The following is a 67,342-nucleotide window of genomic DNA, read 5'->3' on the forward strand; positions in this document are numbered from 1 at the left end:
TTTTGTTCCTGTAATAAAATTAGAGAGCCTCAAAGAGGTGCCTTTGGATTTTTCTTTAATTCATCTAGACTTAGCATACTCTCTCCAACAATTAATTGCATTGGATTCCTCCCAGATTCAATTTGCTCCATGACAGATATCAAAATTGCTTGACCCTCATTACTATTACCACTAGTGAGAAGATTTTGGCTAAGCATGCAAAAGAGGAAAGCCCTTCTCCCATAAACGTGAAAAGATTTAGAGCGCGGTCTATCAAAATAATGACGTGCAAATTCTCTTAAATTAACAATATTTCCATGCCCAATATTCTTTAAATCCCTAATCCTAAGGTTAAAGAAACGCTCAAAATCTTTTTAATAATACTCACTCACTCTAGGAATTACCGCAAGATCTAAAGAAGGGAAGCCTAGAATGGCACCAAATTCTTCCGGTAAAGGGCTAATTTCATCATAGCCTAGTCTTAAGCAATGAGTGTCCGGGTCTCAATATTTTAAGGCGGTATGAATAAAATCTATGTCAATATCTACCCCTTAATACTATAAATACCTCACAAGGTGGAAAAAGTCAAGTTCTTTTCTCTCCTTAGCGGTCAAAGACCGACACCACTCACGAGTAAAATCAATATAACTCTTAGACATGATTTCTTGTTGAGAAATTAAGGTTATGATTATTTTTAATTTGTTTGAATTATACAGAAATCGGCAGATTAGGAGGATATTTATGCACAAAACTGGTACATACACTTCAAATCCCAAAAGGATTCGGAGAAAAAAGGCTTAGCGCCAGGCGACTGGTGCAGCGCCTGGCGACACAGTGCAGCGCCTGGCGACACAGTGCAGCGCCCTGTGACAGAACGGTGGTGCGACACCAGCTCAATGCGCTATGCAAACTACGTTTTTTCTTACTATGACTCAATTTTTTACAATGACTTTACGATATCACACTTTGTTAAAAAGCCTTACCCACACAAAATTCAATACATTTTTCCTTTTCTTTTGATTAAATTAAGCTTATTTTTGTCCAACTTATTTTTCATTCTTTTTCTTTTGGGGGAGAAAGTCAGATATTCTCCATTGATAATAAAAATGACAAAAACCTTTGCCCAAAATTAGTCACAATTTTTCTCACACACTCACATGCACATAAAATGAAAAATAAAATGCAAAGATAAAATAGGCATAATAGTTTTGTATATACAATGTGTCCAAAATACAAGTCATATAATACAACTAGCAAAGTCCTACAAAGTCCAAATAAATAAAAAGTACATATACAACTACAGTGATGGAGGACGCAAATGAGGAGGAATGTTCATCGCGTCGAAAAACAGTGCAGACCGGAGAGTATGCCCCTCACCAGCTCCAAGATCGTCATTAGTCAGGATCGACAAATCAGGGTCAGCCTATCCAGGCTCACCCTGATACTGAACATCCAAAGGCTGAGGCTGCTACGGCTGCTGCGACGTCAAGCCGACCTCGTACATCCCACAACCCACTAAAGGAGCCGATGTCACGCCTCCTTGGCCTGTCGGCCCAACATGTGCACCCTCAGACGAAGATCTCGAACTCTCAATCTCTTGGTAGGAGCTACATCAGCTCGGCCACCCTAACTACCAGAAGTAGTACGACGACGCCTCGAGCTAGACATGGACGATTATCTCCTAACCTCGGGTCTCATCCGAGTATGTGGTGGAGGAATAGGTTGTCCCTGCAAAAGTAAATCAAGTCAGACACAAAGAAAATAAGAAAATAAACAATGCAAAATAAACGAAGAGAGATACCTGTTCAGCAACGACATCACGACGATAAGTGGCTCGATCTCTCAACCTCACCAGCTGATGACGAAATACGTATATACCCCTCGCCATAATCGTCACCACCTCGCGAGAAAACCGTTAAAAGACAAAGTTAGTAACAGTCAAAGATAAATACAAGTAAGTGGTAAACAGATAACTCACCCAAGTCTAATGACGAGGAATGGACCGCTCAACAAAGTGCTCATCCTCAAGAGCCAGAGGAATCATCTCCTCAACTGGACCATAAATCCAAGTGATTAAGATCTACTTGAGGGCTATCTAAAAAGCAAAAAACAAGAGATAAGGGATGTACCTCCGCCTCTTCCAATAAAAAAAAGGTACTGGAGCCAAACGTGGCAGCAGATGCTCTCCGTAACTCTACTCTGGACGGGCATGAGACCACCAAGGAGTACCCGCAGGCGGCGAACCCCCCAAATCTCTCAGCCTTGCCTAATCAAACATATGCCGAGGCGGGCGAGTAGGAATAATGAAAACATCTGAGGAGTGCTGGATAGCCACTCTCTCACCTAAGTACACCACAGCATCGTACGTCCCCTTGAAGTAACATCGCTCAGTAGTGTACTACGCAGCGAGCGCGGAAACATCCATATCGACCCATGGCCTAAACACCACAGATGGCTCCTATAAAAAATATGACCATGAGATAAAGCCCTACTAAGGGGAAACATAAAAGACAAGCATCAAACAAACATACCGAGAGGATCAAATCTCAAATGCGAGTAGTGGTAGTCTGGTAGTTGACATGACCTCCCAACAGGCACCAATGGAAAGCTCACGAGGCGAAGGTCTCGCCGGCGCGATAGATGGGAAGTGCTTGTAGAACCAAATCTACGAAGACAAAGGAAAATCAGCAAGTGCTAAGGCAAATCTAGAGCTAACTTTAAGGGAGATAAAGTATACCTCTATGATTCTCCAAAAGATGGAGAGCGCGATGTCCCCCTCGAATGCCCTGTGACGACAGGTGAATCGCAATCTGTGGGGAATAATTTCAAGCGTTAATCCCCTTTAGCTTGAATCCCACTGTGATCATACACTAAAGTACGGTGGCGTCCAAAAGGGAAGAAGATAGAGCAAAAAAGTCTCCAACAAGTTTTAGGAACTTGTAAACCATTCACAGGGTGAAGGTTACACCCCTTAACGATCCAAGAGATCGTCAACTCCATAAGGTCTTGAACCAAATAAGGGTTCGGGGATGAAGGTACAAATCCAACCTAAAAGAGATTGAACCTGCCCTAAAAATAGGCCTCTACTTTATTCTGATCATATTCATGTGCGCTTTCTGACTAACATGCAATCAATAGGATTAACCCTAAACCTGTTTATCTATGTTGGTTGAATTTAATTCAAAAATAAAACTATTATTGGCGATCACTTGAAATTATAATCAAATTAACCCTAACAATATTATTAATATCCTTATTAAGCGTGATTACAAGTACCAATTCCCTTCAAACATGCATAAAAGGTGAAATAACAATAAAAATCATCAGGTAACATGATAATAATCAAAATAATAATTATAATCATCATCATAAAATTATAACAATAATCATATTAATCATAATAATAATCATGTTAAATCATAGCAAGATCCTAGGCATGATACTAAAAAGACTAATAACAAACCCTAGCATGTCACTAAGCAATAAAAATCAAATCTTTAACCCTAACATGATACTAACAATCATAAATATTAGGAAGAACATAAAAGGCGTCGTATTTTAATCATACTTAATATTAAAATTACCCTAGACATGATACTAGGAATCAAAATAACAATCTAAGCATGAACTCTACATCATAACATCAATAAAAACCATTAAAGTACTTACTTTGATGCCTCGTACCTCTTTCTAATAACAAAATACACACGTTAGTAACTTCAAGGAAAATAATAATCAAATATTTAAATTAAATAATGGAAATAGAGATTTGGGACCAATCTCTCAAAAATTAAACCTTTCACGTCTAGGGCGAAGGCAACTTCGAATTTGGCTAGGTGTGTCTAGATCTAATGAATGCGGAATTTTGTATGTGAATAAGCTAGTTTAGAAAAGAGAGAGAAAGAGAAAGTAATCAAGAAAACTTGATGAGAGTTGGTGATCGAAAGAATAAGAATTCGTGATTATTGATGAAAACTGGTTGTAGGTGATTATAATTGAAAACTGGTTGTAGGTGAATGAAAACAGAGTTTTTACAACGTTATTTATAGAGAAAATCAGCCAAAAAGATAAAATTATTAAAACAGAGTCTGGCGCACGTAAAACGAGATTGGCGCCAACGCCGGCCATTGGCGCCAGGCGCCAAGCGTAGCGCCAGGCGCTATAGCTGGCGTTTGGCGCTGATTTGGAAAATTACGCGTTTTCTTAAAATCAAATAAGTCGTACAGGAGGATAAAATTGTATTTTTCCTCAAAAATGCTCTTTGATTTTAATTAAAACTCTAAAAAGTCAACAAAAGTCAATTTATCAATGCTAATTGAATTAGGAATGAAAATAACCTTCTCGAAGAATCTAGAAGACTAAAACCATTCCTAATTGCATTAGGAATGATAAATCATATTAGGCTCTCCCCTAGGTCATCGGGCCGCATATAAGCCTCAAACCGGACCCAGTTTGGTAAATTGGCCATAATTTCCTAAATATTCATCGGAATTGGGCTTATAATATATTGTTGGAAAGCTCCTATCAAGCCCCATCTAACTACACTATTATTGGACCCAATCATGGACCAACCAAACTGGATTTGGCTGTTTTCTTAAAATAAGTTTTCAAAAACAGAGAGAAGAGAAAAGAAATTAAAACTATCCGCAACACTAGACTTTCCCACACTTTTACTTCATTCGATTATGATTCGACGCGAAAGGTACTCATCACCGGGTTTGGTTTGGGGAAGACACAAATGGGTGTCTACACAATCCAAGCACGAAATTTGCGTAGGCCAAGCTGGCCCAATCATACGATCCGATCATATGAAGATCGCGGAGAGCAGGAAAGTAGTGGAGAATTACTCGACTACCCTTGTCAGGAGAAAAGGTCCCTGACAGCAAAATAAGAGCAAAGATGCGAACCCGCTGCTCAAGGGTGGTCGCACCATCCTTAAAAGCCGCCGTAAGAGTGGACCGCCGGATTCACCGGGAGCTGGTCTGCGTCGGCTCAGCCTCGCTACGGGCCCGAATAGTAATAGGACCTAGCAACTCCAATACCACCGGAGAGTAAACGGTGATCTCGCTGTCAAACGGGAGCGCAGCTGAACGAAACTCCAATCCCGAGATGAGACTGAAGTCAACAGGGGCAACGGTCATCTCACCCCAAGGAAAGTGAAAAGTGTTGGTGGTGTCCCAAAAAACTCCACCAAAGCTCAAATCACGTGGCGACTCGACTCAAAAGAATAGAGAGCCTGAATGGCTTGGAACAAGGAAGTCAAGCCACAAGACTCCCACAGTCTACGCAAACTGTCATCGTCTCGAAAGTAGGTCCTATACAGAGAGCTAATGGTGTTGTTCCCAGAACCATGGCTACCGGTCCTCCAGCCACGGATCCTGCGCCGAACACGATCTGCGATGTGGAACTCGGGAGCTGTAAACACCTAAATATGTCTCCCTAAAACCAAACCCGATGATGAACAACCTTTCACCACCATTATTGTTCGGTTTGAGTATTTAATATTTGGAGTGATTAAATCCATTTTTCCATTCAATATATTTCATAAACCAATCCATTTCTTAGCTCATTTCCCTAAACCATAACTTGGTTTCCTCTTTTCGTGACCACGTCATAACCTTACTCCAATTGAGTTGGAAAGTAGACTTAATAATCTTTCCAATGATATATTATATGCCTTATTCCTTGTTACGGATCAAAAGTTATCATGTCGCGCACAGTGTAAAAACACCATGTCACGGCAAAATCTGACGTGGCACGGTGCCTGGTGCCGTGACACAGTATTTCCCAACGTGTTACAGTGCTTTTTTCCATTTTTTTTTCGCGTGAAAATCCACCGTGTCACAGGAACAATTGCTCGCGCCACGAGATTTCGCACCGCGTCACGGTACAATTTCCCGTGTCACAGTGCCCATTCCGTGACACGGGGTTGTTCCGCGTTTTTAGGCTTTTTATCCTTCTTAGGGTTTCGCGTGTTCCCGCTGCTCATTTTCCCTATAAATACCCCCTTCATTTCTAATGTACGAGGCACCAAATAATTCTCCCTTCCTCTCTTTTACACCAAAAATCATTTTCTTCTCTCTCGTTCTCATATTCTAAGCCTTAAACCTATATTCTTAATTACACCATTCTTCCCTTAAGCACTCCAAGGAGTCCATACTTAAACCCGAGGTTCCGTCCTTAAACTAAGGCGTGAAAGATATAAATAACTGTGGGTTTGGACCAAATCAAATCTACATTTATTTAATTTAATTATCATTTGATTTATATTTTTTATTGAAGTTACTAAAAATTTATTCATAATGTACCAATTTTAAGGAACGCACGGAATGTGAGTAATTAATTAATTTAAGTACTCTTATTTTATTTTAATATTGCTAGTATCATGATTAGGTTAATCTATATTTGATTTGACTAACGCTATTATTGCTAAATTTCTTCCAATATTAATGCTTATTTAATTATATTTATTGATCACCATAATGCATGTTTAAAGGGAATATGTAATTGAAAATCATGCCTAATAAGATAATTTGGACAACCGGTTCAAGTTCCGTTTTAATCTTATTGTTTAAATAAGTGATCACAATATTTTAGAATTATGTGTTGCATTAATATTTAACAAATTTAGTATAATAATAGCTTGGAGCAAATTGAATCTTTATTTGCATGCCTTTGAGATCGCAGAAATCCCTTGTCACTATAAGAATCGAATAGAGGCCAATATGGGCGAATATGACTCCATGACTCACTTCGTACCATCATCCCCAATCCTCCTTTCGTGGTTCGAACCATATGAAGTTAGTAATCTCATGGATTATAAATGGGGTGTAACCTTCACGGGTCAATCGTTGTTGCCTATCATTGTCCCTTTATCGTGGTTAACTTAAATGATCCGTGAACTGTTTAAAAGTTCCTTAAAAACTTGTTGGTGGCTCCCTACTTTCCTTGTCCCTAGTCGTTGTCCCTAATCGTATATGTCAATTCCCACTTCTTATGAGTGCCAAGCATATTCACACATGTTTTAACGTAGGCGCACTTTGAACAATGCCTTAAATTTGGCGACTCCACTGGGGAGGATTCTTGGTTATTTATTGATTTGAGTGATCAGTATTTAATTAAGATGAGTGGATGAGACTTGAAAGATTCTTGAAAAATTCTTGTGATTAAATTGACATTTTTACATATGCATAGACGTTTTAACGTCGTATTTCAAGTCTGTCCCAGAGGACAAATTGGATATCTGGTCGTGAATGAAGAAAATAAGGGCACCAGTCAGATTTCCTGACTGCCGCGCCACGGTAGAGCTTGCCGTGTCACGGCGTAGTGCACCGTGACACGGTGTCCAGCACCGTGACACAGTAGATTTTGCCGTGTTGCGTTAGTCTTGAATGAAAGGAATGGTGTCCTACGAACAAGTACATTATTCTGATAGCGGGTTCAGAATTATTAGAAAGCTAATATATTCAGAAAGGTCAAGTGACCGGAATGCCTAGGTGGAGGCCGCTTCCGATCAGTATTATTAATGTATAATTAATATTACAGCTTAATCTCGACTGAACCCTACGGGTCACACCCTAGCAAATATACGGACCGACTCGACGAATTATTCGGAAGAAATTAATTCGTCGCCCGAGTGTTAAATATTTAGACGTCGGAAATTCGAGCTTAGAGCGTCGAAACCGAGCGTCGGAAGTGGAGTCAAAAATAGTAAAAGACGAGACATGAAAATAATAATGAATTAACAAGACCAAAATACCCCTAGCATCGGAATGCCCCGAGCAAACCAAGTGCTAGGGGCATTTGATATAGCATGGTGGCTAGCATGAGCACCAAGCCGAGCCTAGGCTGGCTGGTGCGTGCTAGCGCACCAATGCTAGCATCGCAACACTAGGCATAGCCTAGTGCGTGCTAGTGCTGCTACTGCTGCCTTGTGCACGCATTGGCTAGCAGTCATGCCGCAACAAGCCGCAGCAGCTAGCACGCAATGTGCGCAAGCCGCAACAGCTAGTAGCAGCATGGCTGGGCCATTGCGCGCATGCTAGCGTGCTGGGCCTGCTAGCAGCCGCGCATCGCAGCCCACCTTGGGTGCCTTGGTGCCCAAGTGTGGTGCCATGTGGCGTGATTTTAGAGGAGGTTTGAGGGGTGTGTTGGCCGGATTTTGGAGAGGGAGTGGGGAGAAAGTTTGGTCCCCCCCTCCTTCAAATGGTCCTCACCTAACCTCTCTCATGAGCTTTCCACTTGTTGATTTATTACTAGTTTGATTATTAATTTTATTTTAGCTTTAAAATAAAATAGAAAAATCAAATTCTCCCACATTGATGGGAGAGCTTTTTCATTCTCTTGTTTTCCCTATAAATACCCAAGTTGGGGTATTGGGAAAATCACTTGAGTGAGAGTTGAAAAAGGCATCACTATTGTGAAAACCTTTGAACTCATTTAATCACTCGGGTTTTGATCGGACCTTGCTAACTCCAAGGTAGCGGACCTAAAAACTCAGTGTTCTTCCTTTGTTGGTGGATACCATTGGAGGCTCGGTATTTTCGGAGCTAAAGCTTTCAAGTAAGAGCCCATAAGGTCAGGAAAAGAACGCGTTAAAGGTAAATTCCGATTTTATCCTTTTATGTTTATATGTTATGCTTTATGGTTTTATTAATTGCGAGTGGTTCTTTGGGTCGGGGTCGTTTCTGCGGTAAGTTGGACTTACCAAACCCCAACATTGAAATCCTTCCTGTGGCTTTATATCTCTTCTCATTGTTAGCTTCCTTCGATTTTTCTGAAAAAACGTGTGTGTTCTACACACGTCTTAGCCCTGGGGGATTTAAGCTTTATCAACCAAAAACGCTCATGGAAATAAGGGTTCATCCGAGTTTTTAAATCCACCCAAACCATGGAGCCGAGTTCGATTTCATCACGAAGTCGCGGAGCCGCCCGTTCGCATACACCCTCAAGGGAGGCTTCCTTACTAATGCGTCCAAACTCTTAACCATGGTACCCTTTTGACACCAAATAAAACCTGACCATAGTGGATTATAGAACTGGACCTTAGGTTGCGAACTATTCTTTGCATCATTGTGCCTACGTGTCCTATGTGTGTATATTTGGTCGTTTTGATCCTAACCTTAACTATCTTTCTTTGTCTATGTTGGATTATTTTATGACTAACAATTGCCAATGGACCGTACTCACTTAGTAATTAGCACACACTCTAAAAAAAACAAACTGGTAAAATCACATAAACACCTGGAACTGATTACCGTGACACGGAAAAAAAATGCCACGTCACAGCAATGAGTACCGTGTCATAACAGTTATGCCACGACACGGTGCCCAAGTTTAGGTCCAGTTAGCCCCTCTTTTGGTCTTGCGTGCTAATTTGGTCCGCGTTTCAGTCATTTTTGTTACTATTCACATGTCTATCCATACGATCATACCACGAGTCTTATAACATCACTTAATCACTCACGAGTCAAGTATAGTCCACACACTTTCTTTATGTTCCGACGCGAGTCGTGCACCATGTCGTTTATGATCGTATACTAGGTTCATGCACCTTTTTTTCGTCATAATAAAAAAAATGAGTGGAGTTTATCCTCACCTGTTTTCAAATGTCTATTTTTTCCCTTCCTTTCCTATCTTGAGCAATGAGTCAAACAATTAAGTGAATTATTTTATTTCACAGTAGTTGGTCAAGGAGCAGGGGTAGATTAATAGGTTTGAGTCATTGCCGCAACAATCTCTTAAATCCAAGAGGCGTTCAAAGAGAACTTTGCCATCTCCACATTACTTATCACCTTTCAATGGCCACTAAGGAAGATATAGAGAACATCAAAAAATCTATCGAGGCACTGTCTTCCATGATGGAAACCCTTACCACTAGGGTCACTGCCATGGAACAAAACAAAGTCACTGTTTTTACCCTTGAAAAATTAAAGGAACAAATGAGTAAGATTTCTGAGGATTTCACTTATGTGGAATAGCCTCCCACTCCTTTGGATGTGAAAGACAGACTTCCTGAAAAGTTCTCCACTACTGATATTCCAAAGTTCAAGCCTACTAACAATCTAATATTCCGTTTGAAGGCGTTCTCTGCAATCATGGCTCTTAAGGGATTGGACGTAACACTCTTCCCTATGCAAGTGCACGGTGTTTGTTGTTAGCAGAGATTTAGCAAATACGGGTCGAATCCCACAGGGAGACAAGTTCTATTAGTATTTGCCCAATTATATGAACTAATTCTATAAACGAATAATGATTAATGATTAATTAACTAAAGAATGACAATAATGAAAGTAAGGTTGTTCTCAGACAAATTAAAGTCTAGGGCATACGTTCGGTCCACCATGCTTATACCAATCCAAGAAATGCAAACAATCCATTAATAAACAAACTAGGTCGAATAATTAAAGGACTTGTTAATCTTACGGTCGGGAATTAACGCTTACGAATTAACATATGTGGTTCGGCCGCTAACATAATCAAATTCGCCAATTGTAATTAAGCCTCTAAAAATATGATCTTTCAATTCTAATTTTTATTAGCTAAATAATTAACTCATGATATTGGCCAATTACATGAATCAAACAATAAAGCACAAATCAATTGGAATTATTCAAACCCTAATTCATAAATTTATAAATAAATAAGCACAAATAATCATGGTATAAACATGGCTTCCCTCACTTAACCCTAGAAAACGACTACTCACTCATAATTGAAATAAACAAAACAAAAGAAATAAATAGACTTGAATTCATAATTGAAAAAATAAATAAAGAACAAAAAGAATAAATGAAATACCTCAATGATTGAATTAATGGAGAAATAAAGCTAGGGTTCAACAATGGAGAGAAAAACTAAGAAACGTTTAATCTGGAAAAATAATGCATAAAAAGGCAAAATAAAATCTTCTAAGTATTTATATTTTTTGCCTCATCCTAATAAAATTAATAAATAAATACATAAGTATAATGCTATTAAATGACAATTGATGACGTGGCACGAGGGAAGCAAGGATGCGAGTGGCTCATCATCACCACCCGACCAGACTCGCGGCCGCAGGTTGTTCCCGCGCCCTGGCAGTGGCGGCAGCAGCCTCGAGGGGGCGCGGGACAGGGGCGCAGCCACCCCCGCGGTTGGCTGGTTGCATTGACTAGATTGAAATGCTCATAACTTCTGTTCTAAGAATCTTCTCGGGGCGTGTGACCTATTATTGGAAATCACTTCAAGTCTTGTTTCCAACGCAACTTGAATCGCATCAATCCAATATGTAGAACTCAAGATATGATCAAAAGAGTGAGAAAAGGTCATTTTTGATACCTTGCAAACCTTCGTTTTTCCCCGTTTCTCACTCAAATTCACTTCCGTAAGGTCCATAGTGACTCTCGTGGATGCTATTTTCATTTTCCATGCATAAAATCCTTAGAGACAACATCCACGGGCATATATCCCTCGATCAATGAACCCGATCCATCGATTTCCATTCAAATATCATCCGAATCATCTCTAAACACTTCGAAAGCTTCCAAATGACTATGAAATCACCTGAAACATTAAGAAAAACACAAAAGGAGCGTAATAGAGCGACATATAATAACTTATGCAGACATAACTCTAAAAACGATTAAGAAGACTATGAAAAAGCTCTAAAACTAGAAAAAACGTGCCTAAATAAAACTATATAAATATGATTTATCAAATTCCCCCAAGCTAAACCGTTGCTTGTCCCTAAGCAACACTAGACTCAAGACGGGGAAACAAGACTTCCAGGGAACCAGAATAAGACTGACTCGACTCTCGAGCAAACTATCAAACCAAAGTTAGCGAAACTGAAATCTGGCTCGGATACAAATAGAACCACGTAGCACTCATAGTCTTGTAATTAACTCTCCAATCTAGAGGCCACAAACAGTCTCTTTCCAAGCTAGTCTCCGCCGATTTCTTGTAGATATGCTGAAGTTGAGCACGAGAGGTGCCCTACCAGCTAGGGTTATAACAAACACTCAATCTATACCATGTCGACTCGGAATGCAACAAATATTCTTTAACTTTGACTCAAAACACATTTCATTCAATCATAACTTATGCACGAAGATCAAAAGGGTTTTATAAGGGTTGTAATGGGGCTAGGGTGAGAGGTAGGATAAAATTTTGGGAAATGTGAGAGAGTAGCTAGCTGGGAGAGTGATAGTGATAGTCCACAATAACAACACAATTGAATGCATGTCAAAGATAACCTTGTTTAGCATCTCGCCTCCCCATACACCAAAGTAATTTGATTTCCTCTTCTTCCCTTCTTTCTTCAACTTTTCTTTTATTTTAATTTATTTTTTTTTATTTTTTTTTCATTTTTTTTTCATACCCCATTTATTCTACTTTTTCTCTTTTTTTTCTTTTTGATTGATTTTTTTTCTTTTTTTTTTTTCTTTTTTTTCTTTTTTTTTAAATGAAATTAACCTCGAACTTCCATTCAAAATCTCCCTTTTTTGCAGCATGAAGCAAATATTTAGCCAAATAAAAATCACAACTCACAATATGGACCACTCCCCTAAGCTAGACATAGGAATAGTAACTGATTAAGGCTCAAGGCTTATAATATGGCTAATTCAATGAAAGGTAAAGCTCAACATGGGTTACAATTAGGGAAAAAATGTACAAAAATTACATGTGGAGGCTCAAATAAAGAAAAAGAAAGACCTTTATCATTTCAATCATGCACTCATCACAACCAAATTACTACGAGTCTCAAGGCAAAATCAAGATCAAAGTTGCACCAGGAACTATCACACAAACAAAAATATAGACTGTTATAAATAAATGTGACAACCAATCAATCAGGTTTCAAAAACTCACATGGCTTGGGGTCTACAAAATCTCGACTAGCTAGACTCAAAAAGAGCAAAAGATCTTACCACAAACCCATTAATTGCAAGCTACATTGCTACGCAGTTATCAACGTATAAAGCACACCAACCGAATTTCAAAATCATAACTATGATGAGAAGAAGCTCAAGAGAGTCAAATCTAATCCGCACACGGTTCGAAGTCAAACATATGTAAGATAGGCACAAGAATGCATTATTCAAAAACACAACTAAACTAAGAAAACAATACATATTTTTCGTTGCACGTAAACTCCCACTCCTAATGAATGGTACAAACCGTACAACAGTCCTAAGAAAGCAATAAAAACTACACTATGAAAGCAATTAAAGATAAGTATCCCTCCCCCAAGCTAGAATGAAGCACAGTGTCCTCACTGTGTACAAGCATACAAAGGAGAAAGGAAAGGTATGGCTCACTCAAAGGGACTCGCTACTATCATTAGGTATGGTAGCAGTGACAACAGCAGAAGCAGTGGCCCTAAGAACTCCAACATGGCGACGCAAATCACGAATCTCAGCATATAGATCCTGTACCTGTCCTTTTATATTGGTGAGTCGTGTGAGAACTGAATCCTGAAAAGAAAGACAAGAATCCATAAAATTTTTCAGTTGCTCATCAAGAGGGAGTGGAGCTGTCGTAGTACTAGAAGTTGGGTTACTAGAGGATGGTGGAGGGCGAGAATGAGAGGTATCTTCAACCACCGGGCTATTTGGTCTAGCGGCCGCTGATTGAAGATGTGAACAAGGGAAAGTACTTTGTACTTCACCGTGTACCTCTATTCGCTCGGTGATCTCACATGGATTCCAACTTAGACTACTTGCATCGTGGGGTGCATCATTCGGGAAAATTTCGTACACCAACCATGCATCGGAACTTCAGCAACCCTTAACAAACCAAACATATCGACCCTTGGACCGGTGGAAAAGCCAACCGAATCTGTCCATTGCATCCTGATTGATGTAGTTGGTGGATTCAAATGTCTCTTTATTTTTCAAATCAACATATAATGCCGCACATAACACAAAAACAAATCCACCCATGGAAATATCACCCTTCTTCAGATCCCGCTCCCATAAAAATGCTTCAATGAGAAATTTGGCGAGATTGAGGCTCCAATTCCCATGAGATCTAGTGAGCCACCATAGAAGTTTTAAGTCCAATGTAGTCACCTGGCCGGCCTCACTCTTGGGTCGAAATAACTGAAGGATAAATCGATGTAGCATGCGAAGAGCTGGACAACCAATAGAACTAGATTTGCTGACACCGGACTCCCAATCTGTTCGACCTGTTATTTGTTTCCAAAAAGTGCTCGAGTCGAAGAGAGAGTAGCTTGGACTGCCCTTGAATTTCATAAACTCTTTCGGACCCATGACACCTTTATTCGGCCATCCAAAATCCATATTCACATCGTCCAACGACATTATCCGCTCGTCTCCATCCAAATAAAATACCACATCTCCCTTATTTGATTGGACATCAAGTGTGGCAAGAAATTCAATGACAAGTGATGGACATATATTATGATCAATACAAAGGACCTTACTCCATCCATGTGTTCTTGCAATGCTATCAAAGAACCATTCAAACCCAAGTTTTTTTGCATCTGAGAGAGAAAAGTAAAGAGTTTGTCCCATGGTTCGATCTTTAAGCTTGTTTGCACATTGTTTTTGAGACTCGGTTAACCAAGAAAGTGGAGTTGATGGTGATGGAGGGAGAGGTTGGACTCTAGATGGTGTTGTAGGTGTGGAGGGTTTAGAGGTTGGCTTAGCTTGTGTAGGTCGTTTTGTGGGTTTGGTGGGTGGTTTTTTTGTGATTTTTCGAGAATATGCGTTGGGGTCATAAAGTGTCTTAGGTGCCGAAGAGGTTCGTGTTCTTGTCCTCATGGTGAAAGTGATGAGAAGTATAAGCAACAAAGAGTCACAAACCAATGAACAAGAATAGTTCAAAGCCAAATATGTGTCACCCAAAATAATTCACAATCAATCCACACAAAGAATGTACACAAAATCAACACTACCACACCAACTTGTGAAAATAGATGATAAAAAGGTTAAAACTCAAGAATAAGCACAATTGTAGAATAGTAAGAGATGAAAAATTTGAAATTTATACCTCTACCATGAAAATTGTGCATCAATAATATATCAAACCTCTTATTATAGTCCAAAGATACTTTCAAAATTCCCAATTTGATACCATACAACTTGTAATTCAAAAGCCCTAATTCAATTTGAAAAGTTAGGGTTTATGATTTCAAAAGGAAGAGAAGGATGATGGTTATAGATGGTGAAAAAAGGGAGGAGGCTTGGTGGGCGGTGGTCGCCGGTGGGGTGGGTCGACGGTGGTGGGTGCGGTTGTAGTGGAGGTGGCGAGGGAGAAGAGAGAGAGAGAGAGAGGGAGGGTGGGTTGCGTTCTTCTCTGTTTTTTTTTTCTTTTCGATTTTTCTGTTTTTTTTTTAAATTTGCTGCTGGCCTGCTTCGCCAAAACCCGCGACCGCAGGTCAAGCCTGCGGGTTGGCAGTGGCTGCGGAGGGTTGGGTGGGGGGCGCAGGACAGGGTCGCAGGATGGGTTGCGGGTTTTGTTCTGCTGCTGCTTTTTTTTTTTTTTGTTATTAAAGAAATACTTCACTACAAAAAAAAACAAAGAAAAGTTAATTGTGTTAGTGAAGAAAAACAAAAAAAAACTTAACTTAAATGCAAAAATAAATAAAAAAAATAAAAAAAAAAAACTAAACTAAAAGAAAACTAAATAAAAAATAAATGGAAATGACAAGACAAAGAATTAAGAAATCGGGTTACCTCCCGATAAGTGCTCTTTTAAAGTCATGAGCTTGACTTCTTACCTCTATTTCAAACATCAATTGGTAGATCGGAGAGATAAATCGTCTCCAATTTACCAATAAAAGCACCCTCGGTATATAGCTTCAAACGTTGTCCATTTACCTTGAATTTCGTGCCATTTTCACTAGCAACCTCAATGGCTTCGTGTGCTTTGACATCAGTGACTGTGAAAGGCCCGGACCATCTAGACTTAAGCTTTTCAGGAAAGAGCCGAAGTCTTGAGTTATAAAGCAACACCTTGTCACCAATATTGAACTCCCGAGTTTGGATCATCTTATCATGAAACTTCTTCGTTTGCTCCTTGTAGAGCCTATGGTTCTCATAAGCATCAAGCCGAATCTCATCTAGCTCGTTCAATTGAAGAAGTCTCGCTTCACCGGCCTTCTCTAGATCTAAATTAATTTCCTTGACGGCCCATTGTGAAAGATATTCCATTTCGACCGGTAAATGACAAGCTTTGCCATACACCAACCGATACGGAGTTGTGCCTAACGGAGTTTTGTAAGCCATTCGCAATGCCCACAATGTATCATCCAACTTCAATGACCAATCTTTTCCGGGACTTGTTGACAACCTTTTAAAGGATTCTTTTGATTTATCGATTAGATACCTCCACTTGGCCGCTCGTTTGAGGATGATAAGCCAAGCCAACCTTGTGAGTAACTCCATGTTTCTTAAGAAGAGCTTTAAAAGTTCGTTGATGGAAATGAGAACCACCATCACTAATAACAACTCTTGGGACTCCGAAACGCGGAAAGATGATCTTCTTGAATAACTTCATAACAACCTTTGAGTCATTAGTTGGTGACGCAATAGCTTCAACCCACTTAGTGACATAATCGACGGCAACCAAAATGTACCGATTCCCACAAGAAGAGGGAAATGGTCCCATAAAATCAATGCCCCATACATCAAAAGGCTCGACCTCAAGAATCCCATTTTGTGGCATCTCTTGCCTCTTTGATATATTTCCCGTTCTTTGACACTCATCACATGCATTGCAAAAAACACGAGCATCCTTGAATAATGAGGGCCAATAGAAACCACATTGAAGCACTCGGTAGGCAGTTGCAGTAGAACCAAGATGTCCGCTAGAAGGTAGATTATGACAATGATGAAGGACACCATGAGTATCCCAATCTGCTACACATCTCCAAAACATTCCATCAGCTCATTTACGATACAAATGAGGGTCATCCCAAAAGTAACGCTTAGCGTCATGGTAGAACTTCTTGCGTTGTTGGTAAGTCAAATCCAGAGGATGTGAACCACCTACACAAAAATTAGCATAGTCAGCATACCATGGATGTACAGAAGAAACAAAGAATAAATGATCATCGGGGAAAGAGTCATTTATAGGGCTATCTGAAGTAGACTGAAATCTTAATTGAGAGAGGTGATCCGCAACAACGTTCTCGGCACCCTTTTTATCTCGAATCTCTAAATCGAACTCTTGAAGGAGCAAAATCCATCGAATGAGCCTCGGTTTAGCCTCTTTCTTTGCTAGAAGATACTTCAGAGCGGCAGGGTCAGTGTGGATAATTACTTTCGAACCAATGAGGTAAGTTCGAAACTTGTCAAGAGCATACACAATAGCTAGGAGCTCTTTCTCAGTGGTGGCATAATTCATCTGAGCCTCATCCAAGGTTTTACTAGCATAGTAAATGGCATGCAAAACCTTGTTCTTTTGTTGTCCAAGCACGGCTCCCACAGCATAGTCACTCGCATCACACATGATCTCGAATGGTAAATCCCAATCCGGAGGTTGTATGATTGGAGCAGTTATCAATGCCTCCTTGATCCTGTTGAAAGACTCCATACAAGCATCAGTAAACTCAAATGTTGCATCCTTAAGCAACAATTGAGTGAGGGGTTTCGCTATTTTCGAAAAATATTTTATAAATCGGCGATAAAACCCTGCATGACCAAGAAAACTTCTCACTCCCTTGACATTCACAAGAGGAGGAAGTTTCTCAATCACCTCAATTTTTGCTTTGTCAACTTGGATGCCACGATCAGAAATAAGATGACCAAATACCACTCCTTCATTGACCATGAAGTGGCACTTTTCCCAATTCAAGACCAAATTTACATCAGTACAACGTTTAAGCACCTTAGAAAGATTATGCAAGCACATATCAAAGTCAGAACCATAAACACTGAAATCATCCATAAATACCTCCATGATGTTCTCGATGAAATCAGAAAAAAATGGCCATCATACACCTTTGAAACGTCGCAGGGGCGTTACACAACCCAAATGGCATTCTGCGATAAGCAAATGTACCATAGGGGCATGTGAACGTTGTCTTCTCTTGATCCTCCGGATGAATGGGAATCTGAAAGAAACCTGAATATCCATCCTAATAACAGAAAAAACTATGTTTTGCTAATCTTTCAAGCATTTGATCTATAAAAGGTAAGGGGAAGTGATCTTTCAAGGTGGTTGTATTCAACCTGCGATAATCGATACACATATGCCAACCTGTGACAACACGAGTAGGAATTAGTTCATTCTTATCATTTTTAACAACTGTTGTCCCCCCTTTCTTAGGAACGACTTGTACCGGGCTCACCCACGTAGAATCTGAGATGGGGTAGATGATGCCCGCGTCAAGAAGTTTCATTACCTCTTTCTTCACCACCTCTTGCATATTAGGATTCAATCGATGTTGTGGTTGAATGCAAGGGCGATGATTCTCTTCCAAATTAATTCTATGCATACAAAAATTAGGACTTATCCCTGTAAGATCATCAATGCTATACCCGATTGCCTTTTTATGCATGCGAAGCACAGTCAAAAGCTTAGAAAGTTGGCTATCATCAAGTTTAGCACTAACAATTACAGGGCATTCCTTATTATCGTCAAGAAATGCATATATAAGATGAGAAGGCAAAGGTTTTAACTCTACCTTTTTTACCTGTGACTCAGAAGTAGAACAAATAGTTTCCATTACCTCAAACCCCTCAGTGTTAGGGGCATCCAAGTCACGAATCAAAGAGTCAATCTCTATATCTCCTTCTCCTTCAGAAACCTCCAAGGTGAGAACAGCTTCTAATGGATCATTAGCTAACTCACGAGGCGTATTATCTCTCACAATTTCATCAAGCACATCAATCCTGCAACAAGTATTCTCAAGCATAGGCGACTTCATTGCATTGTTAGATTAAAAGTCACTGTATCATCACCAACAGACAAAGTAAGGGACCCGGACTTGACATCAATAATAGCACCTGCAGTACACAAGAAAGGTCTACCTAAAATGATCGAAATATTTCTATCCTCCTCCATATCCAAAACTACAAAGTCATCAGGGATGAAAAATTTTCCAACCCGAACGGGTACATCCTCCAAAACACCTAAAGGGTATTTTATAGAACGATCCGCCATTTGCAAAGTGATCTGTGTGCATTTTAAAGCTCCCATATTCAACCTGTTACAAACTTTATCAATGAATAATGCACCTACATGACATGGGATGGAAAAACTACCAGGGTCCTTAAGCTTAGGTGGGGATTTATTTTGCAATATAGCACTACACTCTGCAGTTAGAGCGACTGTTTCTACACCACCAAAGTCTTTCTTCTTAGTAATCATTTCCTTTAAAAACTTTGCATACATTAGAACTTGAGAGACCAAATTAGTAAAGGAACAGTTACCTCAAGGTTCTTGACCATAGTCAAGAACTTACCGAATTGTTGATCTACCTTGGTCTTTTGCATTCGATGTGGGAATGGTAGCTTTGGCTCGACGGATGGAGGCTCAAAACCTTTCTTTTTCTCTTTTTCAGCATCACTTGCTTTAGCTTTCCCATCTTTTGAGGTGGGAACATCATATGAGGCCTTCTCTGCAACCTCACTATTCTCCTTCTCAAGATTTGCATCATCAGTAGGCATTTGTGGCCCTTCGTAACTGACACCACTACGAGTAGTGATAGCATTGGCGGTCTCCTTGGGGACCGGTTGTCCCGGTAAGTGGCCAGGTTGCCTTTGGATATTGGTACCTGCGACTTGTGCAATTTGGTTCTCCAAATGCTTTCGTGTTTTTCAACTCCTTGATGCTATCTTCAGTATTTTGCTTCATGGTTGTCATCATTCTCATAAGGTCAGACATAGTGGGCTCTTGAGTGCCATGAGAAGGTTGTTGTTGTTGAGGTGGCCTATTGAAACCCGGAGGAGGATGATGAGAGGCCCCTTGTTGAAGTAGTGGAGGCCTTGCAACATATTGCTAAGGTTGAGGGTTGTGAGGTTTTGACCACTGTTGTTGAGGTTGAGGATTTTGAACATTATTGATTTTGTATGAAAGGTAGGGATGATTCCTCCAACCTGGATTGAATGTGTTAGAATATGGATCATTTGGTTGCCTTTGCTGAAAGGCATTCACCTGCTCCATCTGATTGGTCTCTTGAGAATTCTAAGTACATTGATATCCAAAGTGACCCTGTATACCACACAATTCACAAAAAAAATGAGTTTGCGAAGGTTGAGAAGACATAGCATTAACAGATAAAAGAGAAGATTCTTGAGCGGCCTGCAATGCTTCAATCTTTGCAGTTAATTGAGCCATTTGAGATGTCATGAGTGAATAGGCTTCAACTTCCATCTTCCCTTTCTTTGGTCGTGTTCTTTGAGATGAGAAGTGGTTGGCTGCAAGATTTGCAAGAAAATCATACCCTTCCTCGATTGTCTTGTCAAGGAAAACACCACCTGCAGCAGAATTAACAATACATTTAGTCTCGGGTTCTAGTCCGTTATAGAAAATACGAACAAGATTCCACTTTTCAAAATTGTGATGCGGGCATGATCGTTGAAGATCTAAGAATCTATCTCATGCTTCCCTAAGAGATTCCCCCGACTCTTGAGAAAATGTTGATATTTGATGTCGAATCTTTTCAGTTTTTTCAGGGGGAAAATATTCTTTGAGGAATGCTTGAGAAATCTTGCTCCACTCCGTCTCCTCGACAGTGTTCAACCACTTTTGATCTCTATCACGAAGGGAAAATCCGAACAACATCACTTTCATTTGATCTTGAGTGACTCCTTTGTGATGAACAATGGAGCATAATTGTTGAAATCGCTGCAAGTGATTAATCGGCTCGTCAGTAGGATGGCCACTAAATTGATTTTGTTGGACCATACTGAGCAATGCGGGTTTGATCTCGAAGTTCTCTGCAGTGATTGCTGGCATTTTAAGACCCGTTGGAATCCCATCTTGGGATGATACTCCGTAAGAATTAAGAGACCTATTATCAGTCATCTCTTTGCGTGTGTCAGACTGTGTTGTAGAGCTCTTCTGTGAGTGGGTCTTTTTCTGCTTCCCTTTCCCTTGTTTTTTGAGTTGCCTAAGGGTCTTGTCCAAGTCTGGATCTGTAGGGATCAAATCACCTATTCGTTTTGACCTGGGCATAAACAAAAAGAAAAGAAAGCAATGAGAATGTCCCAATTGAAACTAGAAGTTCCAATGGGACAATAAAAACAGTTCAAACAATCAAACTAAAACTAATAGAATCTAGCCGTCTCCCCGGAAACGGCGCCAAAAACTTGATGAATAAAAAGTTATACCGCAAGTGCACGGTGTCTGTTGTTAGCAGAGATTTATCAAATACGGGTCGAATCCCACAGGGAGACAGGTTCTATTAGTTTTTGCCCAATTATATGAACTAATTCTATAAACGAATAATGATTGATGATTAATTAACTAAAGAATGACAATAATGAAAGTAAGGTTGTTCTCAGACAAATTAAAGTCTAGGGCATACGTACGGTCCGCCATGCTTATACCAATCCAAGAAATGCAAACAATCCATTAATAAACAAACTAGGTCGAATAATTAAAGCACTTGTTAATCCTACGATCGGGAATTAACGCTTACGAATTAACATATGTAGTTCGGCCGCTAACATAATCAAATTCGCCAATTGTAATTAAGCCTCTAAAAATATGATCTTTCAATTCTGATTTTTATTAGCTAAATAATTAACTCATGATATTGGCCAATTACATGAATCAAACAATAAAGCACAAATCAATTGGAATTATTCAAACCCTAATTCATAAATTTATAAATAAATAAGCACAAATAATCATGGTATAAACATGGCTTCCCTCACTTAACCCTAGAAAACGACTACTCACTCATAATTGAAATAAACAAAACAAAAGAAATAAATAGACTTGAATTCATAATTAATAAAATAAATAAAGAAAAAAAAGAATAAATGAAATACCTCGATGATTGAATTAATGGAGAAATAAAGCTAGGGTTCAACAATGGAGAGAAAAACTAAGAAACGCTTAATCTAGAAAAATAAAGCATAAAGAGGCAAAATAAAATCTTCTAAGTATTTATATTTTTTGCCTCATCTTAATAAAATTAATAAATAAATACATAAGTATAATGCTATTGGATGACAATTGATGACGTGGAACCAGGGAAGCAAGGATGCGAGTGGCTCATCATCACCACCCGACCAGACCCGCGGCCGCAGGTGGTTCCCGCGCCCTGGCAGTGGCGGCAGCAGCCTCGAGGGGGCGCGGGACAGGGGCGCGGCCACCCCCGCGGTTGGCTGGTTGCATCGACTAGATTGAAATGCTCATAACTTCTGTTCTAGGAATCCTCTCGGGGCGTGTGACCTATCATTGGAAATCTCTTCAAGTCTAGTTTCCAAAGCAACTTGAATCTTATCAATCCAATCTGTATAACTCAAGATATGATCAAAAGAGTGAGGAAAGGTCATTTTTGATACCTTGCAAACCTTCGTTTTTCCCCGTTTCTCACTCAAGTTCACTTCCGTAAGGTCCATAGTGACTCTCGTGGATGATATTTTCATTTTCCATGCATAAAATCCTTAGAGCCAACATCCACGAGCATATATCCCTCGATCAATGAACCCGATCAATCGATTTCCATTCAAATATCATCCGAATCATCTCTAAACACTTCGAAAGCTTCCAAATGACTATGAAATCACCTGAAACATTAAGAAAAACACAAAAGGAGCGTAATAGAGCGATATATAATAAATAATGTAGACATGACTCTAAAAACGATTAAGAAGACTATGAAAAAGCTCTAAAACTAGCAAAAACGTGCCTAAATAAAACTATATAAATATGATTTATCAGCGTACTGCGACTTGGCAAGATGTCATTGACAGTTTTATGAACCGTTACAAGTGTTACATTCAAACTAAAACTTCTGAACGTGAACTATTTATTCTCAAACAAAAAGAGAATGAAGGCTTTATCGCTTATCTGAATAGGTGGAGGGAAACGGCTTTACTCTTGGTAGATTCTCCCAAAGAAAGAGAGATGGTTTGCCTCTTTATGCAAAATCTGACTCATAAGTATAGGGAACATCTCAAATTTCTTCCACTGAACACTTTCGAAGCTGTATATGACATCGGCATCAATATCGAGGATGAGCTAATAAAGATTGTTGGTAGTAACATTAATAACACTTGGAAAAACAAGAAGAATGACCATCCTTCTTCTTTGTCTTCTAAGCACGAAAATACTACCAACAATATAAGCCAAGTTGATCTCAATGAAGTGTTAGCTCTTGATGCTCCATTGCCCAATAAAAAAAGAACTTACACACCTTTACGAATGACTTATGATGCGGTCTTTGATCGCCTTTACGGTCAAGGCTTGATCACACCTATTGGGCCATTTCTAGAGCCTTAACCTGAAGAAAGGAGCGCCAAATGGAATCCGAATGCCTATTGCAAGTACCATCAAGGAAGGGGCCACACTACCAAGCAATGTTGGAATTTGAAGGACGTCATTCAAGACTTGGTGGATGCAAACAAACTTCCTGTCCCTCTAAGCGGCAAAAAGTAATAAAGACCAAGCGCACAGCGAGTTCATCATGTAAGATTTCATGATATTTTTTTTCTTAATCATTTCCCTTTTCCCCATTAGTCTAGCAAAGATTTCCCTTTATGTTATTAGATCATTGTGTTTGTTGATTCACCATTTCCATCAATAACAAGAGCATTATTCCTTTATATCTCGATCATGACTTTTTTATGCAAAAAATAATAATAAAAAAAATAAAAATCAATTGCCGAACTAAAAACAAGGTACACCAATGTTTTGAGGCACCTTTGCAACCCTATCATTCCCCTTAAACCATTTTCAATCACATATCCATTTCTTCATCAACCACTTTGAGCCTCGTCTAGCGTTTGGCCTCATTTATTCAACCCACATTCACCTAACCCTGGGATGGGAAGGTGTGCAAGTTGTGTAACATTCAGAAAGCAAGTTCAACTAAAAAAATGTCTAAAGGCAAGTGTTCCAATGTCTCCGATATGAACATGTCTCAAATTGCGTCTCTCATCGAGTGCTTGGTACGTGCCTGAGAAACATGAATGCTAAGTGAGTGATGGACCGCATGATGAGATTGCCTACATTGATTCACAAGAATTAAAAAAAGCAAAAAAGAAAAGAAATTCAAAGCAAAAAAATATATGAAAAGTAAAACTTGCAAAGTCTAATACATAATAGCATATCTTAGGGGCTTCTCACGGGTCTTGAGCCTTTTACCCTTTTCTTCCTTAAACCATCAGCTTAACCACATTACAACCCTTGAAAGACCTCTTTGAGTACATACACTTATTCAAATGTTGGTTACAGCTTCGTTCGGCCTGATTTCTAACGGATACGTAGGCAACCTCACATTGAGGTGCGGCCACATTCATATGCATGACCGAGTCAAAAAATATCCAATGCTTATCCCTATGACCTTATCCATCTAGATCTAGACTTGGGGGATTGAACCCACATCATTTAGCCTACCTAGCCTAAAGAGTCACCATCTCGGCTCTTCTCACATCCATTTCCCTCACCCTAGCCTTTGCAGCCTCACCTTAGTATCACTTTCACACACTTCTTGCACACATACATAGCCATATCATATTTCCCTTAGGAACCCTTTATCATGAAATCTTGTTTTCCTATCGCGCATTCTTCATCATCTTTTAAGACAACATGCATTAAAAGAAACATTGTATACTTGCTTAGCTTCCTGACCTGAGCAATATTCATTGTTTCACGCATCACATGATGTTCTTAGTACCATTTAAATATCAATGATTTGTGATCATACAAAGCATATCGTGCTTATCTCCTTGACCTAAGCAACATTCGTTATGCAATAATCACTTCATCTATATACGTGCTTAGCTTCAAGACCTATGTGACGTTCAAGATCATTTCTTTACACCATATATGATTCTTAGCTCCATGACTTAAGTTCATTCATTAATCGTGTCACATGATATAATTATCCTTAGCATACTGGCCTAAGGACATGCATCATGCATACATTATTTTCAAGACAAGAAATTCAATCCATACGATTCATTTCGTCTTGCTCGACGAGGAAGTTCAAAACTTCTTCCCTTTTTCATGTCTTTTCTTTTGAGGAAGTTCAAAAAAATTTCATCGAGGGAAAGTCAAAAACAAAACTTTTTTTCTACGTCTTTCTTTTTTGGGAGAAAGTCGGTATCCTCCACTCATGACTATAATGACGGAAATTTTTTGCTTTTTTGCATTGTCAATTGCTTGTGTCTGCTCATACACTCAAATCATACTTATACACACACAATCACAAGTTATACACATGTCATGTCGTGTCAAGTCAAGCTTGGTCCAGTCAGTTGGTCAAGTCAAACATAGTTTATACGAGTCCCTTGGAAAATTTTATTTTGCAGGTCTCAATTAAAGCCCACGACCGAGGACAAGCGAACCATCTACAACCCACGTTCGGGGACAAGCGAACCATTTACAACCCACGTTCGGGGGACAAGCGAACAATCTACAACCCACGTCCGGGGACAAGAGGACCATCTACAACCCACGTTCGGGGACAAGCGAACCTTTTATAGCCCACGTTCAGGGACAAGCAACCCATCTACAACCCATGTTCGTGGACAAGCGAACCATCTACAGCCCCACTTCTAGGGACAAGCGAACCATCTACAGTGCACGTTCGAGGACAAGTGAACCAATTACATTCCATATTCGGAGACAAGCGAACCTTTTACAGCCCACGTTCAGGGACGAGGGAACCATCTACAACCCACGTTCGGGGACAAGCAAACCATCATCATTTTAGTGATCATCTCCCAACCGAAGATGACTCACGGCGCAAGGTTCTCGACACACAGAGACTTGCAATCTAATAATTAGACAAGTTTTTCCTCAAGCATGGAAAATTGTCGGTCGTTGTCACCTCTCAAGGAAAAGAAGTCAACGATTATATCATCTATCGACTGTCCTCAAGCATTGAGTATCTCAACTGGTGGGTTTCTTCAAGCATAGAAAACCGACAAATTCATATGTCGACTTTCCTCAAGCATGGAAAGTATCATCCGATAGATTTCTACAAACATAGAAAGCTACAAAACACATCAGGCATGGAAAGTATCTTAACAAAACGTCATCCAGTGGATTCCTTCAAGGATAGGAAGCTACCAAACTCATTTGTCACCGATACACTAGTGTCAGATAAGCATTCTATCCCTTTACTCTTTTATCTGTAGAACTAACATTTTTCAGCATGTATCGGTGTATACAGAGTGATTTAGGATCGCAAAACGTCTTGAATCATTCATCGTCCTTATCGAATACTTTGACTATCGTTTTTCGAAACTGATGTTTCTACTAACTTAGTCAAAGTGGGGGCTTCTGTAGATACCTAAAAATGTATCCCCAAAACCAAACACGATGATGAACAAAATTTCACTACCATTATTGGTCGGTTTCAGTATTTAATATTTGGAGTGCTTAAATCCATTTTTCCATTCAATACATTTCATAAACCAATCCATTTCCTAGCTCATTTCTCTAAACCATAACTTATTTTCCTCTTTTCGTGTCCACATCATAAAACCGAGAGAAAATGATTTTATGGCCTAATAATTTTGACCCAATTATTACTTTTTTAGCTAGGCCCTGAAATAAGCTTTCTAACCATATATCATAAGCCCAATTCCGATTTAAAATGAAAAAGATATGAGCGAAATACTAAACTCGGCCCAAAACCGACAGCCTTCTACTAAAACGGCCATATCTTAAAATATACAAAAAAAAAAAAATTACCTTATTCTAATTGGGTTGGAAATTAGACTTGATTTGATTTCCAATTATATATTATGTGCCTTATTCCAAGTTACAGATCAAAAGTTATCATGGTTTTAAAAACGCGTACAAAACTGGAATTACCGCGCACAGTGTAAAAACACCATGTCACAGCAAAATCTGACGTGGCACGGTGCCTGGTGCCGTGATACGGTAATTCCCAATGTGTCACGGTGCTTTTTTCCTTGTTTTTTTCCGCGTGAAAATCCGCTGTCTCACATGAACAGTTGTCGCGCCACAGGATTTTGCACCGCGTCACAGTACAATTTCCCGTGTCACGGTGCCCAGTCCGTGACACTGGGTTGTTCTGTGTTTTCTCCGCGTAGGTTAATTATTTCCCCCGTTTCTCTAAAATATCTCACGTCACACAAACATTTCCCATGTCACGGCATAATTTTCCATGTGGAGGCGTCATTTATCGTATCACGGCGGTGTTTTTAGGCTTTTATCCTTCTTAGGGTTGCGCATGTTCCCTCTGCTCATTTTCCCTATAAATACTCCTCATTTCTGATGTACGGGGCACCAAATCATTCTCCCTTCCTCTCTTTTACACCAAAAATCATTCTTTTCTTTCTCTCTCTCATATTCTAAGCCTTAAACCTATATTCTTAATTACACCATTCTTCCCTTAAGCACTCCAAGGAGTCCATACTTAACCCAGGCCAAGGTTTCGTCCTTAAACCAAGGCATGAAAGGTATAAATAACTGAGGGTTTGCACCAAATCAAATCTACATTTATTTAATTTATTTTTCATTTGATTTATATTTTTTATTGAAGTTACTAACAATTTATTCATGATGTACAAATTTTAAGGAACGCGCGGAATATGAATAATTAATTAATTTAAGTAATCTTATTTTATTTTAATATTGTTAGTATCATGATTTGGTTAATCTATATTTGATTTGACTAACGCTATTATTGTTAAATTGCTTCCAATATTAATGCTTATTTTATTATATTTATTAATCACCATATTGCATGTTTAAAGGGAATATGTAATTGAAAATCACGCCTTATAAGATAATTTGGACAACCTTTTTAGGTTCCTTTTTAATCTTATTGTTTAAATAAGTGATCACAATATTTTAGAATTATGTGTTTCATTAATATTCAACCAATTTAGCATAATAATAGTTTGAAGCAAATTGAATCTTTATTTGCATGCCTTTGAGATTGCAAGAATCACTTTTCACTATAAGAATCGAGCAGAGGCCTATACGGGCGAATGTGACTCCATGACTCACTTCGTACTATCATCCCCGATCCTCCTTTCGTGGATCCGAACCATATGGAGTTAGTAATCTCATTAATTATGAATGGGGTGTAACCTTCACGGGTCAATCGTTGTTGCCTATCATTGTCCCTTTATCGTGGTTGCCTTAAATGATCCGTGAACGGTTTAAAAGTTCTTTAAAAACTTGTTGGCGGCTCCCTACGTTCCTTGTCCCTACTCGTTGTCCCAAATCGTATATGTCATTTCCCACTTCCTATTTGTGCCAAGCATATTAACACATGCTTTAACGTAGGCGCACTTCGAACGATGCCTACAGGAGCAAAGTACAAAGTGCGACCATCCCATTCCGGGAAATCCCCTAGAGTAGTTGAGGTTCCCTCGCCTGCGTCAATAGGCTCGTCCTCTCGGTTAGTGTAGACACCCATTTGTGTCTCCCCAAAACCAAACCCAGTGATGAGTACCTTTCACGTCGAATCATAATCGAATGAAACAAAAGTGTGTAAAAGGTCTAGTGTTGCGGAAAGTTTTAATTCTTTTCTCTTCTCCCTGTTTTTGAAAACTTTATTTTAAGAAAACAGCCAATCCAGTTTGGTTGGTCCATGATATGGGTCCAATAGTGGTGTAGTTGGATGGGGTTTGCAAAGACCTTTCCAACGATATATTATAAGCCCAATTCCGATGAATATTGAGGAATTTATGGCCAATTTACTAAACTGGGCCCGGTCTGAGTTTTAAGTACGGCCCAATGATCTAGGGGAGGGCCTAATATGATTTATCATTCCTAATGTAATTAGGAATGGTTTTGGTCTTCTAGAACATTCTAGAAGGTTTTATCATTCTTAATTCAATTAGGATTCTTCAGAGTTTTAATTAGATCAAATAGCATTTTCGACTGGAATTATATTATTTTATCTTCCAATACGGGAAATTTATCGGATTTTCGAAAACGCGTTGAAATCCAAATTGGCGTCCAACCCCAGGCCTTGACGCCTGGAATCAGGATAGGCGCCAGACGCCAGCCATTGGCGTCTGGCGCTAGCCACTGGTCCTGGCGCCAATGAGCCAGGGCTGGCGCCAAGGTGTTTTTGTGGTCTTCAGACTCTGTTTTGATAAATTATCTTTTTTGGATGATTTTCTCTATAAATATCGTATCAAAAACTCCGTTTTCATTCACCAAGATTCACCAATTCTCTTTATTCTTAAGTCTTCATCAACTATCTTCATCATTCATCAATTAACATTCATCTCTTTCAATAATCCTTTTCATTCATCTCTTTTCATCAATTTTCAATAACATTAACTCATTCATTCTTTCTTTAATACTTTGCTTAACACAAAATTCCGCATTCACAAGATCTTGATACGCCTAGCCATATTCGAAGTTGCCTTCGTCCTAGACGTGAAAGGTTTTAATTTCTGAGGGTTTGGTCCCAAATCTCTCTTTCAATTATTTAATTTAATTGTTTTGATTATTATTTTCCTTGAAGTTACTAACATGTGTATTTTGTTATTAGAAAGAGGTACGAGGCATCCAAGTAATTGATTTAATTGGTTAATTGATTTATGATGTAGATATCATGTTTAGATTGTTATTATGATATTCCTAGTATCATGTCTAGGGTATCTTTAATATCAAGTATGATTAAAAGTATGATGCTTCCTATATTCTCCCTAATATTTATGATTATGATTATGATTATTATTGATTATTTATTATGATTCTTGATATATATTATATATTGTTATTGCTTGATCACCTTTTCATTGCATGTTTAAAGGGAATTTGTATTTGCATCACGCTTAATAAGATAATTGATAATCTTGTTAGGTTAATTGTGATTATAAATTCAAGTGATCGCCAATAATGGTTTATTTGTGCATTTAATATTCAACCAACATAGTTTAAACAGGTTTAGGGTTAATCCTATTGATTGTATGTTAGTCAGAAAGCGCACATGAATACGAGCAGAATAAAGTAGAGGCCTATTATTAGGGCAGGTTCAATCTCTTTTAGGTTGGATTTGTACCATCATCCCCGAACCCTTATTTGGTTCATGACCTTATGGAGTTGACGATATCTTGGATCGTTAAGGGGTGTAACCTTCATCTTATGAACGGTTTACAAGTTCCTTAAAAACTTGTTGGCGACTCTTTTGCTCTATCTTCTTCCCTTTTGGATGCTACCGTACTTTAGTGTATGATCACAGTGGGGTTCAAGCTAGTGGGATTTTTAAAGGCTTGAAATTATTCCCTATAGTTAGCCTCCCTAGAACGTGAGCCAGAGCCTCGTCGTCTAGCCATGCTATATTATGCAGAATAACTATAAAGTAAGGTTCTATAGTATCCAAGGTTCGCCTAGCCGCATGATACTATGTTCGTCAAAAACAAAGTACGTAGTACTAAAAAAGAGCAAAAATTCATCAAGTAGAAATAACATTTTCAAGCAACCAAGAAATTTCTTGATATACTATGACAAATGTTGTGCCAAATTGTACAAAAACAACTAGAAAAAACATGAAGGACGAGCCACATTGTTCTGACGAACTCAAGAGGCTCAGCGGAAATTTGCTCATTTCTTCACCAAATTGAGTCAAAAAAGTCACAAAATACTCCCAAAACAATATACAAACATAATAAAGCAATTTCGTGGCATAAAATTCAACAAACAAGGTGAATTAAGAATTTTTTGTTTTGAAATTTTCAAAAACCCACGGATGAACATGCACGAAATTCATCAAAACCGAAGTGAGTTTGAAGAAAACTTACATTGATCAGGAAACTAGATTAAATAAGATTTGATTTGCAAGAAGTTTGAGCGGATTTGGTGGACAAAGGAGAAAGAACGAGAAACTTGAAGCTTCCGAGCAAGACGAACAGCAAACAACAGCAGCAAACGAAAATGTCGAAGGAAACGGGTTTTATTCAAAAACCCAATTCCAGCGCCAAACGACAGAATTAGTGTCTGGCGCTAAATCTATCACCTGGCGATAGAAGCAACGTGTGGCAACAGTAATTTCTAGCAAGCGCTGGTGCGGCGCTAATACGCGTGGCCCCCGTAAATAATTATGCGGACCTAGTGTAACAGTTTGGGTTCCTTGGTATGCAAGTTAGCCTCTATAAGTAATTTGACATGATTAAGTAATCGGCTCAATTACAATCACAAAAAGTGATCGACCTAATAAATTATCGTCTCACTTAGCTTAGAACGCCCAAGCATTGTCTCATGACAAGCGCACATTAGGGCGCGCTTTAAGGCATATAAATGGGTGATTTTGGATGTATTTAGGCCCGTTTTTGTCGTTTATTACCTTGTTACACTCGTTTCCTTCATATTACGTGCTTCACGGGTTTCGGTCTGTTTTTGGTGTGTTAACAGGTATAGTTAACCAAGTTATGTCGAGTCCCGAACCATTGGTGCGTAATCAGGCTATTATCGATCCTAGTCCACCAAGCTAAGGATTTGCTGCGGTTCTCAAGGCCTTGAAAGGCAAGTTAAGTAGCAGGCAAGGCAGAACAGTTCACAAATATGACACCTGTTCACTATTGTGCTCACAACTTTCGGTATACAAATGATAATAGAGTGATTCTAATTGCATTAGAAAGTAGACTTGAAGAGCTTTCCAACGATATATTGCACGCCTCAAACAGAGCTCTGGATAAGAAGTTGTGACTGTTTTAAGAAGACCAAAGTGCCTAAAACCTTCCTGCCTATGCTGCACGGCCGTGCCACTTTTAGCACGGCTGTGCCAGGCATTAGCACGGCCGTGCCAGGCATTAGCACGGCCGTGCCAAGCCAATTTCCATGCCCGTGCCAGTGCCAGATTTAGCACGGCCGTGCCAGATTCAGCACGGCCGTGCCAGATTCAGCACGGCCGTGCCAGGCATTAGCACGGCCTTTTTCGAGCGATTGGTTTGTCGAAAAGTTGAACTTGAATAAAAAGGTTGTCTTTGATCAAACGCCCTTCCTTTCTTGACCACACGCAGTAAATTAAACCATTTTTTTAATGACTTAACTCAAATTGACTTTGACTTCACGGGTTTTGAGAAAGAAAAAAGCAAAAATAAGGTATATATTTTTGGCAGTATAGGGTTCAAACAAGAGGTTTAATTAGAGGATTAATATCCGACTTACCCCCCTAAAAAAATAACAGAAAATACGCAAATACATGACTCTCTTAGACATAGTCAAAGTGTGCATACATATTAGTGTGTGCTTTATATAGTGAGTGCAAATGACATGGTTTGACTCTTGTGTAAGACCATGGGACTTAGTGCCTAGACTCGATTAAGGACTTGACACTGTATTATTATCAGTAAAAATTAACAGAATTGATTAGCAAACTGTTTAAGTAGACACAAAGTGATGACTGGAGCAATAAACCGAACTGTCGCCAAAACGACAGGACTGGCGCCTCTCTTTGCAGTGTAGCGCTAGATGACAGGATTGTCGCCAGGCGATATGCTCCTCAGAGTGGCGCTGCAGTCTAAATCTCGGCACCATTGCTAGAACGTCGATCTGGAACTGCTTTTGGTATTATTACACTACAGGATATGCCTAAAGTCGTACTAAGTCAACTCTGATTAAATTATTAGACTTTAATTACTCAAATTAATTAATTAATTAGGAAAATCTCTTTTAGTCATTAATCATATTATTTAGTCTTAAAACAAGTCAAACAAACGCTTAGGAAAAACACATAGAGTATGCACAACAAATAATAAACAATTAGTCAAGTAGGCACGATATGATGCAATGAGTTTGCAACCTGATCCGTGCCATTTATGGCACCTTTAGGCTATGTTTTCTTTATATTTCTATGCTCAATTTTGTCGTTTATGTCGTGTTTTTAGGGAATAATTCTTGATTTGCGTGTTTGTGTGTTAGTTTAGAGAAATGCGTGCTTTTAATGGTTTTCTTATTATTTTATTCATTTCTCGACTATTTCCCTCGCTTCTCCGTTTGTTTGACTTGTTTTGTAGGTGTGTCGAGCTTCCCAAGATTTGAACATCGAGGAGGGATCTCAAGTGCATTCAAGGAATTTAACGGAGCTAAGTTAGGGAAGACAAGCACGTAAGTCAAGCCAATCCAAGAAACAAAGGAAAATGAAGGCTTGCAAAGTATCAAAAAAGACATTTGTGCATTGTTTCGGCCATATCTCGAGTTCTACAAATCGGATTGAGGTGATTCAAGTTGGGTTGGAAACTAGACCCTAAGATCTTTCCAATGATAGGTCACAAGTCTTTATACAATTCTTAGATTAGGATTTATAGCCTTCCAAAGTTGGCCCTGCAAATCTGCCGCAATCTAATTCTGCCAATTTTGGGCAGTAAGTCCCCGAGGGCTGGCCGCAGGCTCCTGACAAGCGCACATTAGGGCGCGCTTTAAGGCATATAAATGGGTGATTTTGGATGTATTTAGGCCCGTTTTGGTCGTTTATTGCCTTGTTACACTCGTTTCCTTCATATTACGTGCTTCACGGGTTTCGGTCTGTTTTTGGTGTGTTAACAGGTATAGTTGACCAAGTTATGTCGAGTCCCGAACCATTGGTGCGTAATCAGGCTATTATCGATCCTAGTCCACCAAGCTAAGGCTTTGCTGCGGTTATCAAGGCCTTGAAAGGCAAGTTAAGTAGCAGGCAAGGCAGAACAGTTCACAAATATGGCACCTGTTCACTATTTTGCTCACAAATTTCGGTATACAAATGATAATGGAATGATTCCAATTGCATTGGAAAGTAGACTTTAAGAGCTTTCCAACGATATATTGCACGCCTCAAACGGAGCTCTGGATAAGAAGTTGTGACTGTTTTAAGAAGACCAAAGTGCCTGCAACCTTCCTGCCTATGCTGCACGGCCGTGCCACTTTTAGCACGGCCAAGCCAGGCATTAGCACGGCTCCTAAGTTAGGTTTTTAAAAGATATATGAAGGACGAGCCACATTGTTCTGACGAACTCAAGAGGCTCAGCGGAAATTTGCTCATTTCTTCACCAAATTGAGTCAAAAAAGTCACAAAATACTCCCAAAACAATATACAAACATAATAAAGCAATTTCGTGGCATAAAATTCAACAAACAAGGTGAATTAAGAATTTTTTGTTTTGAAATTTTCAAAAACCCACGGATGAACATGCACGAAATTCATCAAAACCGAAGTGAGTTTGAAGAAAACTTACATTGATCAGGAAACTAGATTAAATAAGATTTGATTTGCAAGAAGTTTGAGCGGATTTGGTGGACAAAGGAGAAAGAACGAGAAACTTGAAGCTTCCGAGCAAGACGAACAGCAAACAACAGCAGCAAACGAAAATGTCGAAGGAAACGGGTTTTATTCAAAAACCCAATTCCAGCGCCAAACGACAAAATTAGTGTCTGGCGCTAAATCTATCACCTGGCGATAGAAGCAACGTGTGGCAACAGTAATTTCTAGCAAGCGCTGGTGCGGCGCTAATACGCGTGGCCCCCGTAAATAATTATGCGGACCTAGTGTAACAGTTTGGGTTCCTTGGTATGCAAGTTAGCCTCTATAAGTAATTTGACATGATTAAGTAATCGGCTCAATTACAATCACAAAAAGTGATCGACCTAATAAATTATCGTCTCACTTAGCTTAGAACGCCCAAGCATTGTCTCATGACAAGCGCACATTAGGGCGCGCTTTAAGGCATATAAATGGGTGATTTTGGATGTATTTAGGCCCGTTTTGGTCGTTTATTGCCTTGTTACACTCGTTTCCTTCATATTACGTGCTTCACGGGTTTCGGTCTGTTTTTGGTGTGTTAACAGGTATAGTTGACCAAGTTATGTCGAGTCCTGAACCATTGGTGCGTAATCAGGCTATTATCGATCCTAGTCCACCAAGCTAAGGCTTTGCTGCGGTTCTCAAGGCCTTGAAAGGCAAGTTAAGTAGCAGGCAAGGCAGAACAGTTCACAAATATGGCACCTGTTCACTATTTTGCTCACAAATTTCGGTATACAAATGATAATGGAGTGATTCCAATAGCATTGGAAAGTAGACTTTAAGAGCTTTCCAACGATATATTGCACGCCTCAAACGGAGCTCTGGATAAGAAGTTGTGACTGTTTTAAGAAGACCAAAGTGCCTGCAACCTTCCTGCCTATGCTGCACGGCCGTGCCACTTTTAGCACGACCATGCCAAGCCAATTTCCATGCCCGTGCCAGTGCCAGATTCGGCACGGCCGTGCCAGATTCAGCACGGCCATGCCAGGCATTAGCACGGCCGTGCCAAATTCAGCACGGCCGTGCCATAATTGAAGATATTGCGGATCAGCTACTGCCATGCTTGCACGGTCGTGCCACTTCCAGCACGGCCGTGCCGATTCACGAAGGGCAGCCTGCGATTTACTTTCTGATTTAAAACATATATATAGCCCGATTGTAAGGGTTAAGAGAGAGTTTTTAGAGATAGTTTTTGAGAGCCGTTGTAGAGAGTTATTGGAGAACGTTCTTAGTTTTAGATATTCATTAGTTTTCTTAGAGATTATTCTAGCGATTTTAGTTTTCTTGGATTGATTTGAAGCAAGATTTGTGAAGATTCTTTGTATTATTCATTGACGACGGATATCAAAGTTCTGAACTTTTCCATTGATTCGCATCAATACAATTGGTATTATTCATTCTTGTTTATTAATCAAGCTTTATTATTCCTTAATCAGAATTCATGTTTATATCTATTACGCTTTTGGAATTCATTATTGCTTTGATTATGAATATGTGTGAGTAGTCTCCTAGCTAGGGTTTCGGGATGAAACCCGGCCTAGGTAATCTATGTAATTGAGGATTGATTTTGATAAACGGATTGTGATTAAATTGATTATATGCGATTGCATGTTAATTCATTATAATAGGAGTAGCTAACCTAGAATCTTGAATTTGATTGCATGATATCCTTGATTTGAACAAGAGATTGTGAATTGAGTATTTCATTATTGAATGTGGTTTGATTATGTATCGAGTAATGTTAAGTGCATGAGAAATCCAAGCTTAGTATTGCCCGTTGTCTTCCTATCACATGATATTGATCAGACATATAGTCTTTGCATATCCCGTTTGTCCCTGTGATTCCTTGTTGCGTAGTTACCGATGGTTTGGTGAATTCCCGTTCTCCCTAGTGTCTTAGTTTATTGATTTATTCCATCTTATTAGTAGTATTTTAGAACACCATTTTCCATTGATTTCGAACTAGCTTAGGTTTAAGATTGATTTGCAATTACTCTCGTTCCTCGTGGACCGAACCTTTATTTGCCATTGTACTTGGTTATAGGGTGTTCGTATAAGTATTGTTTGATTGAGAGTTAGATTGTAACGACCGATTTAACCCTCGTCATCTCATTGCAAGCACCGACGTAATGGTCCACAAACAACAAAATGCGCCGACATACTGGCATAACAGCAAATATTGCAACAGCAGAATTTAAGCAAGCATTAAGGATCAACAAGAATTGGTCTTCGGTAATTTTCTTCAGAATATTATCACAACAAAACAGAGGATCGTTGCAAGCGGAATGGTCTTCGACGGCGTTCCCTAGCTTGTGGAGAGTTATCACAAACAACTTGATATGGCTTCAAGCGGACTTATTTTCGATCATGTTCCCTAGCTTGCGGAGGATGGTCACAAAATGATATAAGGTCGATTCAAGCACATCAATCTTCGATAGTGTTCCCTAGCTTTCAGAAGATTATCACAGCGGAAAATGAAGACAGTTGCAAGCGTAGCGGTCTTCAGGCGGTATCCCTTAGCTTGAGGAAGATCGTCACAACAAATCGGTTACTCCAGAGATGTTTGCTCGACGGTGCAAGATACGCGTTTCTTAACTCTTTTATCTGTTTAACTAACTCTAGTTTGCAGGTATCGGCGTTACAAGAATGATATAGGGTCGCAGAACGCTTTGAATCATTCTATGTCCCTATCGCTACTTTGACTTTTGTTTTTGAAACATAAGTTTCTCCAAACTCAGTCAAAGTGGGGGCTTCTGTAGACACCCAATTGTGTCTCCCCATAAACCAAACCCAGTGATGAATACCCTTCACGTCGAATGATAATCGAATGAAGTGAAGTGTGAAAAGTCTAGTGTTACGGTTGTTTTTTTATTTAAAATCCTTCTTTATGTTTTCGAAAGCTGCTCTATTTATGAAAATAGTCGTTCCAATTAATTTTGGTCCATGATAAGGGTCTAATAATAGTGTAGTTGGATTGGGCTTGAAAAGATCTTTCAACGATATATTATAAGCCCAATTCCGATGAATAAAGAGGAAGTTATGGCCAAAATACTAATTTGGACCCGATTTGGTTCTTACATGCGGCCCAATGATCTAGGGGAGAGCCTATTATTAATTATCATTCCTAAATCAAATAGGATTGATTATAGTCTTCTAAAATTATCTAGCAGGTTCTCTCAAATCCTAATGGAGTTAGGATTGATAATTATGTTTTTTTAAGAGTTTTACTTGGAATAAAATAAGTGTTTTTATGAAAATACGGTTTTAACCTTAAACACGGATTTTACAACTTAATCATATTAAGAAGTGGATTTTGTGTGGATAACGTGTGGGTTTCTAACACAGCGCCTGGAGCTGGATTGCAGCGCCTGGCACTGGTCCTGACTCCTGGCGACAAGATGCGTTTTATTCCGTTGGGAACTCGATCTCTTTTCTATTGTTTTTCGGACTATTTTTCTATAAATAGGGTCCTTAGACCTTCATTTTCAATCATCAACAATCACCCAGAATTCTCTAATTCTCTCGCTCTCTAAGCATTAGCTTTCTTTCTCTCTCTTTTTGTATTACTCCGTATTTTATGTATTTTTATAAAGTATTTAAGTATTAATAAAATGTATTGTTAAGGGCTCAAGTATTTTAATTAAATATTTTAAAGGGTTAAATATTTTAAATATAAGGTTTTTTAATAGTAAAATATATTTTGGGCCAAACATTTATTAATTATTGGGCAATGTAAATTATTCCTACATACTCTTATTGGAATAACCCATTCCAAAACCCATAACTTAAGCCCACATTTTTATAAGCCCAAATTTAACCCTACACTATCTACTCTATAAATACCCCATGAATCCCCAAAATTTCCCATACAAAAAGGTTAGTCTTATTTTCTTTATCCTTTGTTTTATTAATTTGTGTAATTATAATTATTGATTTATGGGTTTTGATTTAATTTTTTGAAATTAATTTAATTAGTATCAAATTGTATTTTTGATGATTAAGCTTTACAATTTTCAGATTTTGTAAATTTTATAACCTAGGGTTTTTAATTATTGAAAATCATGATTTTAGGGTTTTTATGAACAATTGATTTAGGACTTTTATAGTAATGATGTTTTGAAATTTTGGTGATTATATCTACTAATTAGTTTAACTTAATTCGAGATTATTTTGAACACGTAAATTCGTGTTTTAATTATCAGATTTCCGTTCGTGAATATTAATCCTGTTTTAATCCCGATCAGGTTCTGAACTCATCCGATTTTGATAAAAACATAGTTTTTTCATGTGGAAACAAAGTTCTAAGAAAGACTCACTACACTTAGTAGTGAGCACCACCCTCTCATGGCCAAATTCAGCTTCTAAATATGATTTTCGGGCAGTTTTTGATTTTTAACGAAGGTTTTTTTTTATGCTTTAAATTTTATCCTTGAGTTTAAAGGTTAAGAGATAATTTAATGTTTCTATGGATAATTAAGTATAGAGATGTATTTTGATGAAGTTTTAAAGGGTTTTTTATTAGTTTAAAATGCTGGAATTTTATTTAAAGTAGTATAATTGTGATTTTAATAAAAGGATGTGATTACCCATTAAAAAGAAGTTCAAAAAGGGGTTTTTAAATAATTTTCAGATTATTATAAGTTATTTAAAGTGAGTTTAAGTTGCTGGAAATTGTGTATATAAGGGTAATTAATATAGTATTATTGTCCCTTTATGTAGGAAACTTGGTTCGAGAATTGTTGTAGAGTACTCGGTTATTTTAAGAGCTTATTTGAGGTATGTTCGCGTACTTAGTATATTTCGGTGATGTAGTATCATGCTAGGCTTGATTAAAATCAATTACAAGTAGTATCATGCTAAGGTCTATGATTGGAATTGTGAATTATTGGTGTTGGTGATTTAATTGTGAAGCATGAATTATTTATGATGGTTTATGGATTGGAAAATTATATTTTGGCATGATTATATGGACTACACTTTTATTTATGGCATGTTAGAATGCATGTTTAATTAAACTACATGTTTAATATGGCTTGGAATACTGAAAAGGAATTTTATTATGGCTCATATAATTTTCATTGATGCTTTAAGCATGGGAAAAGAGCTATATAAGTATCTATGTACACGAGGAATAAATTGTATGTTGGTGCCTTAGTGCACTTAAGGTGTTTTTAACAACGAGGGATAGGATTTTTGGCGCTTTATGCGTTTAAGGTGTCTTTGACACTGAGGTAGAATTAAAAAGGGTTCAACATTAAATATTATGTGGTCACTAATTATTCAAGAATAAAATTGGTATGTTTGTTTGATTGAATAATTATTGTTGATTGAATTATTATGATTTGAGAGTCACCACCAAGTCTAATAATAAGTAAATAACGTAAACTAAAATAGATTACACACCAAAACTCTTGGAACGTATATACCTTGAGTATGAACATATGGGGGGAGTTATGGGGTTTTATATTTTACCATAACTTCTAATGGAGTACAGGACGCTGTATATTCCTTTTTATTATTATTATGCGCTGGAATGTTGTGTGTGCTTGTAAATAGGTGCATTGAGGTAAGTGTGTGTTGATAGGTGAAAGCATGTTAGTGTATTTATTTACGCTTATGTACTCAGCTTTGCTGATTGTGTGTGTTTGTGTGTTTTGGCCATGTCTTTATCTTGGCCCTATGATGACCCATTTTTAATGGAGAGTAGAAGAGACAAGTAGAGATAAGCTTTTCAGGTATTGAAGCATATTCATGACGAGGCATGACTGAAGAACGAATCATGCTAATTTCTATTAGTTTACAATGTGTTTCTGCTTTAATTATTTATGCTATTATTTATATGTGGAGCTAACATCAAGTTTTTGATTTGGTTTGGTTTGGTTTTTATTAAGGGCCTTTAATGGTTCCAAGTTGTAACTTGATTTTCATTTTACTTCGTTTATTTTGGTTTTAACTTTACTTTCGTTTGGTTAACTTTTCAAGTTGGTTTGTTTTGGAAAGGCCAGGTTTTTAAAATTAGTCTTCCGCTTTGTATCTTTGATGTTTGCCTTAACCGTTTCCACGGTGGCGGTAATGTCTTAAATATTCCTATTTAAAGTTTTATACAGGGCAAAACATGTATTTTAAAATAAAGGAATTTCTAGGGTGTTACACTCTTTCTAAACCAACCCTTTTTACAAACACAATTCCGCATTCACAAGATCTAGACACACCTAACTAGTTTGAAGTTGTCTTCGCCCTAGACGTGAAAGGTTGATAATTTCTGAGGATTTGGTCCTAAATCCAATCTAAACTTTTTAACTCTTTCTTTCAATTATTTGATTTGATTCTTTGATTTCATTATTTTCTTGAAGTTTACTAACGCGTGTATTTTGTTATTAGAAAGAGGCACAAGGCTTCAAAGTAAATAATTAGCTTACTCCCTATTATTTCGAGGTAGAAAGCATGCTTGGATTTGTTTAATTCCTAGTATCATGTTAGGATGTTATTATTGCTTTCTAGTATCATGTTTAGGGTGCTTCCTATTATTTTCTAATATCATGTTAGTATCATGAGGGCTAAAGCTTTGATCTTTATTGTTTAGTGACATGCTAATATTTGTTATTAATCATGTTAGTATCGTGCCTAGGATCTTGCTAATATGATTAAGCTTTATTGAGATTATTATTGTTGATATTTATTGTTATCATGTTGCTTGATATATATTTTTGTTATTCCTTGATCATGCCTTTTCTACAGGTTTAAAGGGAATTTGTACTTGAAATCACGCCTAATAAGATAATAAATAATTTGGTTTAGGCTAATATGATTTTAATTTAAGTGATTACCAATAATAGATTTATTTGTGCATTAATATTCAACCAACATAGATTAAACAGGTTTAGGGTTAACCTAATGATTGCATGTTAGTCAGAAAGCGCACTGAATACGAGTAGAATAAAGTAGAGGCCAGAAAGCGCAAATGAATACGAGTAGAATAAAGTAGAGGCCTATTTTTATAAGGCGGGTTCTTTCTCTTTTAGATTGGATTCGAACCCTCATCCCCGAACATCCAGTCATGGTTCCAGACCTATTGGAGTTGACGATATCATGGATCGTTAAGGGGTGTAACCTTCACCCTGTGAACCGTTTACAAGTTCCTAAAACTTGTTGGCGACTCTTTTGCTCTTGTTTCCTTCCCTTTGGACGCCAACATGCTTAAGTCTATGATCACTGTGGGGTTCAATTTTGGGATAATGCAGGAAATTATTCCCTACACCGACTTTCTCCCCCAAAAGAAGAAATGAAAAATAAAATGGAGTTTGACTAAAATAAGCAAAAAAAAAATTAAATTTAAAATAATCAATATGGGATAAGTGTTTGAAGGAAATTTTCCAAGAATAAGGTTGGATAAGGCTTTGTAAAGGTGGAAAACCGTAAAGTCAAAGTACAAATCTGAGTCGAAGTTGGACAAAAACGCGGTTAGCATAGCCCGTTGTTCTGACGCGGTAAAAACCAAGACATCGCGGCGCGATTTCCTTATCGCGACATGATGGTTTTGTTTTTCTGAATTCCTTTAGGATTTGATTTGCGTCAATTCTATTTATAAATAGTCCCCAAATCTGTCGATTACAATATACTTCGAATACTTTATCTTTTACTTTCCAATCAAGTAATCATGTCTAAGAACTTTAGTGATTTTACTCATGAGTGGTGCTGGTTTTTGACCGCTAAGGAGAGGAAGGAGCATATTATATGGCATTAAGGGGTTAGATCTTATTATAGACTTTATTCATACCGCCTTAGAATATAGGGATTCAATTACCCATTGCTTTAGACTAGGTTATGATGAAATTTGCCCTTTACCGGAAGAATTTGGTGTCATTCTTGGCTTTCCTTCTTTAGATCTTGCGGTAATTCCTAAGGTGAGCGAATATTACTATAAGGATTTTGAGCGTTTCCTTAACCTTAGGGATAGAGATTTAAAAGACATAGTGCATGGGAATGCAGCCAAATTGAAAGAATTTGTACGTTTTTATAGACCACGATCTGAGTCTTTTCATGTTTATAAGAGGAGGCTTTCCTCTTTTGCATGTTTAGCCAATATCTCCTCACTAGTGGTAATATTCATGAGGGTCAAGAAATTTTAGCATCCGTTAGGGAGCAAGTTGAATCAGGGAGAAATCTAATGCTATTAATTGTTGGAGAAACTATGCTTAGTTTTGATGATGAATTAAAGAAAGACCCAAAAGCACCTCGTCGAGATTCTCTAATTTTATTACAGGTAGAAAATCAATACTTTTAATTTACAAAAATTAAAAATATTTGATTTTGTATAGTAATACTAACTATTTGCATTGAATTTTTGCAGATTTGGTTAATGGAAAGGTTTGAATTAATTAGCTCTCCTGACAACATTGAAAAGTATGCACAAAATTGTCTTGTGAGAAGGAAGAAACTTTTATCCATAAACATGGGCCGTCGGAAGTGGAGTAGAATCTTTGAAACTCGCGATTTTTCCATCAAATGGGTTGTTCCTTGTTGGAAAATTGAGAAGATGGTTGGTGTCAATAATCAACCCTTTTTCCATCTTCCAAGTTTGTCTAAGTTAACCTTTTACTACTCTTCTAGAGTAAAAAGACAATATGGCCTTACTCAAACCGTTCTTTCCGGGGATCTTCGTCATCCTTATGAATTTCCCATTGCACAAGATGTAGAAAGATTTGATAATTATTGGTGTGCTAGGCCTTTGTGGGAAGTTGTTCCCATAAAGTTCCTCCTCCTTTATCTAGGGATGTGAAGCAATGGCTACTTGGTATATCTCAAAAGGACAAGAACAAAATCCAAAACATGTACAAAACTAGTGTTAAAGATCGCCTAAGAGATAAGAAAATTCCCCCAAAAGAAAAGCTGACTCTACAGATAAAAAGTGTGTGTTGAAAAGCTAACTCCACATAAAAAAAAAAAAACTCCTATTATCAATAATATAATTTTATTTTACTAATTATTAATGCAAATTTAAGCTTTTTAAATTAAATCAACTATTTACATTTGAATTTTTATTTTATTAAGGCAATGAAAACGACTTGAATTTATTTCAAAAATTATTCGAGTACGGAAGTCGAAAATTCCCGAAATACACCGAAACTTGCCGAGATCGAAAAAGGATTGGCGCTGGAAATTTGAAGTTATCGCGGTGCGATGAATCCTATCGCCACTACTCGACAGATCTTGACGTGGCACGCTTGACTTTAATTATGCACGATGTTTGCTATGTGTTGGCGTGCTGATGCAGAAGTGCGCAATTTGTAAAAAATTAGAGTGGTCGCGCCTTGTAAAGGGTTGCCTACATATCCTTTCCTTAGGAATCTCAAGCCAAACATAGCTCTTTTGAGTATGTTACTCCAGTTATCATGGGTAAAATTTCTTAAGTTGGTCAAGATTCGTCATATTTGAGAATTCATTAGCATCTATATCAGTTAATTTTGCGGCACCTCCTGATAGGATATTTTTGACGATGTGTGGTCCGGACCAATTAGGCCTATATTTGCCTCTTAGGCCTAGAACATTCTTCCTTAATGCTTTTAACACCAAGTCTTGCTCTAGTCCATATCTTTCTCATCGAGTAGATATAGCTCTTCATATCTTGCTCTAGTCCATTCGACCTCATCGAATTTACTTTCCAACACAACGCGTAGAGAAGGTATTTTCAATTCTACAGGTTGTACGACATCCATTCCATAGACTAAGGAAAATGGTGTATTTTTTGTGGATGAATGGATTGACGTGTGATAACCCCAGAAAGCGAAATGGAGTTTGTCATGCTAATCCTTGTAGCTTTCTGTCATTTTTTTGATGATAGTCTTTAAGTTCTTATTAGCTGCTTCTACTGCGCCATTTTCTTGAGGTCTATATGGGGAAGAGTGATGATGTTGAATGCCATATTTTTGAAGCAATTCTTCACATTCCGCTTGAAAGTGAGTTCCATTGTCACTTATCATTTCATGTGGGACTCCACATAGACATATGATGTTTCTTTCGATAAAGAGTGCTACATGCTTTGGGGTGAGTTTTGCATATGATGCTGCTTCAACCCATTTTGTGAAGTAATCAATTGCTATTAGAATGTATTCATGGCCTTTTGTCCCAGGAGGGCTAATTTTTTCCAATAATGTCTATTCCCCATGTCGAGAATGGCCATGGTGATGTATGTATAGGTGTAAAAGAGAAATGGAGGAACATGTTGCAGGTTGGCGTATATTTGGCATATAGGGCATCTTTTGGACTAGAATTTTGCCATTTATATGAGTTCCACATGCTCCTTTGTGGATTAATCTCATTGCCCTTTAGGCTTCCGTTTTGCCTACACATAGGAGAGCTCTTCTTTTAGGTACCCTTTTGTGTAGCTCATCGTTTATAAGTACATATTGGGAAGCCAAAATTCTTAGAGCTCGTTTTGCTTTTTTTGTCAGCGTGAAGTGGATATTCTTCTTTGGTGACATAGTTGAGGATGTCAGTGTACCAAGGTTCCTCTTCTTCTTCTTCTTCTTGAACTACCTCATCATCTTCTATAGCTTGAATGTAAGCTGGTTTATGCCTTTTTTCTATTGTAAGAGGCATTTGCTCAATTTCCTTAGGAATTCTAACCATCGAGGCTAGTCTTGCCAAGGCATCAGCAAATTGATTTTCTTCTCTTGGTAAATATGTGTACTCTACCTTTTCCAGATGATTGGTAAGAGTTTCCTAATATGTTTGGTAAGGAGCCAAACTTTCTCTCCTTACTTTCCATCTTTTGGAAATCAAATTGATGATAAAGGAAGAATATTTTCAAATGTTAGAAGTTTCTTGACTCCCGATGCCAAAGTTGTTTCGAGGCCTACCCACATGCTTCATATGCCGCAGCATTGTTGGTAACGTCGAAATCTAACTTTATAGAGATTGGAATGTGTTCTTCTTTAGGTGATACTAATAGTACCCTTACACCACATTCTTTTTGGTTGGAAGCTCCGTCGAAGTAGAATGTCCAAGTATTATCTTCCGTAACCATCAAGTCTTTGTCTGGAAAGTCATTCTCATGCATTGGTGTCAAATCTTCTATTGGGAAATCCGCTAAGAAGTCCGAGACCACCGATCCTTTTATGGCTTTTTGAGGCATAAACCTTACGTCGAATTGGGCTAAATTTACTATCCATCTTGATATTCGCCCGTTAAGTGTAGATTTTTCAAAAAGGTACTTAAGTGGGTCCATTCGAGATACTACATTGACCGTATGGACGAGCATGTAGTGTCTTAGTTTGGTTGTGGCCCACACCAGTGCGAAGCACAATTTTCAAGTGGTGTGTAGTGTACCTCATACTCGAGCATCTTTTTACTTAAGTAGTAGATGTCGTTCTATTTACCTTCTACTTCTTGTGAAAGCATAGTTCCCATGGTTTCTTTAGTGACTGTTACGTATAATTGAAGAGGAATTCTTGGAAGCATTGGTGTTAATACAAGAGGATTAGCGAGATAGGCTTTGATCTTATCAAAAGTTTTTTCACACTCATCGCCCCATATCGTTGGCACATTCTTTTCAAGTTTCTTGAATATTGGTTTACATATTGTGGTCAACTTGGATATGAACCTACTTATGTATTGCAACCGGCCAATAAATCCTCGAATTTGTTTCTCAGTCTTGGGCAGCGGCATCGACATGATGGCTTTGATTTTGGTTGGGTCTATCTCTATTCCTTTAGAGCTAATGACATAGCCTAAGAGTTTTCCTGAGGTGACTCCAAAAGTACACTTGGCTGGGTTTAGCCTCATGTTATATTTCCTTAGCCTTTTTTGAAGAATTTTCTTAAGGCTATTTGATGTCCTGGACGGTCTTTTGATTTCACAACCATATCATCCATATGGACTTCGACCTCTTTATGCATCATGTCATGGAGTAAAGCAGTCACTGCTCTTTGGTAAGTGGCACCCGCGTGTTTCAACCCGAATGGCATTACCGTATAGCAGTAAGTGCCCCAAGGTGTTACGAATGTAGTCTTCTCCATGTCTTGTTCATCCATGAGAATTTGGTTGTACCCTGCGTAACCATCCGTAAACGAGAGAAGCGCGTGATCCGCTGTGTTATCTACTAAAATGTCGATGTGTGGTAAAGGAAAGTCGTCCTTTGGACTTGCCTTATTTAGATCTCTGTTGTCGACACACATTCTTACCCTTACATCTTTCTTATGAACTGGTACCACATTTGCGACCCATTCGGGGTATTAGGATACCTTATTAAAACCTGAAGTTATTTGTTTTTGAACTTCTTCTTTTATCTTAAAGGCTACTTCGGATTTCATTTGACGTAACTTTTGTTTTACAGGTTTCATTCCTGGAATTAGTGGTATGTTGTGTTGAGCTATTTCTCTATTTATTCCTGACATATCTTCATATGACCAAGCAAACACAACAATGAATTCTTTAAGTAGATTAATTAGATCACTTCTTTCTTCTTTATTAAGAGTTAAACCAATTTTAACTTCTCTTTTAATGGTTGGATCTTTTGAGATGCCAAGTGTGATGTCTTCAATTACTGGTGTTTTATTTTCAAGTGTTTCCATTGCCTTAATTATTGATTTGTCACTTTCATTATTAGTTAAGCAATGCTTGTCATCTTGGGTGAGAGAATGACACGAGGAGTAAGCAAATGAAGACATATTATTAAACTCTGAAATCATTACATCGAATAAAGAGATGTCTGTTGGGACTTGACTACTAACTATTCTAGCTAAATAAAGAGAAAGTAATTGCAAAGCAAAAAAAAAAAAAAAAAAAAAAAAGACGAAATCCGATCCTCAAATTCACAGAACCATTGTTTAATTGTATTGTAAAATCAAAATAATAAATAAAAAAACGAAATACCCAAAATCAAAACAATTCACAAATCAAAACAAACCCTAAATTGAAAAAAAAGCAAAAAACTTACAATTGGAGCCTTGGAGATGCTGATATCATGGTTTTGCAAGAACGCAGTAGAGGTGATGGTGCGGCTTTTGGATGGTGGCAGCGCAGCGTCGGCTTGTGCGAGGTGGTGGAGAAATTCTTCACCTTTGTTGCGAGGTAGGGAAGTGGTTGTGAGGAGAAGTGGTTCTGAGGAGGAGAGAGAAAACTAGTGATATTGGTGTTAGTGGTTTGAAAGGAGAGGAACAACCAAACAATTTGGACTTCGGGTTAGGATATACTCCGTATAAATCAAGTCTAATTTTATTTTTTTGCTTTTTTCTCCTACTAATACATAGTTAATGTCAAAGTGTTACAATACAATGTTACTTAATATAAAAGTGTTACAACACAGTGTTACTTAATATAAAAGTGTTACAATCAAGTGTTACACAATGTCAAGGTGTTACAAAAGTGTTACTTATAAATTAGTTAAGCTTGTAGCCTTGAAAATGATACCATGTGGTGTTACCTCTGGTCATTTTTGTACTAGTGTAGTCTTAGGTGCTAAGCTAGAAGAAGGAGGTGCAACACCTAGAGACTTGGTGGACTCGATAGGGGAAGACTTAGACTCAAACTCAGATGACTCTTCAAACATAGGTCCTTGTCCTGTTGTTATTGAGATCTTTCTTCCACTTGGCGTAGTAACCTTCACAGTCTTTCGCCACCCTTGGGCTAATCCCTCTGTTGGAGTGATGAGATTTGAGGGGTCAAAGCTTTCACTTTGTAGAACCATTTGAATGAGCGCAGAGTTGTCTTCGGCACGTGTGGGATTATTCTTCTTGTAGCCAAAGAGAAGTCCCATGACATTAAAGTCAAATCATGGGGGTGCTTTATCCTTGAGAATAGGAGTTGGGATATCATCTAAGAAATTGCAATCCAAAAAGATCTCGAACCCTGGTTGTCTCATTCCAATTTGACAAAGGGTTCAGGAAATTCATGGCATGGATAATCTTCACCTTCTTTTATGAATTGGCCGTTTAAAGTGAGAGGATATTGATCCATTGGGATTGCTTTCTTTTAGGTACGAGCATTCCTTCATGCATTAGTCTTTTCCCGGGCTCGCTTGAGATCTTCTAGATTTGGTTCAAAACCAAGTCCAAAAGTATCTAACTTAGGGACGTCATGTAGTCCCATTCGTTTTGCTATCTCATTTTCTTTCCGAAAGAAATTCCAAGAAAGTGCCCTTGTTTCCTAAGGATAGCATTTACTATGGGATTGGAATAGAGGTTGTAGCAAATAGGGTTCCTTTAATCTTCTTCAATTAAGAAGACCTCTTCTGCATTAAAGCCCCATAAATCTTCGTCATTTTCATCGTGCTCCACATTTATGATAGGTTTGTCGATGGCCTTAATTCTCATTGGGGAAGCTTTGATTGTGACAGGAATTCCTCCAACTATGGCCTTCACTTGTTGAGAAGGGACGGCCTTAAGTTCATGAAGCCAAGGGCGTCCCAACAATAAGTTGAAAGAGGCTTTAATGTTTACCACTTGGAAGGTAGTAGCATGCTCAATTACTCCTGTCGTAACATTCATGGTGATAGTCCGAAGAGCTTGGCGACGAGTATTGTCATAAGCTCTTATCCCTTGTGTAGATGGAGACAAGTTTTCATCCTTTATTCCCAACATCCTCACAGTTCGAAGTGGACAAACATTTATTGTTGAACCATTATCTACAAGAGTCATTGGGACGTTCATTCTCTTACTGATTACTATGAGGTTTAAGGCCTTGTTATGTTTAACTCCTTCTAGAGTTAAGTCTTTGACAGAATAGGTGGTTATATTAATGGGGCTAGGGAGATCACTCGTGAGGAAGTTAGCCAACCCCTCAGAAGTGGTTTCTGAATCTATTCCTACTTTAGCCAAAGCATCCCTTACTGCGTCTCTATGCTCATGGGATGTGGCTAGAAATTTCCATACATTGATCTCAACTTTAGTCTTTTTAAGTTTTTTGAAAACATCGTTATCTCCTATAATTGGTATGGGAACTTGTTGAAAACATCCTTGAGGTAGACATCCTCATCATCACTTTCCCAGACTCCATTGATGCTAACATCCTTTTCTTGTGGAAATTGAACCAACTTTTTACTATCTATCAATCTTTGGACTAAATCCCTAAATTTGAAGGAGTATTCTATGGTATATTCCTTATTGATGGTATGGACAGTAGAACCTATCTGTCCTTTTCAGCGATTCAAATGGTCTTGGCTCAAGAGGTTTGATCTTCTCACTCTCGAAGATAATTTTGAATATGTTCGCATAAGAAGTCACCATAGGTGTGTATACCTTATTACTTCTTTTAGGTGTTTCGACTACTTTAAGAGAAAAAGGTTTTCTTTTAGTAGTTTTAGTGGGTGTCATCTTTTCAATGACACACTTGTTTTGAACCATCATCATGTGGTTAAGGTCCTCGCGACATATGTCTATTGCTTCCCTTATTGTGTTTATGAGGAGCCATGCCTCTTCTTTAGTGGCAGGTTGTTCACCTGGGGGGTAATCACTTATGGCATCGAAAAAGGTTTCTTCCTCTTTTTCGATAGCATGAATTTCTTCGATTGGCTTGATGAGGGATAATGAATCAACATGGTTTTCCTCATCAAAAATTGCCAAGGAATCTGAAAAAGGAGCACTATTAATACTTGGCTTCTTGCTTGCAGGAGGCAATGAGAGTTTAGTACTATCAATTAAACCTGGAATAGCTTCTTTTAACTTCCAGCAATTCTCACTGAGATGGCCCCTGCCTTGGTGGTATTTCCAATGTGCATTGGGGTTCCAATTAGCCGTCCTCTTTTCGACTGGTGGATCCTTAAATAGTCCAATAGGAGTTATGAGACCTTTAGCATGAAGGCGATCAAATGTTGTGTCATAACTCATGCAAATAGGTAAGAAGTTCCTCCTAAATGGCTTCCTTTGCCCTTGATTATTCATGGCTAGGACTTCATTCAAATTTAAGGTGCTAACGTTGTTTGAGTGGGTAGTTTTAGCAGAAGAAGGATTGTCGTTCTTCTTTCCTTTCCAGCCACTGTTGCAGTTGTTAGCAGCTTTTTGTTTTACAAGGTCTTCTTCGATATTGATTCCTATGTCTTAGACGGCCTTGAAAGTACTCAAATTGCTTTGGTATTTGAGATGTTTAGTACTCAAATTGCTTTGGTATTTGAGATGTTTAGAGTACTTTTCTTGGAGGTTCTTGATGAACATCCTTACGGATTCCTTTTCAGTAGGAACTTCAACCATTTTGGCGGAAGTTTCCCTCCACTTGTTAAGGAAAGAAGTGAATCCTTCGTTCTCTTTTTGTTTCAACATATCAAGTTCCCTATGGTCAGTTTCAACTTGAATGTTGCACTTGTATCTATCAATTAAAGCGTTTGTTAAAGAGTCCGAAGAAGAGATCTTCTCTTTGTTAAGAGAAAATAACTATTGTTGACAAACGATTTCTAAAGATAGTGAGAATAGCGAATGGAAAGCTTTCCTATCAATCCCCTTAATATTCATAATTGTTTCAAAGGCTTTTAAATGAAATTAAGGGTTGTCAGTTTGGCTTGAATCTAGGGACGTCATTGGCATTGAATTTCTGTGGAAAAATTCTTTGTCGACCGAGATCCCTTGTGGGCTAATCCCCTGAAACTTGTAGTCATTGGAGAGTTTGCTCAAGCTTTCTTCCATTCGCTCCATCTATTGTTGTTTCGCAGGGTCGTTGACTTGAAGAGCAATAGTCTTCATCATCTCACTTAAACTAGCAAGGTTTTGCCTAAGTTCATTGACTTCTTCCTGAGTCGCCATTTTATTCTTAGTTTTTTCTTTTGTCGAATCGGTTTATCAAAGAGTAAGACTTGGAGGAAAGCATTGTCCTTGATTAGTCACCCTTCCCTTCTTGACCAAGTGCTGTAAATTAAACCATTTTTGACTTAATGACTTGACTCAACCGACTTTGACTTTATTGGTTTTTTTTTTAAAAAAAAAGCAAAAAAATAGGGTGCATATTTTTGGGAAGCAAGTATGGGAAATAGGTGCATATTTTTGGGAAGCAAGTATGGGGTTGAAGCAACATGGTTATGTTTGGAGGATTAATATCCGAATTACCCCCCTAAAAAATGACGGAAAACACACGCACACAAGACTCTCTAGACATGGTCATGGTGAAACACATATATAAAGTGCGTGTTTAAAAATGAGTGAAAGTGACATGCTTTGACACTTGTGTAAGACCATGAGACTATGTGCTTAGACTCAATTAAGGAAGAAACACAGCTTCTGCTTTCAATAAATAGATTAATTAGACTCAGCGTGAGGACTCAAGCAAAAAACTAGACCATCGCGCAAACAATGAGACTGTCGCGACACGCCAGCACCATCGCGACGCAATATTGCTAACGCCACGGGACACTTGCGTGTCGCGCCACAGGTCAAACCTTCGTGTTATTACTGAAACGTTGATCTAGGATATTTCCAGCGTTCTACTTTAAAAGGACAAGCCTATAGTCGTACTAAGTCAGTTTAGTCAATTTATTAGACTTAAATTACGCATATTAATTAATTAAGCAAATTCATTTATCCATTAATTAGTTTATTTAGACTCAAACACAAGTCAAACAAATGGTTAGTTTAAAAATCCACAAGCAAGGGATGCACAAATAGTCAAGTCAACATAATATGATGCAATAAGTTTGTAACCTAACCATGGCTCTAGTTCTCTAAAGTTCAAGGATAAAGGTTAGTCAAAGAGGGTCCATGGTTATGAGTCCGGATGCACTGCGTGGAAGCCTTACCTTTGAAGGGTTGGAGCGTATGGACGGGACCCCCTCAAGTTAAACTTGCTTCCATGGTTTGGTGAATTCACAAACTCAGATGTACCCGTCGTTGCAATGAGCGTTTGATTGGGTAGATGGAGCGTGACTTCCTAGAGGGTTATAACCATATGAAGAACACATATGGGTTCAGAAAAGAGGTAAAAACTTAATCAGGAAGTAAAATCGAGCAAACATCACTAGAACCGATCAAAGCAAGAAAGTTGGAAGAACTTGGCGCGAGAAAACAGGGACCATCGCGAGACGATAGCCCTTTCGCGCCGCGATATTGCTATCACACTATGATGGGCACTGTTTTCTCAGCGCCAGTTCCTACATGCCTCAGCAACTCTCTGTTTCTTTGACTTTTCTAGTTTTCGCAGTGTTTTTTTATGTAGTTGTGAAAGATATTTCCTAAATTTCCTACGTGTAAAAATCCTATGTTTTTTACGTATTACGGATGGTCTATCCAATGTGGACCTTTTTATTCTTATGCCACAATGTTAATCAAAATTAAGTACATGAATATTTAGAACGTTTCGAGTCTCATCCACTCATTCTAAATTATTGCCAAAATAAATTTTAGGAATTAAAATAGAAATCCTCTCCAACGGAGTCGCCAAAAATTGTAGGGAATATTTCAAGCATCCCAAACTTGAGCCTCACTGTGATCATGCATTTAAGAATGGTGGTGTCCAAAGGGAAGGAAGCTAGAGCAAAAGACTCGCCAACAAGTTTTAGGAACTTGTAAACCGTTCATAGGGTGAAGGTTACACCCCTTCACGATCCTAGAGACCTTAACTCCATAGTGGTCTGGCACTACAAGAAAAGGGGGAATTAGCAACGGCCAAAGTAGTCGCAAATTCGTCGCAAAAATGGATGTGCGATGGATTTGCGACTACTTTGGTTAGTCGCTAAAGACCTCATCGCAAATCCATTTGCGACTACTTTTGAGCAAGTCGCAATTTTAGCAACGGATTAGCAACACCCTTGTGACTACCAATTAGCGACTAATTTTCATATTTTAGCAACACCCTTGTGACTACCAATTAGCGACTAATTTTCATATTTTAGAAACTGAATCATTGTCCATCACAAAATATGAGCGACTAATTTGCAACTATAATTTAATGACTAACTTCTAGATTTTAGTAACTGAATCATTGTCCATCGTAAAATATTAGCAACGGATTAACAACGAATTTGACCAATTTTTTAAGACTACAGAGAACGTTATTTTGAGACAGATTAGCAACTACGGAGACCCTTTTTTTTGTAATTTACAAGTAACTTTGATACAAATTTTTTGCTACTAACCAATCAGTTGAAATAACAAAGGCTGCAATCAAAACCTTTTTTCATCCTCAAAATTGATACAGAGATGTAAAAAAATGATACATAAATACACACATATATATAAACCTTAATATCATTCAATAATTATTGTAATATTATAATTTTACCACAAACGAAAGTATTTTAATTGTACAAAGTTGGGATTAGAATTAATAAGAACATTTGACGGCAGCAATGGCAGCATCAACATTGACAACAGTGACTTCAACGCTAACAGCAACAATTGAGGCATTAGCAGCATGTCTGCTAGAATAAAAACCAGATAAGAAGCTTTATTATAAGTTGTCAAGAATATACATAAGACCTGTTTAAAAATCCACAAGACAAGTATGAATAACATAATATTGCAAATGAATTATAATATAGCTATCTAAATAGGTAAAAGAAATAGGAACAAGATATCGATGCTTAAAATTATCAAGATCCCCTTGAAAGCTTAAGAAGATTCATATCAATGCAAGGACTAATAATGATCTAAGATACAAAAGATTCCAATCCTTCTCATCATAACTAAATTAACCAGAATATTCAGATATACAAAAATAAGAGACTAAGTTAAATTAACAAGGTTTGTTGTCGACGTTCCTAAGTTGCTTCTTTGCTTGTTAAGCTGATAGGGATTCAGTAGTGAATAATATTAACCTATCAAAGAGCAAAGATTTGATGAAGATTGCAATATCAAAGAAAAGATGGAATAGCAGTTCACATACGGTATGTTTTAAAGATGAAGAAGAAATAAAATAAGATGTGGTAGGATTAGAGAGTAATGGTAAAGAAAGAAAAAATATAGCAAAAACTTTTCAAAACTCTGATCCCATAAAGTAAGTAGCAGGGCATTCAATATGTCAAAGCTATGAGCTAGCCAATCTGCACCTTTTTTTAACAGAAAACAATAAATATAAAAGCATAATATGTACTACATATCTTTCCCAGTCCAATATATTCAGGAATGAAGGCATGAATCCAACCTAAAAGAGATTGAACCCGCCCTAAAATAGGCCTTTACTTTATTCTTCTCATATTCATGTGCGCTTTCTAACTAACATACAATCACTAGGTTAGCCCTAATCCTGTTTATCAATGTTGGTTGAATATTAATGCACAAATAAATCTATTATTGGCGATCACTTGAATTAAAATCATATTAGCCTAAATCAAATTATTAATTATCTTATTAGGCGTGATTTCAAGTACAAATTCCCTTTAAACCTGCAGAAAAGGTGTGATCAAGCAATAACAATAATATATATCAAGCAACATAATATTATAATGATACAACAAATCATCATCATAATCTCAATAAATCATGATAATATTATTAGCAAGATCCTGGGCATGATACTAACATGATTAATAACAAATCTTAGCATGTCACTAAACATAAAAGATAAAAGCTATATCCCTAACATGATACAAACATGATAGAAGAAATAGGAAACAGCCTAAAAATGATACTAGAAAGCATTAAAAGACATCCTAACATGATATTAGGAATTAATTTAATCTAAGCATGATTTCTATATCAAATTAATAATTAAGAAGTAATCTAATTACTTATTTTGATGCCTCGTATCTCTTTCTATCAAAAAAATACACACATTACTAAACTTCAATTAAATATTAAATTAAATAATTAATTTAAATAATTGAAATAGAGATTTAGGACTAAACCCTCATAAATAATCAACCTTTCACGTCGAGGGCGAAGGCAACTTCGAGCTTGCTTAGGTGTGTCTAAGTCTTATGAAAATAGTGTTTTGAAAAAACGAGGTTTAGAAAGAAAGAGGGAGAAAGAATAATCTTCTCTCTCTAGAGAGAGAGATAGAGAGAGAGAGAGAGATGAGATGGTGATCGTTGATAGTTGTTGGTGATTTGAAAACGGGGAATAACGACCCTATTTATAGAGAAAATAGAGCCGAAACGATCAGAAAAAGATCGAATTCGACTCGAAGTAAAACTTCCCCATCGCGGCGTGACAGAGGTAATCGCGACGCGATGGTCCTGTCGTTTCGCGATGGAGGACGCGCTAGTTTAAAACTGTATGGAGTCCTTAATCTAATTAAATTAGGCTAATAACATCTGTACTTATCTTTTAATATCAGAAATATCCTTTTTAAATACTTGTTTTATTCCAAATCAAAATTTTTTATTTCCTAAAAATATAATTATTAATCCTAATTCCACTAGAACTTTAAGGAACCTTCTAGATTATTCTAGAAGATTAAAGTTAATCCTAATGACTTTAGGAATAATAACTAATGGACCCTCCACTTGATCATTAAGCTGTATATAAAACTCATTTAGGGCCCAGTTTAGTATTTTGGCCATAACTAATTCATCATTATTCATCGGAATTGGGCTTATAATATATCGTTGGAAAGCTCTTTTCGAGCTCAATCCAAATACACCATTATTGGACCCATATCATGGACCAAACCAATCTGGACAGGACATTTTCCATAAATAAGGTATGAAAAGGAATATTTTTGAAAATAGAAAGAAGCATTTTATTACAAAAGATGCATTCACGAAACTCTTTCACATTTTCACTTCGTTTGATAATCAATGACGTGAAAAGTATTCATCACCAGGTTTGGTTTTTGGGGAGACATAATCAGGTGTCTACATGATGGAAAAAGGCTACAATACACCATATTAAGTACACCTAGGAGGGGATAAGCTATGAAAAGACTTGAAAACGATGTCTTGGTGGCCGAGAATGAAGAATGAGGTTGCAGAATTCGTAGCAAAGTGTCTAACTTGTCAAAAAGTGAAAATAGAGCACAAGAGACCGCAAGTTACTGTGCAATCATTAGAAATTTCTTGATGGAAATAGGATTGTATTTAAATTGACTTTGTGACTTGCTTCCCAAAGTCAAAGAGTGGAAATGACACCATTTAAGTAGTGGTGGATAGACTTACAAAATCTGTAGTGTTCATACCAATGAAGGAGACCTAGAAGATGGAGCAACTTTCAAAAGCTTACATAAAAAATGTTGTGAGGTTACGTGGAGTTACAAAAGATATTGTGTCTGACAGAGATTCTAGGTTTCTTTCAAAATTCTGGAAAAGTGTGCAGGAAAACTTTGGTACAACACTTAAGATGAGTACGGCATTTCACCCTGCCACAAATGGTCAAATTGAGAGAATAATTCAGACCTTGGAAGACATGTTAAGATCTTGTATTATAGACTTTCAAGGGGGATGGGAAGATACCTTTGGACTTAATTGAATTTTCCTATAATAATAGTTACCATGCAAGCATTGGCATGGCTCCATTTGAGGCATTATATGGAAGGAAGTGTCGCAACCTAATTTGTTGGAATGACATAAGTGAAACAATGATCTTAGGGCCTCAAATGATCGAAGATACAGTTAAACAAGTAAAGGAGATTCAAGCTTAAATTTAAGCGGCGCAAGATCGCCAAAAGAGTTAAGCGGATTTGAAGCATAGAGAGGAAGAGTTTGAGGTTGGTGACAGAGAGTTGTTGAAGGTATCACCAATGAAATGTGTAATGATATTTGGGAAGAAAGTAAAGCTTATCCCAAAGTATACATATGATATATTGCAAAGGATAGGCAAAGTAGCTTATAGGCTAGCCTTACCCATGGAACTAAGTAAAGTACATGATGTGTTTCATGTATCTCAGTTAAGAAGATATATCCCTGATAAGTTGCATGTGCTAAAACTTGAAACCATTGAGTTAGATCAAAGCTTAACTTATGAGGAAAGACCTATCAAGATCCTTGACAGTAAAGTACGTAGTACAGGCAATAAAAATGTTAAGATTGTTAAAATGTTATGATCTAACAAAGAGTATGAGGAAGCAATTTGGGAAGCTGAGGATGAGATGAAAAAGAAATATCCTGAGTTGTTTAAGGTATGTTGAGTTACAAGGACGTAACTCGTTTCCTTTAAGTGGGGTAGATTGCGGTAGAATTTCACACTTTTTCCCTACATTTTCAGTTATTTTCTGCTTTTTGCACATTTTTAACGGTTATTTCAATTAAATTTTTATTTCAAAGAGACACTAAAGGTAAAAGTATGACAAAAGAGTAAAACAATATTATACAAAGTGAGGAAAAAGTTTGAATTTTGTTACCCAAGTTGCGGGACGAAACTTCTTTTAGGGGGTAGACTATAATATTCCGTATTTTAATACGTATTTTAATTTAAATTAGTTGAAATGAATTATCTATAATGTTTTATTAATTTAAAAGAGTTTTATTTTTAATTAATAAGGCCCAATTTATATATTTAATAATTTTGGAAATACTTTATTTTATCAATTAAAAACATTGGGGCATATTATTTTGTAAAAGGAAATTTAAAGTCAATGGTATTTAAGGAAATTCAAAATACCAGTTTGAATAGGAAAGATATCATTAAGGGTAGGAAGGGAATTTAATCTTAGGAGGGTTTTAGAGAGAGGGTATAAATACCCATCACATGGGCAAATTAAAGTTTGCCCAAGGTGGAGAATACCTAAGGTAACTTTCTCTCTCTCTCCTCTTATTTTCTCTCTCTTTCTCTTATTTTTCCTCTTCCCCTTTATTTTTGTTTCACCACCACAGCCGCCCACCGGCCGGCTAACACCACCAGCACTCGCCGGCAGCGGCGGCCACCAAGCAGGTGCGCTGCAGCAGCCCGGCCTTGGTGGTCGTGCGCACCGAATCAAAAAAAAATTGTTCTTTTTATTTTAAATCCTAATCTAATTGATTGTTGATTTTGGATTTTGTGATGATTTCTATAATGTTTGATTATAAGTATTATGCATATAAATTTTCAGATCTGGTTTTGAATTAAAAAGCCCCAAATTATAAACCCTAGGTTTCCAAGTTTATGTATATTGTTGAAAATTGTTTATGGATTATTTAAATTATTGAAATAAGTGTATAAAAACACAATTATAGCAATTTTAAATGTTTTATTAAAGCTGGAATTTTTGTATATAAGCTATAAATATGTTTCTTGAAAGGATTTTAATTACCCATTAATTGGGAATATAAGACACTACTACAAAAATTGGAAAAACGACCCCCAATTTAAGACCCGTTATTTAACTAACCGGTTTGTTTGAGGTAAGAGATCCAATATCAATTATAATGTGTCTCTTATGTGTATTGAAAAAAAATAAAAAAGACATAGCAGACCCGTTCTCAACTTTAGAGGGTCTCTTATCTTTACTCCTTTGACAAAACTCATACTTCGTACCTTTTATTATTTCTTTTTATACCTCATTATTTGCCTTCAACCACATTCACATATTTCACCTCTTCAAAACCTCTGCCCAAGCCCAACCCCAAATTAAAACCCTCATCCTCTCTTCATGTTACCGCCGCCACTTCCTCTTCCCTTCTCCATTAAATCAAAACACTGCATTTACTCTAATGATGGAAAATAGGGGCTCTTTATCTCCTATGATTGCTCTTTATCCTCCCAATTTTCTCATGTTCAATATCGAACTTTATTCAAGGTCTAATTCAATTTTTCGATTGCAGAAAGAAGCTCAACCTCCTATGCTAATAGATCTAGAAATTATGAAAAATTGTTGTCTAATTGATGACTTAACTTTCGATCAAAATTGAGGTAATCGATCTATAATTGTTTTTTTTTTTGTTGTTGTTATTATTATTATTATTATTATTATTATTATTATTATTATTATTGAATGTGTTTTCAAATATGTTTTTTTAGTAGAATTCTTAATTATAACTAGTTCCATATTTGTTTTGGTTGTAGTATTTTTCTCAGATCTCGTTTTCGGGGTCATTTCTCTGAGTTTGGCCAAGATTGTTGTTGTATTTCTTGTGATTTCATTCACTTTCACAAATATGTTCTTCTCCTTGTCTTATTATGCTTAGTTAGGTAACTATGATGTTTATTAGTGTTTCTTAGCACTGTCAAAACGGTTTGACAGTTCGGTTTCGATTCGGTTTGAAATCGGTTCGGTAGTTAATCAGGTCGGTTTGGAATCGGTTTAATTGTCTCGCGGGTCGGTTTTGGTTCGGTTTAAATAGTTATCGGTTCGATTTGGTTTCGGTTTATTCTTAAGCGGTTTTAATTCGGTTCGGGTTGTAAACAGTCCGGGTAGTAAACGGTTCGGTGCAGGCGGGTTGCGGTTTGTTAACGGTGCGGTGTAAACGGTTTTTATCCCGGTTCAAACAGTTTCGGGTTGGAAACGGTTTCGGGTTAGAAATAGTTCGGTTCTTTTTTGGTTCAGTTTATAACTGGTTCGGATCTTTTTCGGTTCAAATTTTAACTGGTTCAGTTCTTTTTCGGTTCAATTTACAATTGGTTCGGTTCTTCGATGGTTTAAACACTTTAACGTTATTCATATTGGTTCCATTTCAAGTTTACTAAATTACGGTTCGGGTCGGTTTTCGATTTCAAAAAATAAATAGTTTATCGAGTTGTTTGGATTCGGGCAGTTAAATGGCTTTGGTTTGAAATTTGATAGTACTTGCTAACCTTTTGCGTTCACAAGTTTTAAATAAAGTCGGCAAGTCGCGAATCAATTCATATTTAGGCAACATATTATAAACAAATTCTCATTTATTTTATAAATACATATTATGTTCTGTTTCAAGTTTAGTCATACTGATTTTACTAGTTTATTACGAAGTAAATTATAAGAGTTAGTGTATTAATGTATAATTGTTATACAATTAGGTTATTATATGCTTCTTATTTAATCATTTATATACTACGCATACAATCATAATCATGACTTGATGAGTTTTTGACTTCTTGTGAAATGGAAATTTGCAATTTGGTAATTCGATACTTGATTAGTCAACAAGACTGATAATTATGACTCGTTTATCATTATATATTTTCATGAAATTATGAAGATATTACAAAGTGCTTTGATTTGTATAATGAAAGAAAACACTAATGACTAATTAACAAGGTCATATTGATTAGTTCAATCGATCATATGTACACATTATTAACATGTGGTATCTAACCATCTCAATATCTCATAGATAAATATTCGTATCATCGTTATTCGTATGTATTAGCTATTAGTACAAAGTTATAGCTCATTAGTGATCTTTTTAAATTAATCTATTTATACATTTTATTAATATAACGTTTTTATAATTTTTACGTGTATGCAAATAAAGATGTACTAGTAGATGTTTTAATACGTGTCTTGGGCACTGATCCCGATCAAATGGGGCAAAAAAATACTAAAGAATTGAGGGAATAATATTTTTGTAGATGAATGTACAACACACAAACACACACGGATCACCACTCTCAACCATAGATTAAAAAATCAATGGTTATATTCTTTCTCCCACAACACACACGGATCACCATTCTCAACCATAGATTTAAAAAATCAATGGTTAGATTCTTTCTCCCACAACATACATGATCACCAATCTGAACCATGAATTAAAAAATCAATGGTTAGATTTACATGAAACCACTCTCACCCTTTTGAAACCCTTTCACTCTCACTCTCACTTTACCACACTCACTTTACCACTCATCCTCACGGCGCCTCTCCTTCTCACGGCTAAGCGCCTCTTCGTCTCATCGCCTCTCCGTCTCACGGCGCCTCTCATTCACGGTGTTTGCTATCCTGATTCTGAAGCTGTCCTGGCGCCTCTCTCTCATTGAGTCATTGGTGTTTGCTGCCCTAAATGCTCTAAATTCAGGTAACCACTCTCTCTCTCTAGATTTTAATTGATATGTTTTGTTGGTATCATGGTATGAATTGGTTTTTTTTATTATTATTTATATTTTGTATATGTATTTCTTGTAATGCATGGCAATTGAAAATGTAAATTTGGGGATGAATGGATGAATTGATTGAAAGTGTTGAAGAATGGGGTTTTGTTTATAAGGAATTAAGGATATATATCCTTATTTCCTTGCATGGATAAGAGGCATAATCACTACTTGGCATATATTTTTTGATGTACCCTCAGTCAATTTAGTTTCGTTTACTTAGTGAAAGTCTCAATTTATACTGAAATATCAAATTGGTATCCTGTTTTTAGCCTTTTTTAGTGTTTTAATTGATTATTTTGGGTTTTGTCATTGTTATACATGTTTAGATTTATAGGTAGTTTTCTTTGATATTCTGTTATTCATTCACTTTTCAGAAAGTCATGTTATTATGCTATGTATCTTTTGTATGTGCCTATGTTATTGTGGCATGTTTCCTTGCTTTATGTCCTGTTAATCTGTTATTCATCTAAATTGTTGATTATTCTAAGTTTAGACCAGTCTTTAGTGCTTGATTATTCTATTTTTCGCTTGATTTTATTTCAGGATTTATGCAATAGGTATTAGGCATTTTTGTATGTGCATTTCAATCTTATTAAGATAGATTGCCGAGTATATCCTGTATTTTAATCTTGCTATGTGCCTGCATGAAAAAACATCCACATCATCCTGGACATAAAGAAAGTGGTGTTGAGCCTTTGTTTAATCAAACTCGTCATTTACAATTACTTGCTAAAGCTATAATTTTGCATTCCTATCCTTTAAGTATTGTGGAGCATCATGGCCTTAGGGAAGTTTTTACGAATCTGAATCCTAATGTTAAGCATGTGTGTAGAAACACTATTTTGAAATATTGTATTGTTGAGCATGATAAGTTTAAGTCCTTGTTGTTGCAAACTTTTTCTGGAATTGAAGGTAGAGTTAGCTTCACTTGTGACTTGTGGACAGCATGCACTAATCGAGGTTATTTCACTTTAACTGCACATTATGTTGACAAAAATTGGTGTCTAAGGTCTAAAATTCTGAATTTTAGATATTGTGGTCCTCCTCATACTGGTGTTGAGATAGAAAAATTTGTATTTAAACTTATTGGGGAGTGGAAGCTTCAGGGTAAAGCTTTTGCAATTACTGTTGATAATGCTCGATCCATGGATGTTATGGTTAATCTTTTGAAAAAAGATTTAATGTTGACTTCTCCTCTTCCTTGTAATGGTAAATTTTTTCATATTCGATGTTCAGCTCATGTGTTGAACATTATTGTTCAAAGAGGTTTGAAAGAAGTTGATAGTAGTGTTCAAAAATTGCGTGAAGTTTGTAAATATATTGATTCTTCAGACTCTAGGCTTACTCAATTTGAGCATGCTCTTTTTGAGGCTAATTGTGTGTTTAATGGTAAGTTACGTCTTGATGTTGTGACTCGTTGGAATGCCACCTATACGATGCTCCGAAAAGCTTTAGAAGCAAAGGAAGCCTTGAAAGTAGTTATCGATAAGTTTGTGGGTTATGAATTCAAACTTTCGGATGATGAATGGGATACCCTTGCAAAAATATGTAATTTCCTAAAGCCATTTTATGAAATCACTGTGTTATTTTCTGGTTCAGAATATCCTACTGCAAATTTGTATTTTGCTAGTGTCTTGAAAATTGAGCACACAATAACTAAAGCCCATATAGACCCTAAACTTGCACCCATGGCAAAAGTTATGCTTGAAAAGTTTGAGGGCTATTGGGATGAGTATAGTTTGATCCTTTCAATTGCTATCGTTCTTGATCCTCGCTATAAGCTTATTAAAGTGACAAAGATGTTGAAAGTGCTTTATGTTGAGGAGGCATGTGTTGAAAAGGCAAAGGTGATTAAAGATGCTCTTTTGGAGTTGTATAACTTTTATTCATCTATGTCTTCCGGTTTTAACTCAAGTACAATTGTTCCCCTATCCATCCCAATTGTGACCCATAAATCAAATGGTGACGATGATGACATATTCAAGGTAATTAATTTCTTTTTAAAAATATTACATAATAATAATTGTATGTTTTAATTTTATTATTTAATAAAAGCATTTTGTTTGAACTTTTCTAGAATATTGATGATGATGATGATGATGGCCCATTAAACCGACCGTCGATGGAGATTGATAATTATTTGACTACTACTCGTCAACCATATATTGAAGGGGAGAATTATGATGTTCTCAAGTACTGGGAATCTCAAGTTAGGGTGTACCCTATATTAGCTGTTATGGCTAGGGATGTTTTGGCCATTCCTATAACATCGGTAGCCTCTAAGTCTTCTTTTCGCATGGGTGGTCATATTTTAAACAAGTATAGGAGTGCGCTTTTGCCTAAGAATGTTAAGGCGTTGGTTACCACACAAAATTAGTTACGTGGTTATGATTGTGATATTGAAGAAGACGTCCTTGAAATTGGTAAAGAAGTGATAGATAAAAGTTTTGCATCTAATTCGGAAGGTATTGACGTCCTTTAATCTTTTTTTTTTAAATAGCTTTTTTCCTCCTGCCTTCTTCCTGAATTCTGCTCACATATAGCTTTTCTTTTTCCTCAAGCCTAGGCGATGCTACATTGGGGTGAATGTCTGCTAATGCTTATTGCCATGTCTGCTGACTGTTCTTTTCTGTTCTGCTGCTCTTCTGTTCTTCTGCTGCTATTCTTCCATGTCTGTTGTTCTGTTCTGCTGCTGCTGTTCTGCCATGTCTGCTGCTCTTCTGTTCTGCTGCTGCTGTTCTGCTTGTCTGCTGTTCTGCTGTGTCTGTTGTTCTGCCATGTCTGCTGCTGCTGTGTCTCTGTTGTTCTGCTGTGTCTCTTCTGTTCTGCTGTTCTGCTTGTATGATGTTCTGCTGCTGCCATGTCTACAGTTTTAGGACTTTGTTAGACTTCATATATGCTTGTAGCAAAATAGCACAACCATTTTTAGTGTAGGCTTTTGTGAGGCTAAGGACCTAGTTGGGCAGGAAGATTTCCCAACTATTTGTATGTAATTGCTTCCAAAACTCGTAACATGATCAACTTTCAGATGTTTCAATATATCCCATTTTTTTTTATCATGTCTTGCTACCAAATATTACATATGAGTATATAGATTGTAACTTAATACTCTCTTTCTTTTAATCAAATGTTACATGTAATATATATTACTGTATTTTGTACCAGATTGAGCAGACAAAATTTGGCAATTAGGCACACTGCCCACATGCCATATAAGTTGCATAGACTATTTCCTAAATTATATTTAATATTATCTATCTCAGTCTCTCAGAGATATATACCTACTTGTTTAAATTGTAAGTATGCTTTTCTGATATTGGATGCAATTGACTAAAAAGCATAAGCAGCGGTTTGTAAGTGAAGTTTTGATTACTAACGGTTTGTAAACGGTTCGATTTAGAAGCGGTTTGGTTCATAAACGGTTCGGTTTATAACCAGTTCGGTTTACAATTAGTTCGGTTTTTAAATGGTTCGGTGCAAACGGGTAGCAGTTTGCTAACGGTTCGTGTAACCGGTTTTTTTGCCAGTTTAAACGGTTTCGGGTTGGAACCGGTTTCGGTTTAGATACGGTTCGGTTCTTTTTCGGTTCGGTTTTCATTCAGTTCGGTTTATATTCGGTTCGGTTTGTTAACGGGTTCGGTTCTTAAACGGTTTACCATTACTCGGGTCGATTCGGTTTCGGGTTTACTAAAATACGGTTCGGGTCGGTTTTCGGTTTCAAAAAATTCGGTTTTTAATCGATTCGGTTCTCATTTGGGTCGGTCGGTTTCAGACAGTTAAACGGTTTCGGTTTGAAATTTGACAGCACTAGTGTTTATATATATATATATATATATATATATATATATATATATATATATATATATATATATTTGTATCACATCAATTGTATTTAATCCATAGATATTTTATGTGGTTGTAACTTTGTACAATTTACTTCATATGATTTCAAATGTGAACCTGCCAAACCACACCAAATAAAAAGAAAAAATAATTTTTTTTAAAAAAAAAAGTTAAAGAATGAAGAGACTTGTTACCTCACATAATAAGTCTGTTTGATACCACTAAACAGACCCCACATCTCAATTAACAGGTCTCTTATTCTTCTAAAATATTAATTTTATGACTTACATAACAGACCCGTTATCACTTACAACGGGTCTTTTTGTCCTAAAAAACAGACCCCCTTTAACAAACGGGTCTCTTTATCAAACAGACCCCTGAGCTAGAGACCCTTTGTAAGGCAGTCTCTCAAACATATTTCAACGGGTCTCTTTGCCAATTTTTGTAGTAGTGAGTAAAGGTTCTAAATTAATTTCAGCTTGTTTTAGAGGGTTTATGAGTGATTTAAAAAGTGTATATATTGCTGGAAATTTATATTGATAGCTATTAATGTCTATTTGTAATCACTACTACAAAGTTGGGCTTAAGTAACATCCATTGGTAACACTATACAAATTTCATGATTGTTTGATTTTTAAGTAACACTTATGTAACATTGTGGTATTAGGTACTCCCTCCGTCCCCGAATGATAGTCACTTTGGGGTGAAAATCACGGGAATTAAGGAGAAATAAATAAAGTACATGGGAACTAAAACCCAATCATTTGCAAAACAAAAAGAAGAGAGAGAAACTCATTGTCATTAAAAAGGGAGACAACTCATTCAATTAAGGCACAAGTACAAAGGTAAATATGAAGGTATTTTGGGAAGCACATATAATACATCAAAAAAAAAGAAGGTATATAGGTCATTTTGTGTTATTATATGGGACCTAAAATTGTGAAATGTGATTAACACTTTGGGTGTCCAAAAATGTAAATAGTGACTATCATTCGGGGACGGAGAGAGTAACATTTTTTGTAACACTTTAATATTAGATAACACTTTATAGTAACACTTTAATGTTAGGTAGCACTTGGTTGTCACACTTCAATATATACTAGGTAGAACTTGGTTGTAAAACATAATTTGATAAAAAAATTTTTAAAGACCCTCACAGCTTTACAAGTCATAACTTGCTCTCTTCCTCCCTCGTATTTATCGATTTCTCCATAAAGATTTCACTTTCTCTTAAATTTGCACCTCGACACCTCCTTTTCACCGCTACCCTCTTCTTGTTCTCGGTGCTCCTCTGTAGCCTTCGTCCACCGCAGCCTACCTTATTTATGAAAAACATGCATTACAGTTTATTTTGGTCCATGATAAGGGTTTAATAATAGTGTAGTTGGGTAGGGCTTGAAAAGACCTTTCCAACGATATATTATAAGCCCAATTCCGACGAGTAATGAGGAAGTTATGGCCAAAATACTAAACTAGGCCTGGTTTGATTTTTATATGTGGCCCAATGATCTAGAGGAGGGCCTATTATTAATTATCATTCCTAAAGCAATTAGGATTGATTATAGTCGTATAAAATATTCTAGAAGGTTCTCTTAAATCCTAATGGAGTTAGGATTGATAATTATGTTTTAAAGAGTTTGAAATTGAATAAAACTACTCCTTTTGAGAATCCTTGTTTTGTACGAAATGGAATATATTCAGATATTATTTTCGTGCCTCATAATATTTATCCAAATTTTATATGGCTGGATAGATCTTGAAATTATCTTTCCAATGATATATTATAATATTAAATCCGAGTTATAACGAAAAAGATATGAATGAGATATGAAACTCTATCCAAAATTGACACTCTTCCACTATTTCGGCCATATTTTATTATCTACAAAATATTTTAATATGATTCTAATTGTTTTGGAAAGTATACTTCAAGATCTTTCCAACGACATATTATATGACTTATTTGGACTTCTGGATCAAAAGATATGATCGATAAAAACAAAAGCCGCAAAAACTGTTTTGCAGCGCCGGACTAGCATCTGGCGCTCGACTACAGCGTTTGGCGCCACGCGCGTGTTTGACGTTGCAATCGTGTTTTATTCTTTTCGAAACTCTGATTCGTTTTTTATCACATCCGGCTGATTTTCTCTATAAATAGCCTCCTTAAACCTCTGTTTTGAATCAATCAATTATCATCAATTCTTCTCATCAATTCTTAGTAATTCCCTCTAGTTTTCTCTCACCAACTCTCATCAAGAAATTCTTGATTCTCTCTCTCTCTTTTCTAAATTAGCTTTTGCATACAAAATTCCACATTCACAAGATCTAG

At 37.3% G+C, this 67,342-nt stretch overlaps 2 protein-coding genes across 2 annotated transcripts; both read right to left on the reverse strand.

Moving 5' to 3' along the window:
• Positions 1–15,713: 15,713 nt before the first annotated feature.
• On the reverse strand, positions 15,714–16,214 carry LOC110712727. The gene has a single exon (XM_021891181.1). The coding sequence runs from the start codon at positions 16,212–16,214 to the stop codon at positions 15,714–15,716; it is 501 nt and encodes a 166-aa protein (XP_021746873.1).
• A 2,641-nt stretch (positions 16,215–18,855) lies between these two features.
• On the reverse strand, positions 18,856–19,601 carry LOC110712728. Its single transcript, XM_021891182.1, has 2 exons — positions 19,365–19,601; positions 18,856–19,305 (listed from the first exon to the last, which is right to left on the reverse strand). Exons 1-2 carry the CDS (start codon positions 19,599–19,601, stop codon positions 18,856–18,858), a joined length of 687 nt encoding a protein of 228 aa, XP_021746874.1.
• Positions 19,602–67,342: the final 47,741 nt, after the last annotated feature.

The sequence above is a fragment of the Chenopodium quinoa genome, unplaced genomic scaffold, assembly GCF_001683475.1.
Source record: "Chenopodium quinoa cultivar QQ74 unplaced genomic scaffold, ASM168347v1, whole genome shotgun sequence".
In the NCBI taxonomy this organism is placed as follows: Eukaryota; Viridiplantae; Streptophyta; class Magnoliopsida; order Caryophyllales; family Amaranthaceae; genus Chenopodium; species Chenopodium quinoa.

Excerpts from the sequence above, each read along its gene's own strand:
- LOC110712727 (XM_021891181.1), bottom strand. The coding sequence starts at position 16,214 with ATGGCTTACAAAACTCCGTTAGGCACAACTCCGTATCGGTTGGTGTAT.
- LOC110712728 (XM_021891182.1), bottom strand. The coding sequence starts at position 19,601 with ATGCCTACTGATGATGCAAATCTTGAGAAGGAGAATAGTGAGGTTGCA. Across the intron at positions 19,306-19,364 it reads CTATGGTCAAGAACCTTGAG|GAAATGATTACTAAGAAGAA; the intron begins GTAACTGTTCCT and ends AAGTTTTTAAAG.